Genomic DNA, 72,089 nt, shown 5'->3' on the forward strand with positions numbered 1-72,089 from the left:
ATAAATTGAATTTCGTGATCAAAGTCATTTCATACAAATGATTTACATTATTGGCAATGAATATTTTGAGTTTTGGAATTTGATGAGTATTCAGATTTCTAAATTATTTGCTGTAAATTTTGTCAAGGTATATTGTACTATGTTTTAAATTATAATTGTGCACTACTGAGTTCACCACTCAGCGATAGCTTTGTATGCTGTCGCAGGTAAGAAGAGCATAGAGCAGTGAGTAAGTTTCTTTGAAGACACATTCAGATCAGCACCAGGTATATCATAAGTATACCTATGTACATAAGTTTTGATGTATGGATGTAATAAAATGTATGTAAATTATTTGAGCAGTTGTATAAAAACTCTTGTAAAATATTTTGGTATGTAATTAAATGTAAATTATTGTAAATGTAAATTTGGGATTTCATTTATCTGAATAGTTTTATAATATTAATTTTGAGTCTTGTAATCAATGAAATGTTTCTTTTATTAGGAGATTGATTTGATTTTTGAGATTTGAATTATGGGTTCAAATGAAGTTATTGAAGTTGTATTTGAGAAAACTTATTGGGAGTGTGTTCTTTGCAGGTTTTGAAGAACTGTTTTCTCAAAATACAACCGGCACTTTGCCGAAATTTTGAAAATAAAATAATTATAACACCAGATTTTAATCGATGATTTAAATTTCATGAAAATTATTTTAAAATCCCTTTTAGTATATTTAATGGATTATCGGTAGGCGAAGTACGATAATTCATTAGGTGTACTATGGGATCATGTTACATCTTATAGGGGAGTAGGGTGTGACATGGTCTCTAACAATAAGGCTTAATAATTAATTTATTGAATTCTATTATTTTCCTTAGTCAACCTAAAATGTTGACCCTCGATGCACTCTAGGTGAATTAGGTTTAATGTTACCAATATGTCACATTTTATAGCCCTTTAGTGTTGGTATATGTTACCAATTTTATTTTCAAGTGTATTGCATTTTATTGCAATTTATCGGATTTTGGTATACTACTTTAACCTAGCCGGATGACCTAGTTCCCTCAGTTTTTGAGTTTTGGTCAAAACTACAAACTTGTAGGTATATGTCTTATTGCACACGGGGCCAAATTTTCAGGTCATTCTGAGTTGTATAGACCAAGATATGGTCAATTTACCAATGCTGGACAGAATGCACTAAAATGGTAGGCTTAGGTCTTTTTAGGTCACTTTTGGTTTGGCCAGTTTTGGTACCTGAACTTGTTCAAGCTATTTGGCTTGGTTCTGGTCATTTCGGGGATTTGGTCTCACAAGAATTGTAGATATATATCTAAACTATTCATGGTAAAAATTTCAGGTTAATTGGACTTGTTTTGAGTAAGTTATGGTAAAAAAACTAACTGCTGCCCAAATGGTCAATTTTCAGGCTTTCAAGTCACTAATTTCGATTTTGTCATTTTTGAAGTCACCTTCTAGGCAGAATTTAGGTAAGCTTCCTTCATAAAAGTTGGCACATTTTGTGCCTAGTTTTACCTCCAATTGGTCTCATATCAATTGGAGTCACACACTTAAGGTTCTAAGCTAAAACATACACTGCCCTACTACACATTCTTCATCACTTACCAATTACACATTCTATACTTACCAAGCTAACTCTTTCATGCCAATTCTGGTGTGTACCATACCAATAACACACTTAATAACACATTTTGGTCATTTTGGACAGCTTGTAACCATTCTCAACATACACATTATAACTCAGAATTTTCCAAAGTCCATTTACACAATTTAACCACATGAACATACCCCATTTACATATCTAATTCAAATCTATTATACACATATACATGCTGCCACTATAACCAACATAATTAATAAACCAAACCATGAAACAACACATTTCAACTACACTTTAAAAGTTGCCGAATTACACATCTCCTTCAAATAGCTTCCAAAACCAAGTGCACTATCACACATACACTTAGTATACACTATCTAAATTATTTCTATACACATAAACACCTTTACCAATATCTTAAACAACCATTTACAAGTGAAAACAAATAACAAATACTAAGTTTCCATGGCTGTCGAAATGGTGTACCACCATTACTCCATCAAACTTCAAAATTTCTTCCACAAAAAAACTCCCTACAACATCCACTCAAAGTTTAATGAAGCAAGATTGAAAAATACACATTTACCTCTTTTGGACTTCTTCAAAACTCCACCAAAACTTATCTTTCTTGCTCCTAGTATGCTGCCCAAGGTATGGTGGTTAAGTTTAATGAAGGGAGCTAGTGTAAAGGATGGCTAAATCAATGGTGGACTTAAGCTTTATGGTGGACGGCCATGGGAGAACTTGGGAGAGCTTGGGTTCGGCTGGTTCTCCACATGAGGTTACAGATGAATTTTTAACATTCCAAGTGTCCCTTTAGGTGTCCAAAGGCTGAAGTTAGTGGAGCACTATTAAAACTTATAATGGTTATTTATTTAAAGTTTCCAATTTTTACAATTTGGCCACCACACTTTCACTATTTACATAATGTATCTCATTTGAATTTTTCATGACATTTTCCAAGTGTAATAAAATTTATTTTTAATGGAAATTTAGGTCAAAAGGCAACTCAGGATGTCAAATGACCACAATGCCCCTATTCGGGTTGCATTTCCGATTTTTCAGTAACACCGAGTTTTATCATTTTCTCGATTTCTCGTTTTTCTTTGTACTAATTAATTAATTTTTCTTTGATATTTCTAATGACATTTATACTTCAATAAGTCTTTAATTATGTCTTGAAACTAAATTCTGAGGGTTCTCTGCAGTCCTGGGGTTAGCTATTGCCTGCGCCGTCACTTCCCTGTGCGATCACCCATTGCTGCGGTGCTGGCTCATTTAACTTAATTTCATTTCATTGCTATTATTTTTCCTTTATTTTTCTTGTATTTTCCTTTCTTGTATTTCATTATTTTATGTCTCCTCACTACTTTTAAATGTAGTTCTAGGCATCCTAGCTGTCCGGACAACACTGGTCATTAGAATAGTAGAACGCACTACCGAACATAGGGGTGTTACAATTCTCCCCCCCTTAAAATAAATTTCGTCTTGAAATTTTACCTAGCATCAGTTTCTAAACAGCTATGGATGCTGTCTCCTCATATCCTTTTCACGTTCCCAAGTAGCTTCCTGGCCTGAATGATGGTTCCACAGCACTTTAACCAAGTATATCTGTTTATTCCTCAGCTGCTTCACCTCATATGCCAGAATTTCTATGGGTTCTTCCTCATATGAGAGGTCTGGATTTACCTCAATCTCTTCAACTGATAGAATATGAGATGAGTTAGATCTGTACCTCTTTAACATGGACACATGGAAGACACTGTGTATCCTTTCTAGCTCTGGAGGTAATGCTAACCGATATGCTAAAGGACCCACTCTAGAACCTCATATGTTCGATGAAATGAGGACTCAGTTTCCCCTTTCTGCCAAATCTCTTAATCCTCTTCCAAAGAGAAACTTTAAGGAATACCTTATCACCCATTGCATATTCAATATCTCTTCTCTTCAAATCAACATAGGACTTCTGATGGTCTGATGCAGCCTTGAGTCGATCTCTGATCAATCTGATCTTTCCTATGTATGCTGAATAATTTTTGGCCCAATCATCTTTCTTTCACCTACTTCATCCCAACATAGGGGAGTTCTGCACTTCCTGCCATACAAAGCTTCATATGGAGGCATCCCAATGCTTGTTTGGTAGCTGTTGTTATAAGCAAACTCAATCAAAGGCAAGTGTGTATCCCAACTACCTTCAAACTCAATCACACAAGCCCGTAGCATATCCTCCAATATCTGAATTACCCTCTCAAATTAGCCATCTGTCTGTGGGTGGAATGCCGTGCTGAAGTTCAATATGTTCCTAGGGCTCTCTAAAGACTACCTCAGAATTTTGAAGTGAACCTAGTGTCTCTGTCTGATACAATCAATACTGGCACTCCATGCAGTCTTACAATCTCATTTATGTATAATTTGGCCAATCTTTCCAGGCTATAGTCCACCAGGACTGGTAAAAAGTTAGCAGACTTGGTTAGTCTGTCAACTATAACCCGTACTACATCATGACTATTCTGTTTCCTCGGAAGTCCCATCACAAAATCCTTAGTTATCCATTCCCATTTCCACTATGGTACTGGCAATGGATGTAACAAACCTGCTGGTACTTGATGTTCTGCCTTCACTTGCTGACAAGTTAGGCATTTGGAAACAAAATCAGCTACATCCCTTTTCATACCCATCCACCAGTAATGCTCTTTCAGTCCTCTATACATTTTAGTTCCACCAGGGTGCATAGCAAAAGGAGACTCATGTGCTTCCTTCAAAATGATCTGTCTCAACTCCACATCACTAGGAACGCACATTCTGCCTTGATGTAGTAGTAAACCATCATCTCTCACAGAGAATTCAGGTTTCTTGCCCTGCTGGACTTCTTTCTGTAGCTTCTGATATTTTTATCATTATGAGCAGCCATTCTGATCTGATCAATCAACATTGGTTGTACATGCCATGCAACTACTGTCTGTCCCTCATCATCAATCTCCAAACTGGCCTGTTGTGCTTTCAATTCATGTACCATGGACAAAGGAGAAACTCTAAGACTTGTCATAGTCTTGCGACTTAAGGCGTTAGCCACCACATTTGTTTTTCGTTGCTGATAGTCTATTAATCAATCATAGTCTTTAATTAGTTCTAACCATCTCCTCTTCCTTAAGTTTAATTCCTTCTGGGTGCCCAAGCAGTTCAAGCTTTTGTGATATGTGTAAATGTAGCATTTCTCCCCATACAAATAGTGTCTCCAGATCTTCAGAGCAAAAACAATAGCTGCAAGCTCTAAGTTATGTGTTGGGTAGTTCCTCTCATGTGGTTTCAGCTGGCGTGATGCATAAGCAATGACATTCCGATCTTGCATCAGTACACAGCCTAACCCATTGTGAGAAGCATCACTATAAACTCTGTATTTTTTACCCGAGGTAGGTAAAGTAAGGACTGGAGCTTCAGTCAAACACCTCTTCAACTCATTAAAACTCTGCTGACATTTATCTATCCACTAAAATTTTACATCTTTACGAAGCAACTTGGTCAATGGAGAAGCTAACATAGAAAACCCTTTCACAAATCGGCGATAATATGCAGTTAAACCCAGAAAACTGTGAATTTCTGTGATATTCCTAGGTGGCTTCCAATTAAGGATAGCTTCTACCTTGATCCCTTCAGTCGACACAACATGTCCCAAGAACGAGATTTCTTTCAACCAAAATTCACATTTTGACAATTTGGCATATAGCTGTTTCTCCCTTAAAGTCTACAGTACAATCCACAGATGTCTGTCATGCTCCTCTACATTCCTCGAATATATCAAAATATCATCAATAAACACCACCACAAACTGGTTGAGATATGGTCTGAAGATAGTGTTCATCAGATCCATAAAAGTAGCAGGAGCATTAGTTAACCCGAATGGCATTACTAAAAACAATTAGTGGCCATATAGAGTTTTGAAAGCAGTTTTTGGAATACTCTGCTCTCGCACTTTCAACTGATAATAACCGGATCGCAAATCAATTTTGGAGAATACAACTGCACCCTTCAACTTATCAAACAGATCATCAATGCGAGGCAATGGATATCTGTTCTTTATTGTCACCTTATTCAACTGTCGGTAGTCAATAGATAAGCGGAGAGTGCCATCTTTCTTCTTAACAAAGAATACTGGCACTCCCCAAAGTGACACACTAGGGCAAATGAAGCCCTTTTCAAGTAGTTCTTGCAACTGTACTTTCAACTCCTTCAACTCTACTGGTGCCATTCTATATGGTGTTATGGAGATTGGATCCACACCAGGCATAACATTAATTTCAAACTACACCTCTCTTTCTGGAGGTAATCCTGGCAATTCATTAGGAAACACATCTGGAAAGTCATATACTATAGGGATGTCCCTCAATGCTGGACTCCCCACTTGGGTGTCTACCATAAGTGCCAAGTATGCTTCACACCCCTTTCTGATCATTTTACTGGCTAGTGCAGCCGAAATGATATTTGATGGCAATAGCTGCCTCTCCCCATGTATTACCACATCACTGTACTGAGGGAGACCAAAAGTGACTGTCTCTAGTCTACAGTCAATCATGGCGTGATGCCTGGCTAACCAATCCATGCCCAAGATGATATCATAATCTCTGGAGGGCATTTCAATGAGATCAGATAGAAAAGAGTGTCCTTGAATCACCAAAGGCGTGATGCATAAGCAATGACATTCCGATCTTGCATCAGTACACAGCCTAACCCATTGTGAGAAGCATCACTATAAACTCTGTATTTTTTACCCGAGGTAGGTAAAGTAAGGACTGGAGCTTCAGTCAAACACCTCTTCAACTCATTAAAACTCTGCTGACATTTATCTATCCACTAAAATTTTACATCTTTACGAAGCAACTTGGTCAATGGAGAAGCTAACATAGAAAACCCTTTCACAAATCGGCGATAATATGCAGTTAAACCCAGAAAACTGTGAATTTCTGTGATATTCCTAGGTGGCTTCCAATTAAGGATAGCTTCTACCTTGATCCCTTCAGTCGACACAACATGTCCCAAGAACGAGATTTCTTTCAACCAAAATTCACATTTTGACAATTTGGCATATAGCTGTTTCTCCCTTAAAGTCTACAGTACAATCCACAGATGTCTGTCATGCTCCTCTACATTCCTCGAATATATCAAAATATCATCAATAAACACCACCACAAACTGGTTGAGATATGGTCTGAAGATAGTGTTCATCAGATCCATAAAAGTAGCAGGAGCATTAGTTAACCCGAATGGCATTACTAAAAACAATTAGTGGCCATATAGAGTTTTGAAAGCAGTTTTTGGAATACTCTGCTCTCGCACTTTCAACTGATAATAACCGGATCGCAAATCAATTTTGGAGAATACAACTGCACCCTTCAACTTATCAAACAGATCATCAATGCGAGGCAATGGATATCTGTTCTTTATTGTCACCTTATTCAACTGTCGGTAGTCAATAGATAAGCGGAGAGTGCCATCTTTCTTCTTAACAAAGAATACTGGCACTCCCCAAAGTGACACACTAGGGCAAATGAAGCCCTTTTCAAGTAGTTCTTGCAACTGTACTTTCAACTCCTTCAACTCTACTGGTGCCATTCTATATGGTGTTATGGAGATTGGATCCACACCAGGCATAACATTAATTTCAAACTACACCTCTCTTTCTGGAGGTAATCCTGGCAATTCATTAGGAAACACATCTGGAAAGTCATATACTATAGGGATGTCCCTCAATGCTGGACTCCCCACTTGGGTGTCTACCATAAGTGCCAAGTATGCTTCACACCCCTTTCTGATCATTTTACTGGCTAGTGCAGCCGAAATGATATTTGATGGCAATAGCTGCCTCTCCCCATGTATTACCACATCATCAGATCTTGAGGAGACCAAAAGTGACATCTCTAGTCTGATCAATCATGGCGTGATGCCTGGCTAACCAATCCATGCCCAAGATGATATCATAATCTCTGGAGGGCATTTCAATGAGATCAGATAGAAAAGAGTGTCCTTGAATCACCAAAGGACAATCCCTATACATTCTATTTACCCTGACCTCTTGTCCTAATGGACTTGTTACTAGCACCTCAAAGTCTATTATCACACATGGAACAACAATGCAATAAATGATGCTAGTACTCACATAAGAATGGGTAGAGCCCAGATCAAATAACACAAACACATCTTGATTAAAAGTTGGGAAGGTACTAGCCACAATGTCAGATGTCTCAGTCTCTTCTCTCTGTCTCATTGCGTAGACTATGACTAGAGCACTGCCTTGCTTTGATTGATTCACTGTGCCTTGGTTGCTTGCTGGACTACCTCTACCTCTGCCTCTACCTCTGCTAGGTGGTTGTGAACCTCTGGTGACAGGATTCTGAACTGACCCTTTAGCAGTAGTAGGAGGTGGCCCAACTCTACGGGCACTGATGCAGTCCTTGGCAAAGTGTCCTGTGCCTCCATAGTTATAACAGGCTCCTATGGCCTTATAGCATACCCCACCATAACTTCTTCCATAAGTTTCACATTGGCGGGGAGGGTAGGAACTTCTGGTACTCCGCTGACCAGATGGAGGAGGTTTCTGTCCCGAATATCTTCCCTTACCGGACTTTTTACCACCTCTGTTGTGTCCCCCAAAGTTCTTCCTCTTCCCAGTAGGACCACTGGAACTTTGATCTACTGACTTCCCATCTTTCTCTTTTTCTGTCTTCTCTGATTTCTTTTTCTCTGGGGCCGTTTCTAACTCAATTTTTTCTGATTCCAATGCTTGAGAAATAAGCTTAGAGAAGTTAATATGTTTGAATCCGACCACTTGTTGTATGAGACTGGGCTTCAAGCTGATTTCAAACCTTTTACACTTTTCCGTGCTGGTAGCAAGGAGACTTCCTGCATAGTGGCTTAGGCGGGAAAATTCCCTTTCATATTCTGCCATTGACCTACTTCCCTGTTTCAGACTTAAGAACTCCTGTAGCTTCTGGTCCACATAGGCATCTGGGACATATTTTTGTTTGAACTCTCACAAAAAGTCACCCCAGGTTAGAACTGGGTGTTCCACCAAACTATGAGGAATGGTTTTCTACCAGTCATATGCATCTCCCTGTAGTAGTGACACTGAATACTCAAATCTGAGCTCCTCTGTACAATATAGTTTCTTGAACACCCTATCCATTCTCTCTAACCATTATTTTGCCTCTAGAGGATCTACTCTCCCCTTGAACTCAGTAGCCCATATTTAATCAGCTTATCATACTGCCTAGCTGAAGACTGTGGTTGTACCACTAGTGTCTGTAGTTGGACTTGAGTAGGCATGTTACCAGCCATCTGTTGGAACATTGCAGCCATCTACTGTGTAAACTGAGCAGGAAACTGCAGTATTAAGGGGGCTGGTGTGGCTAATCCACTGACATTGTGTAAGGCTGGGGCATCCCCTTGTACCTTAGCCTCTATTGATTTATCGACTGAATGATCCCCTTCTTCCATAGTCAATTTGAGGATCTTAGACCTCCTGAACAAATAACACAAGGAGATCTCCTCCCGTTAGTGTATATTTATAATGTAATGTACTGTATGTATCAAACAATGACATTGAGCAGTTGTACTATGAAAAAAGAATATTCAAATTACAGGTGAAAACAGAATTTAAAAACTAGCTCTAATTCCACTAAAACATGTCACACCCTACCCCTCCGTAAGGCATAACGTAATCCCGTAGTATATCTAACAAATTACCAAACTTCATCTACTGATAACCCATTAAATACACTATAAAGGATTTTAAAACTTTTCTTACTTCTTTTTATAGTGATGAGCATTATTGACAGGTGTTAAAATTTTTTTAACTGAAGTGAAACCAAACAATACATTTGAAGTATTAATAATTTCTATAAAAATTTTGGCAGAGTGCCATCTGTATTTTGAATAAAACAGTTCTTCAAAAACCTGTAAAAAGCATTTCCAATAATTTGTTCAATCCCAAACTCCAATAACAGTTCAACATAATAAATTTCTCAATATTTATCAACTCAGTTCAACAATCAATTTTCCAGTATTTCCAAAAGATGAGATAAAAGAAATATGTCACAATATTTTTACAAGCCAAATTAATTTACAATTTTAGTTTACAACTGCTCATGACCAAGTACAATATATACATACAGTGCACATACATTACAACAAAAACTATAAAATATGGTATACTCAATATACCCGACGAAATCTCAAATATAGTACAAGCAGCCTACTCTGCTGCTCTGTCCGTCTGTCTACCTACGACAGTAATGAAAAAGCTATCGCTGAGCCAATGTCTTAGTGGTGCACAATATTAAGAAAATACAATTTAAAGCCATAAACCATAATTCATATGAAATGTGGATACTTAAAATCATAGTTAAATTCAAAAGACAAATAATTTCATAAAGAATTTAAACTCCATTTCATAATATCACAATAAATGTCAATAAATCATACACACAGCTTAATCATGATTCCATAGTCCAATTCATCCCAAAAGCCGATGGCTAGTGAGGAATAACATAGCTAGCAATAATATGAGTCCTCATTCTATTCGTCCTCAATAGGCACACACCTCAACACTTCAGCCAGAGAGGCAATTCAAAGTCAATTCGTTCCACTAGACAAGCTAGCGAGGAATTCAATCAATATACATGATAGCTGTGGTTTCAAACCATTTACAATATTTTTCAAGCAATAATTATCCATCAAATATCATTCAAACTGTCACACCCTACCCCTCTGTAAGGCATAATATGATCCCGTAGTATACCTAATGAATTACCAACTCCGTCTGCTGATAACCCATTAAATACACTACAAGGGATTTTAAAAACTTTTCTTACTTCTTTTACAGTGGTGAGCACTATTTACAGGTGTTAAAAACTTTTGTGAACTGAACTGAAACAGCTAACTCATTTGGACTATTAGTAATTTCTGTAAAAATTTTGGCAGAGTGCCATCTGTATTTTGAATAAAACCGTTCTTCAGAAAACCTGTAAAAAGCACTTCAATATATTTCCAAATCCCAACTCCAACATATTTCTCAACACAACATATTTCTCAACTCAAATCCACAGTGATTTTTCAAAGACTGAGATACAAGAAATATAATACAATTTTTACAAGTCAAAATAACTCATAATTTACTTTACAACTTCAATGTACAATTTTAATTTACAACTGCTCAAAACCAAAAATAATATATACATATAGTGGTTATACATTACAGTACAAAATGCAAAATGTGGTATACTCGTTATACCCGATAATCTCTCGCTGGATGTACTAGCAGCCTAATCTGCTGCCCTGTCTGTCTGTCTACCTGCGACAGCAATAAAAAAAAAGTTATCGTTGAGACAATGTCTTGGTGGTGCACAACATTAACCAATTACAACTTTAAATCACAATTCATAAATCATTTAAATGATGGATACGTAAAATCATAGTTAAATTCAAGACAATGAGTGTCAGAAGGAATTTAACACAATATCACAACAAATCTCAGAGATCAAAACATAGTTAACTTCAAATGATAGTAAATATCAATAAGGATTTAACTCCATTTCACAATCTCATAATACAAATCAATAAATCACACACAGCTTAATCATGTTCCAAAGTTCAATTCGTCCCAAAAGCTGATGGCTAATGAGGTATTCAATTCGTCCCAAAAGTCAATGACTAATGAGGAATAACATAGCTAGCTAGCAAAAATATGAGTACTCATCCAATTCGTCCTCAACAGGCACACACCTCAACACTTCAGCCAGAGAGGGAATTCAATTCGTCCCACTAGACAAGTTAGCGAGGAATACAATCAATATACATGATAGATGTGGTTTCAAACCATTTCTAATGCTTTTCAATCAATAAGTATCTATCAATATCATTCAAACAATTTCTCACAAATTCAAACCATTTACAGTGCTTTTCAAGCGATAAATATCCATTCAAACACATTTCCACAATTTAAAACAATAATGTACAAATAGTCATAATTCATTTCAATTGAAAAATTCAAAAGAAATAGTTATTGTGCACAAACCTCTGATAACTGTCTCGTGGTCCTGACTCAGTATTTCCTTCCCTTTTCCTGAGTCTTTGCTAGCTGAGAAACACAATTTGAAGTGTTTCAGTACTAAATTAATTGTCTTTAACGATAATGCTTGATAAGTAATTCACTGAATGCTATTATTTGCTTAATCAACCTAATATATCGACCCTCGATGCGTTTTAGATAAATTAGGTTTTAATGTTACTAATATGTTACATTCAATAGTCTTTTGGGGTTGGTACATGTTACCAAACTCATTTCCGTGTATACTGTATTTTCTTGCAATTTATTGGATTCCGGGATACTAGTTTGACCTAGCCGGACGACCTAGTTCCCTTGGTTTTCGGGTTTCGGTCAAAACTACATACTTGTAGATCTATGTCTTATGGAATGCGGGGCAAAATTTCATGTCATTCTGAGTTATGTAGACCAAGTTATGGTCACTTTACTATTGCTGGTCAAATTGCACCAAAATTGGTCATTTTAGGTCACTTTAGGTTATTTTAGGTTCGGCCAGTTTTTGGACCCGAACTTGTGCAAGCTGTTTGACTTACTTATGGTCATTTCTGGGCCTTCGTGTCTTCATAAGACTTGTAGATATGGTTCTTAACTATTCATGGTTAAAATTTCAGGTCAATTGGACCTGTTTGAGTGAGTTATGGCCTAAACACTAACTGCTGCCCAAATGGTCAGTTTTCAGGCCTTACTTGCACTTAATCCAGATTTGGTCATTTTTCAAGCTACCTTGCAAGCAGAATTTTGGCAAGCTTCCTTCATGAAAGTTGGCACATTTTGTGCCTAGTTTCATCTCCAATTGGTCTCATACCAATTGGAGCCACACACTTAAAGTTATAGGCCTAAAACTCAAACTGCCTTATTGCAATTCTTGCATACACATCAAGCATCACTTTTAATACTCACCAAACTTAACATTCAACCCAGTTCTGGTTGTACTACAACCTAGCTGTCCGGACAACAATGGTCACTGGAATAGTAGAATGCACTACCGAATATAGGGGTGTTATACAAACAAACTTTTACAATTTAAACAATAACAAACAATTTGTCATAATTCATTTCAATTGAAAATTCAAAAGAAATAATTGTTGTGCACAAACCTCTGATAAATGTCTCTTGGCTCTGACTCAGTGTTTTCTTCCCCTTCCCTGACTCTTTGCTAACTGAAACACATAATTTGAAGTGTTTCAGTACTCATTTAAATGGTCTCTAACAATAAGGCTTAATAATTAATTTATTAAATTCTATTATTTTCCTTAGTCAACCTAAAATGTTGACTCTCGATGCATTCTAGGTGAATTAGGTTTAATGCTACCAATATGTCACATTTTATAGCCCTTTAGTGTTGGTATATGTTAAAAATTTTATTTCCAAGTGTATTGCATTTTATTGCAATTTACCGGATTTCGATGTACTATTTTGACCTAGCCGGAAGACCTAGTTCCCTCGGTTTTTTGGTTTCGGTCCAGAAACTTGTAGGTCTATGGCTTATTACACGCGGGGCAAAATTTCAGGTCATTCTGAGTTGTATAGACCAAGATATGGTCAATTTACCAATGCTGGACAAAATGCACTAAAGTGATAGGCTTAAGTCACTTTTAGGTCACTTTTGGTTAGGCCAGTTTTGGTGCCTGAACTTGTGCAAGCTATTTGGCTTGGTTCTAGTAATTTCTGGGCTTTGGTGTCTTCATAAGAATTGTAGATATATGTCTAAAATATTCATGGTAAAAATTTCAGGTTAATTGGACCTGTTTTGAGTAATTTATGGTAAAAAACACTAACTGCTGCCCAAATGGTCAATTTTCAGCCTTTCAAGTCACTAATCCGGATTTGGTCATTTTTGAAGTCACCTTCTAGGCAGAATTTAGGTAAGCTTCCTTCATGAAAGTTGGCACATTTTGTGAATAGTTTCACCTCCGATTGGTCTCATACCAATTGGAGTCACACACTTAAGGTTCTAAGTTAAAACATACACTGCCCTACTACATATTTTTCATCACTTACCAATTACACATTCTATACTTACCAATCTAACTCTTTCATGCCAATTCTGGTTTTTACCATACCAATAACACACTTAACAACACATTTTGTTCATTTTGGACAGCTTGTAACCATTCTCAACATACACATTATAACTCAGAATTTTCCAAAGTCCATTTACACAATTTAACCACATGAACATACCCCATTTACATATCCAATTCCAATCTATTATACACATATACATGCTGCCACTATAACCAACATAATTCAATAAACCAAACCATGAAATAACACATTTCAACTACACTTTAAAAGTTGCCAAATTACACATCTCCTTCAAATAGCTTCCAAGCTTCCAAAACCAAGTGCACTATCACACATACACGTAGTATACATTATCTAAATTATTTCTATACACATAAACACCTATACCAATATCTTAAAGAACCATTTACAAGTGAAAACAAACAACAAATAGTAAGTTTCCATGGCTGCCGAAATGGTGTACCACTATTACTCCATCAAACTTCAAAATTTCTTCCACAAAACAACTCCCTACAACATCCACTTAAAGTTTAATGAAGCAAGATTGAAAAATACATATTTACCTCTTTTGGACTTCTTCAAAACTCCACCAAAACTTATCTTTGTTGCTCCTAGTATGCTGCCCAAGGTATGGTGGTCAAGTTTAATGAAGGGAGCTAGTGTAAAGGATGGCTAAATCAATGGTGGACTTAAGCTTTATGGTGGACGGCCATGGGAGAACTTGGGAGAGCTTGGGTTCGGCTGTGTAACACCCTCATTTGTATAGCCTGGTATATTTCACTGTTCCAGTGACCGGTGTCGGTCCGGACAATTAAGGGAATTAGAATCACATCTAAGACAACTAAAGAAGCCATAAACACAAATAATTAGTAATGTTTAATTAGTTAAGTATAAATAAGAAAAACAGAACATAAGAAGTTAAACGAGCCGAGAGTCACAGCGATGGGTGACCTTCTCGGGAAGGACTGCAAAGTTATTTTAAACTCAAATTTCGAACCATAAAATGTGACGCTGTGGTCCTTAGGCCTATTATGGACATAGTGGAAAAGAGAAAATCATGAAAAAGAACTATTAAGTCAGTCAAATAATTAGGTCAGGGGGCCAAAAGAAATATTGAATTAATTACAAACCGGGTTGAACCGGTGAGGGGTAATTTGGTCAATTGACCCCAAAAGCTGACTCCTGACCTAACTGTCAAATAAATCGGAGAAACAAAAATTTTGGAATCGAGAATTAAATTAAAGAACTAATAGAAAAATAAATAAAAAAAAGAAAATGGAAAAGTCAAAAGGTGATGACATCATGCATGACTTCATGCATGATGCCATAAAAACAATACTTAATATATTTATTTAATTGGGATTTTTGGGTCTTCCATAAGGATAAAAAAAAACAAAAGAAAAGAAAAAAATAAAAATCAAAGTCTTCTTCCACCAAGGTTGCCGCCCTCACACACTATCTCTCTCCCTCACCATTGCAAACTCCATTAAAGCTTGTCTTCAAGCTTTGAAACCCTCACTAAACCTCAACGTCTCCCATACTTGCTTCACAAAAACTTATTCTAGTCACTTGGGAAGGAGCTTGACAACAAAAAGAAAAAGAAAGGAAGAAGTTTTAAAGAAAAAGAAATTCTACATAAAAGGTTAGTAATCAAATTTGATAATTTGAGTTTGATTCTTACATTTCTAACTTACTGAGCTTGTAAATAAACTTAAAATGGAAAGAAAATTTGTTGAGGGATTATATAGAATTTTGGACAGCTAGGGTATGGTTGGACAAAGTATAAATTTGTTTGAGCTAAACATGTAGGAAGCTCAATTGAGTTAAGGGAGCATGTTTATAAGTGTTTAATTAGCTAAATGCAGCAAATGATATGAATTAAGGTTTTGAACATTAGGGTTTAGAGACAAAAAATGTGAAAAAGTGCTAAATGATGTCTTTGACATAGTTTAAGGAGAGAAATGGTCTTTTGTGACCTAATTAAGTGTGTTAGAAGTGTTTGAATCAAAGCCAAATTCGGATTGGATATGCACCATGACTAAAAGTCAACTTTGAGGGACCAAAAATGGAATTTTACAAGTCCAATTGGTATGAGACTAACTGGGAATGAAAATTGGCACTAAATGACACAATTTTCATTTAGAAAGCATGCCAAAAAAGTGACCAAAACCTAATGAACAAATTGACCAAAGTTGGAAAATTACAGGCTGCCTCTGTACAAAACTGATCAAATGAACAGTATTTGTTCATTTAATCATAAATCGAGCTAGGCAGGTCAAAATGATCTGAAATTTTACCAGTGGTTAGATGAGATGTAGAACTAAAACTTTCATGAGGAACACAAACCCAAATTCTGCCATTAACCCAATTAAATTACTAAACAAAGTTGAACCACTGAATCTGCAGAACTGCAGATTTGCCATAAGAACAGTAAAGTTTCAATAGCTATAACTCTCTCAAGAAAACTCTGATTTAGGTGATTCTTAAACCAATGGAAACCTAAGACATATTAGAACATTTCATATGAAGAAAATTAGACCAAATTATGGACTTAACTTGATCAAATTGCTGAACGAAGTTGGATCAATAAATCTGTAGAACCAAATTCTGCAACATGAACAGTAACTGTATTTTGGCTATAGCTTGAGCTAAAAAACTCCAATTGGGTTGATTCAAAAAGGAGAATAAACTTAATAAAATAGGGAACATTTTCTATGAAGAAAGTTTTGCCAAATTCCAACAGTAATGTGACCAATGGAACAGTGCAACTTAGAGCTCCAAAACTGAAAATTGGTAATTTTGCCTAAAAGACCTTAGTTTTGAGAAAACAACCAAAACCAACAAATTTAGTGACCAAAATGTGGTATGTGGGTGAAGTTGGAATTCCCATACCTATTAAGCCTTAGAAAGTCAACAATTTGACTTGAATAGTGTAGTGATTAGTAACTCGAAACACAAAATTTCAAGAACGTCGAATTTAACACGTTAGAGCTAGGTAGAAGTGAAGTTAAATTTATTTTTGCATTTATGCTAAGTTATGGTACTGAAACATTGTAAAATTGTGTATTCAGTTGAAAAGAATACCGAGAAAGAACCCGAGGAACCGAGTCAAGGCCAAGAGGCGACTCGCTTGAGGTTTGTGTACAACATCACTATGCTTTAAAATTCATTGATTAAGTGAATGAAATATGCATTTTACTTTTGCTTTGAATTGTTGAAAGTATTGTGACCTTATTTATGATGTTTTGATTTAAATTGTGAAAGTTACTGTGTATTTTTGAAATGGCAATGTTTAGCAAATTGTTAAGATAAGTTTTGAAACCACAGTGTCATGACCATATATTTGAACACCTCACTAGCACGACTAGTGGGGGTAATTAGTTTCGAATTTTGATTCCTTCTCTAGAGAAGTGTTGAGGTGTGCCAGTAGAAAAGGATGTGAATGGATATCCATATATTTGAGCTAGCTAGCCTTGTGATGTGACTTCTCTTTAGCCTCTAGCTATGGAGATTCTATTTGTTTCGAATGGCATGATCTAACTGTGGGTTTTATGAAATGTGATTTGATACTTCAAAATGAAATTGTTTGGGATTAAAATCTCATGATGCATGATTGTATTTAATTCTCATATTCAATCAAATTTTTGAAAAAATGTGATTTAAATTCTTTATAAAGATTATTTTAGTATGTTGTGCACCACTGAGTCCTTGTACTCAGCGATAGCTTCTATTGCTGTCTCAGATACAAAGACTAGAGGAGCAGCAGACTGAGCTGCTGAGGTGTGAGGAGCTATCAACTTGAAGTTATCGGGTATAATTTATACCCTAATTATAAATATTTCTTTTGATGTATGTATTGCATATAAATGTATGGACATGTAAATGGGTCTTGAGCAGCTTGTACAAAATTTGTATGAAGTTTGTAAAAAATTTTAGTTTGTATTTCTTTTGATGTAAATTTTGTAAGGAGTTATATAAATTGTTTTGTCTCTAATGAAATATGAGTGAAACTATTTTATTTAATTTGAATGAAATGTATTGCTAGCATTTTGAGGATTATTGAATTTTGAACTTGAGAAATTGATTGAAATGATTGTGGAGTTGTTGAAATGGATTGAGTTTGATTGTGAAATTTAAGTAGTTGTTGAGAAAACATTTTTAGAAGTGCTTTTTACAGGTATTTAAAGAACTGTTTTCTTAAAATATGAATAGAACTTTGTCAAAATTTTTATAAAATTTGCGGAAAAATAAAATGGGCTAAAAGTTTTAACTAGTTTTTAATTTTAATTAAATGTTTTAAATGCCTATTAGAAAACGCTCACCACTTATCAAAAATAAGAAAATTGTTTTAAAATCCCTTGTAGGGTACTTAATGAGTTATCGGTAGATGAAGTGCGGTAGTTCATTAGGTATTATACGGGATCATGTTATGTTTTACAGAGGGGTAAGGTGTGACAGCCCGGTTCTCCACATGAGGTTGAAGATGAATTTTTAACATTCCAAGTGTCCCTTTAGGTGTCCAAAGGCTGAAGTTAGTGGAACACTATTAAAACTTATAATGTTTATTTATTTAAAGTTTCCAATTTTTATAATTTGGCCACCACACTTTTACTATTTACATAATGTATCTCATTTTAATTTTTCATGACATTTTCCAAGTGTAATATCATTTATTTTTAATGGACATTTAGGTCAAAAGGCAACTCAGGATGTCAAATGACCACAATGCCCCTATTCGGGTTGTATTCCCAATTTTTCGGTAATACCAAGTTTTATCGTTTTCTCGATTTCTCGTTTTTCTTTGTACTAATTAATTAATTTTTCTTTGATATTTCTAATGGCATTTATACTTCAATAAGTCTTTAATTATGTCTGGAAACTAAATTCTGAGGGTTTCTGATCTGGTCGGCTATTGCTGCGCTAGTAACTTCCCCATGCAACACCCATCAACTGCTGTCTTTGCTCATTTAACTTAGTTTCATTTCATTGCTATTATTTTTCCTTTATTTTTCTCGTATTTTCCTTTCTTGTATTTCATTATTTTATGTCTCCTCACTACTTTTAAATGTAGTTCTAGGCATCCTAGCTGTCCGGACAACACTGGTCACTGGAACAGTAGAACACACTACCGAACATAGGGGTGTTACAGCAGATTTGTGACCTCACCCAATTGTGGTCTGCTGGGCTCTCTATCAGTCTCTCCAGAATCTACACATGGCAAAAGCAACGCGCTAAGTAATTCTGCTTAGTGATGCCAATAATAAAATAAAAAGAACTAAAATGAAACAAGCATGCAGAATGTATGCAAGTTTTCCATACTGACAATTTCTGGTACTTAATTGTAGTATTATTAATTTGTTACTCTTTATATCAATTATTTAATTAAATTTATCAACTTTCATTTTAAATTACCCAAGTGACCTATACTAGACTGAATAAATAGGTAAACTGGCACTGGGTACTAAGTACCTCGGGCCGTTACAGCATCAGTCACAAGGTGTCTCTTGATGTGCAACAGAACAGCTAATGAGTTGTAATAAATATTAAGCACAAGGCCAAGTATTACAATAATATCAGAATGGCTAAAAGCCATAAAATCACTGAATGGACACTTAACCCATAAATCACAGAATAGTGTGATGACATATGCAGTACTGCTATCAGAACCCTATTGGCATGCCAACCTATCCAACGCAATATTACTAGGTCTACTAGGGCATATTACAAAGTTCTTGATTAAAATTTTGAGTTTAACATGTAAGGTTACTATTCATTTTACCATTTAAGTCAAAATATTGACTTTCCCATGCATGATAGTTACATGAGTTCTAATCACCTGAAATTACCACATTTTGGTTCCCAAAAGTGTTGGCTTTAGTTTACAATCAATATTTGTGACACCCCTTACCCGTGTACAGTATACCCGAGTAAGTAAGGCCACATGGTGTGCTGGCACACTCTAATATACCTTACTTAATCTGTATCATGCTTTTGAAACTAATTTATGAAATATGATTTATTTAAGCCATTTATCGAAATTATTATTTATTTGAGGTTCCGAAAAATTTAAAGAAAATCCGGCAGAGTACCGGCTAAAAATGGAGAAAACAGTTCTTCGGAACCTGTTAAAAACACTTCCAATAAACAAATTCATTCATTCTCAACTCCAATATCAAGATCTCAACAATTTTTCAATTTCAGGTCTCAACAACCTTTTCATTTCTCAAACATCCCTTTCTCAGGGTTCTCATATATAAATAACCATTAAATACTCAAATTAATACCATACATGACCATAAATCTTTATTATTTACATAAAGCTCAAAATACATTACATAAATCCCAAATACATATGAGAAATAAAAATTTAATTACAAAATATCAAAATGACACCTAGTGTCCTACCAATGCACTGCAGAAGTGGAGGTGACAAGGACACTGTGCAGAACTGCAGGATGAACTCACCCAGTCTGTGGTCTACTGGGCTCACGATCGGGATCTCCAGTACCTACGCGTGGCAAAAGCAACGCGCTAAGCAATAATGCTTAGTGGTGCAATAATATAATAAAAGAAAATAGCAAGAAAATAAATGTGTATAGAATGTGTATGCCTTCTTTGTTTGGTGTTGGTATGTTCATTATTTCATTAACTTTGTTCACTTTTATTCATTTGGTTGCCCCAAGTAACCTACACTAGACGAGTGGACTGGATAACGGGTAAACTGGCACTGGGTATCTAATACGTTGGGCCGTCACACCATCGGTCGCATATGCATCACCCGGTATGCAACAGAACAGCTACCAAGCTGTAAATAATCTCAGGCACAAGGCCAAGTCTCAATGCAAAGTCAAAATGGCTAAAAGCCATGAAATCATAGAATGGCATTTTTGCCATGTGCAGTACTGCTAACTGAACCCTATTGGCATGCCAAACTATCCAAACCAATCATGTTAGGTATACTAGGGCATTTGAAACTTTTAAATTCTTCAATCTTTAAATTTCAAGTTTCGGTGTTACTATTCATCTCTATGGTCAACTAAAATGTTGACTTTTGGATAGAAAATATGTACATTGACTTTGGCACTCCCAATATACCACATTTGGCATTTAAAACTTGTTGGCATTAAGTGTTAATACCATTTCTAAGCATTAAACCAAAGGAGCAGATTTTTCAGTTTTTGTGAGTCAACTTCACTGTTCCATTGGACACTGTTGCTGTGGGAATTTGAAGAAATGTAAAACATGAAAGTTGTTCCTTATTTTGTCTAGTTGAATTTCCTTTTTTGAATCACTCCATTTGGAGTTTTGTATCTCTAGATATGGTCCAAAAACCCAAGCTGGCCGGATTTGCATTCTGCAGAAAATACCATATCTACAGTAGCATGAACAGTGACTGCCATAGCCATTTGGGTTAGGTTCTGGCCATAATTTGGGGTAGGTTCCTTCATGAAAGTTGTTTGTCTGTGTTTTAACTTGTTGCTGTAAAACTTTCACGTCAATTGACCAAATCTACAGTGAGTTATGGCCAAATGAACAGTTACTATTTATTTGGTCAATTCTGCAGAGGCAGTTGCAGGGTGTCCGGATTAAGGCCAAGTTTTGGTCCTCTTGCTTTGGTCTTTTGGGCATGGTTTCTTCAGCAAAAATGTGCCATTATAAGCCTAGTTTCATGTCCAATTTTCCAAACACCAATTGGACCAACACAGCCAAAGTTATGGCTGTGTAATTGGACTGAAATCTTAGTCCATTGCTGCTGTCCCTAGGGCCGATTTCACCTTCACTTTACCATACTATTTTTCAGTTCTAATTATGGTCAACTTACCTAAAATGGTCACTAATTGACCATTAAAATGTGCTCTAACAATTTCCCAAGCCAAGCCAATTTTTCACTCTTCAAAACCCTAGTTCCATTATAGGTTTTCACAACACCTTAATTACTAGCTCCTTCAATAATCACATACACACATGGTTTAAACTTGATCTATAGCCCACTTTAAGTCCATCAAAACAATCAAAATAATTCCTTCACAAGGGCTGCCAAAAATTCATAGTATGTGTACACATAATTCTTGTTTATTTTAGTTGCAATTCTCACTCAATACAAGTTACAATTCATGAAACTAAGAAGTTTTAAGTGTCTAATGCACTAACCTTGATTAGGGCAGATTTTTTCCCACTTAAAACTTCACTTTCCTTCACTTTCTAGGCTGCCAAACACTCTCCCAAGATGAGTGGACAACTTTTAATGAAAGGGGTTTAGGGTTTATGGTGAAAAGAAGAGAGAAAGTAAGCTTTGGTTGAAAATCAATGGAGGTTTGGCTAAGGAATTTGAGAGCTACGGGTGAGCTTTGTGAAGGTGAGGGCTGCTGGAAATTTTAGCTATTTTGGTCTTCATTTAGCCTCTTTTATTGTTTATTTAAATGGTTGTTAAATTATAATTGGTGGAGACTTTCACATGACATCATAATAATGTCATATTTGGCATTTTAGTGTATTTTCTTTTTCTTTTCATCACTACTCAATTTCAATTTAATTTTTAGTAATATTTATTCATATTTTATGTCATATTAATTATTTACTCAACTGGACAAGTCGGCCAAAAATCACCTCTGAAGGCGAAATGACCAAAATGCCCTCCGTTTGGCTTAACGGGTCAAAATTGTCTGTACCGATAGAAAAATTTTTCTAGGTATTTTCTTGGCATTCTAATGCCATGGAAACCTCAATAACCCTTCTCTGGAGTCCCAAAAATTATTTTATAATTTTTCCCCCGGGTCTAGGGCTCCTCGTTGCGAGAACCGCAACTTCCCTCCGGTTACCCATCGCTTGGGCACCGGCTCATTTTACTTGGTTGTATTTTATTTCTAAAATTTTTACTAAGTGTTTCTTATTAATATTTGAGTTAATTATGGTCCCTCACTTAAGTTTAATTATTTTTCCGGACGTTCTAGCTGTCCGGACCGACACCGGTCACCGGAACAGTAGAATGTACGGAGTTGTTACCGGGAGGGTGTTACAACTCTTCCCCTCTAATTTAAATTTCGTCCTCGAAATTTACCTGATGTAAACAGTTGAGGGAACTGTTGCCTCATCTTTTCTTCACTTTCCCAAGTTGCCTCCTCGGTGTTGTGGTGCCTCCAAAGCACTTTCACCAGTGGAATCTGCTTGTTCCTCAATTCTTTTACTTCCTGAGCCAGGATCCGTAGAGGTTCTTCTTCATATGTCAAATCCGGCTGTATTTCAATTTCTTCCTTGGAGATGACATGTGAAGGATCTGAGCGGTATCTTCTGAGCATGGACACGTGGAACACATTGTGGATCTTGTCCAGCTCTGGTGGTAAAGCTAGCCTATAGGCCACTGGACCCACACGTTCAATGACTTCATATGGGCCAATGAACCTAGGGCTTAACTTACCTTTTCTTCCAAACCTCAGCACTTTCTTCCACGGTGACACCTTGAGGAACACTTTGTCGCCAACCACATATTCTATTTCTTTTCTCTTCAAGTCGGCATAGGATTTCTGTCTGTCTGAGGCAACCTTGAGATTGGCTTTGATTAGTTTTACCTTTTCCTCAGTCTGTTTCACCAGGTCTGGCCCCACCAGTTTGTCTTCGCCCAATTCAGTCCAGCACACTGGAGTTCTACATTTTCTCCCATACAGTGCTTCATATGGGGCCATTTGGATGCTAGCTTGGTAGCTATTGTTGTATGCAAACTCTGCCAGTGGGAGGTATCTATCCCAACTTCCCTCAAACTCAATGACACAACTCCTCAGCATATCCTCAAGGACCTGATATATATTTCATGTTATTATTATCATTTCAATTCAATATTTGTATCAATTTCATTGGTTTCAATTATTTACCTGGATTACTCTTTCTGATTGCCCATCCGTCTGAGGATGGAAAGCTGTGCTGAAATGGAGTTGTGTACCCAAGGATTCATGCAACTTCTTCCAAAATCTCGATGTAAACCTTGGGTCTCGATCAGATATGATGGAAAGTGGGATTCCATGCAGTCTAACTATCTCATTGATATACAATTCTGCTAACTTCTCCAGTGAGTAGTCAGTCCTAACTGGCAGAAAGTGTGCTGACTTGGTCAATCTATCCACTATTACCCATGCTGCATCATGTTTCTTCTGGGTGAGAGGTAGACCACTTACAAAATCCATGGTGACCCGATCCCATTTCCATTCAGGTATGCGTATAGGCTGTAGCAAACCTGATGGAACTTGATGTTCTGCCTTGACTTGCTGACATGTCAAGCATTTAGTCACATAGTCAGCTATGTCTTTCTTCATACCAGGCCACCAATACTGAAGCTTTAGGTCATGATACATCTTTGTACCTCCTGGGTGCATAGCATATACACTAGTGTGTGCCTCTTTTAGAATACTAGCTTTCAATTCCCCATCATCTGGTACACAGTCTTCCTTTGTAGTCTGCACACCCATCCGCTTTCACCCCATAGTCGATTGCTTTTCCCTCGAGATCTTGCTCATAATAGCCATTAACTTTTCATCCGCCTTTTGCCCATCTAAAATCTGTAGAGTTTGGCCTCACTTGTTACTTAGCAATAATAGCTCCATGTCGATTCATGGATAGACGGGCATTCAATGATCTCAAAGGTGTGATGGATTTTCTGCTTAAAGCATCAGCAACTACATTTGCCTTCCCTGGGTGGTAGTCAATTACACAATCATAGTCCTTCAGGAACTCAATCCATCGCCTCTGTCTAAGGTTGAGCTCCTTCTGGGTTGGCAAATATTTTAGACTCTTGTGGTCTGTGTAAATGTAGAACTTATCACCATACAAGTAATGCCTCCATATCTTGGTGCGAAGATAATTGCCGCAAGCTCTAGATCATGGGTAGGGTAGTTCTGTTCATGTGGCCTTAACTGTCTGGAAGCATAGGCGATCACCTTCCCCTCTTGCATCAATACACACCCTAACCCATTATGAGAGGCATCACTGTAGATCACGAAGTCCTTTCCTAACACTGGCTGTGTTAATACGGGTGCCTCTGTCAACATAGCCTTCAACTTCTCAAAACTGGTCTGACATTTGTCATTCCAGTCAAATCTGACATTCTTGTGTAACAACTTGGTCATTGGAGCAGCTATTAGGGAAAATCCCTTCACAAATCTTCTGTAATACCCAGCTAGCCCCAAGAAACTTCTGACCTCAGTTGTACTCCTGGGAGGCTTCCATTCCATCACTGCTTCTATTTTCTTGGGATCCACCCTAATCCCATCAGCTGACACTATGTGTCCAAGGAATGCAATCTCATTCAGCCAAAAGTCACACTTGGACAACTTAGCATATAGCTTCTTTTCCCGCAGGGTTTGCAGAACAATCCTCAAATGCTCATCATGTTCTTCCCTGGTCTTGGAATACACCAAAATATCATCAATAAAGACCACTACGAACCGATCTAGGTATGGATGGAAGATACGGTTCATAAGGTCCATGAATGCCGCTGGTGCATTTGTTAAGCCAAAGGGCATCACCAGAAACTCATAATGCCCATACCGGGTCCTGAATGCAGTCTTGGGCACATCTACATCCTTCACCCTCAACTGATGATACCCTGATCTGAGATCAATCTTAGAAAATACTCCTGCTCCCTTAAACTGATCAAACAGATCATCAATTCTAGGCAACGGATATTTATTCTTCACAGTCATTTTATTCAACTGCCGGTAATCAATGCACAGCCTCAAAGTCTCATCCTTCTTTTTCACAAACAGCACTGGAGCTCCTCATGGTGACACACTGGGGCGTATGAACCCCTTATCAAGCAACTCTTGCAACTGAGTTTTCAACTCCCTCAATTCAGTGGGTGCCATCCTATAAGGAGCAATGGAAATGGGTCTTTGTGCCGTGTTGTCTCAATAGTAAATTCAACTTCCCTTTCTGGTGGCAAACCAGGCAACTCTTCAGGGAACACATTTGGGAAGTCTTTTACTGTGGGTATGTCACTCAGATTTGGCTTAGCATGCCTAGTATCCACCACATGTGCTAGGTAGGCTTCACAGCCTTTTCTCATCATTCTTCTTGCAACTGTGGCTGAGATGACATTGGACAAGAAATTTGTCCTTTCCCCCACAACTGTGATCTCATTACCCTCTGAAGTTTTTAGAGAAATTCTCTTCAATTTGCAATCAACTATTGCCTGATGACGTGACAACCAGTCCATTCCCAATATCACGTCAAACTCATGGAAGGGCAACTCAATTAGGTCTGCCAAGAATTCATACCCCTGAATCCTTAACGGGCAACCCTTGTATACTTTGTTCATTACCACATAGTGGCCCAATGGATTAGTGACCAGAATGTCTTGGTCACTCTCCCCTACTAGTATCCCCCTTTCTACGGGTAGATTGATGCAAATGTATGAATGAGTGGATCCTGGATCCACCAATGCATGCACAGGTGTAGTGTAGAGGGAGAACGTACCCCTGATGACGTCCGGGGCATCTTGCTCCTCCTGAGCTCTCAGGGCATAATTTTTTGCTGGTGGTCTGCTGTCAGGCCTCTCCGCTGGCTCAGATGTAGGCCTCTGTGATGGTCCAACAGCCTCAGATTTACCAGATTTTCCACCTCTCTGTGGTGCAGGAGCAGGTATGTCTGCTTGTTCTCCGTGGACAGTTCCTCAGCTGATGCTCTGCTGACCCACACCTCAAGCAAGCACCAGTCACTCTCCAACACTCCCCCTTATGCCATTTAAGGCAGTGTGGACATGCAGAAGATGTTGGGGCTGGTCCCCTGAACCCTATCCCTGGAGAGCTGCCCACTGATGGTGTGGACTAACCTCTCCTAGGGGTGAACTGTGGCCTGGGCCCCTGAGACTGACCCTGACCATGTGGCTGAGCTGAACTCTGTGTAGGAGGACCCTTGAACTTCTTCCCAAATGCAGGAGCTGAACTAGACTGACCTTGGCCCCTCTTCTGCTGTCTCTCCCTTCTGGTTTGCTCACTGATTCTTACTTTTTCAACCTTTATTGCAGCTTCCACTAACTTGGTAAATTCTGTGATTCCCAAGGCAGTGAGCTGGATCTTGATGTTGTCATTTAGTCCCTCTTCAAATCTCTTGCATCTTTCAGCTTCATTTGGGACTATCTCCCTTCTATAGCGGCTTAATCGGACGAATTCTTTCTCATACTCAGCCACTGACAATTGTCTCTGCCTCAGGTTAATAAATTCTCTTCTTCTCTCTTCCAGGTATACAGTACCCACATATTTCTTCTTGAACTCAGAGAGAAAGAAGTCCCAAGTTCTGACTTCCGTGCACTTCACTCGACACGGTGTCCCACCACTCATATGCATCATCTTGCAAGAAAGAGATGGCACTTCCAGTTTTGCTCGAGTGCAGTGGAGTTATTTTAGTACTCTGCCTGCTGTTCAACCAATTCTACGCACAGAGTCATCTTCTCTCTTGCCATAGAAGTCCACAGCTCCAAACTTCCTTAGCCTTTCCAGGTGTGATTTCTGCTGTGGAGCTGGTGGTGGTGGTGGTGGTGCTGGCATTACTCCGGCCATTTGTCTGAAGAAGTCGGCCATTTGTTGGAACATGGCCTATGGAGGCTGAGCAGGCTCTGCTTGAGCTGGCGGAGCAGATTCTCTCATGCCCCGCCTCACCGCAGTGGAGCATGACTCTCCACTTCCTCCTCAACGGCTCTCTGAGATGAAGGATCCATATCCTATTCAAAATAAGAAAGATAAACATATCTGCATTAGTGTCACCTCGACTCTTACAAATGCAATGCATGGTATAGACTCGATCTAGGACCAGAAATGCCTAAACCGTGCTCTGATACCACTAAATGTGACACCCCTTACCCGTGTACAGTATACCCGAGTAAGTAAGGCCACACGGTGTGCTGGCACACTCTAATATACCTTACTTAATCTGTATCATGCTTTTGAAACTAATTTATGAAATATGATTTATTTAAGCCATTTATCGAAATTATTATTTATTTGAGGTTCCGAAAATTTTAAAGAAAATCCGGCAGAGTACCGGCTAAAAATGGAGAAAACAGTTCTTCGGAACCTGTTAAAAACACTTCCAATAAACAAATTCATTCATTCTCAACTCCAATATCAAGATCTCAACAATTTTTCAATTTCAGGTCTCAACAACCTTTTCATTTCTCAAACATCCCTTTCTCAGGATTCTCATATATAAATAACCATTAAATACTCAAATTAATACCATACATGACCATAAATCTTTATTATTTACATAAAGCTCAAAATACATTACATAAATCCCAAATACATATGAGAAATAAAAATTTAATTACAAAATATCAAAATGACACCTAGTGTCCTACCAATGCACTGTAGAAGTGGAGGTGACAAGGACACTGTGCAGAACTGCAGGATGGACTCACCCAGTCTGTGGTCTACTGGGCTCACGATCGGGATCTCCAGTACCTACGCGTGGCAAAAGCAACGCGCTAAGCAATAATGCTTAGTGGTGCAATAATATAATAAAAGAAAATAGCAAGAAAATAAATGTGTATAGAATGTGTATGCCTTCTTTGTTTGGTGTTGGTATGTTCATTATTTCATTAACTTTGTTCACTTTTATTCATTTGGTTGCCCCAAGTAACCTACACTAGACGACTGGACCGATAACGGTAACCGCACCGGTATCTAATACGTCGCCGTCACACCATCGTCGCATATGCATCACCCGGCATATGTAATGCCTACCAAGTCAGAATAATCTCGTGCACAAGGCCAAGTCTCAATGCAAAGTCAGAATGGCTAAAAGCCATGAAATCACAAAATGGCATTTTTACCATGTGCAGTACTGCTAACTGAACCCTATTGGCATGCCAAACTATCCAAACCAATCATGTTAGGTATACTAGGGCATTTGAAACTTTTAAATTCTTCAATCTTTAAATTTCAAGTTTCGGAGTTACTATTCATCTCTATGGTCAACTAAAATGTTGACTTTTGGATAGAAAATATGTACATTGACTTTGGCACTCCCAATATACCACATTTGGCATTTAAAACTTGTTGGCATTAAGTGTTAATACCATTTCTAAGCATTAAACCAAAGGAGCAGATTTTTCAGTTTTTGTGAGTCAACTTCACTGTTCCATTGGACACTGTTGCTGTGGGAATTTGAAGAAATGTAAAACATGAAAGTTGTTCCTTATTTTGTCTAGTTGAATTTCCTCTTTTGAATCACTCCATTTGGAGTTTTGTATCTCTAGATATGGTCCAAAAACCCAAGCTGGCCGGATTTGCATTCTGCAGAAAATACCATATCTACAGTAGCATGAACAGTGACTGCCATAGCCATTTGGGTTAGGTTCTGGCCATAATTTAGGGTAGGTTCCTTCATGAAAGTTGTTTTTCTATGTCTTAACTTGTTGCTGTAAAAATTTCAGGTCAATTGACCAAATCTACAGTGAGTTATGGCCAAATGAACAGTTACTGTTCATTTGGTCAATTTTGCAGAGGCAGTTGCAGGGTGTCCGGATTGGGGCCAAGTTTTGGTCCTCTTGCTTTGGTCTTTTGGGCATGGTTTCTTCAGCAAAAATGTACCATTATAAGCCTAGTTTCATGTCCAATTTGCCAAACACCAATTGGACCAACAAAGCCAAAGTTATGGCTATGTAATTGGACTGAAATCTCAGTCCATTGCTGCTGTCCCTAGGGCAGATTTCACCTTCACTTTACCATACTATTTTTCAGTTCTAATTATGGTCAACTTACCTAAAATGGTCACTAATTGACCATTAAAATGTGCTCTAACAATTTCCCAAGCCAAGCCAATTTTTCACTCTTCAAAACCCTAGTTCCATTATAGGTTTTCACAACACCTTAATTACTAGCTCCTTCAATAATCACATACACACATGGTTTAAACTTGATCTATAGCCCACTTTAAGTCCATCAAAACAATCAAAATAATTCCTTCACAAGGGCTGCCAAAAATTCATAGTATTTGTACACATAATTCTTGTTTATTGTAGTTGCAATTCTCACTCAATACAAGTTACAATTCATGAAACTAAGAAGTTTTAAGTGTCTAATGCACTAACCTTGATTAGGGCAGATTTTTCCCCACTTAAAACTTCACTTTCCTTCACTTTCTAGGCTGCCAAACACTCTCCCAAGATGAGTGGACAACTTTTAATGAAAGGGGTTTAGGGTTTATGGTGAAAAGAAGAGAGAAAGTAAGCTTTGGTTGAAAATCAATGGAGGTTTGGCTAAGGAATTTGAGAGCTACGGGTGAGCTTTGTGAAGGTGAGGGCTGCTGGAAATTTTAGTTATTTTGGTCTTCATTTAGCCTCTTTTATTGTTTATTTAAATGGTTGTTAAATTATAATTGGTTGAGACTTTCACATGACATCATAATGATGTCATATTTGGCATTTTAGTGTATTTTCTTTTTCTTTTCATCACTACTCAATTTCAATTTAATTTTTAGTAATATTTATTCATATTTTATGTCATATTAATTATTTACTCAACTGGACAAGTCGGCCAAAAGTCACCTCTGAAGGCGAAATGACCAAAATGCCCTCCGTTTGGCTTAACGGGTCAAAATTGTCTGTACCGATAGAAAAATTTTTCTAGGTATTTTCTTGGCATTCTAATGCCATGGGAACCTCAATAACCCTTCTCTGGAGTCCCAAAAATTATTTTGTAATTTTTCCCCCGGGTCTAGGGCTCCTCGTTGCGAGAACCGCAACTTCCCTCCGGTTACCCATCGCTTGGGCACCGGCTCGTTTTACTTGGTTTTATTTTATTTCTAAAATTTTTACTAAGTGTTTCTTATTAATATTTGAGTTAATTATGGTCCCTCACTTAAGTTTAATTATTTTTCCGGACGTTCTAGCTGTCCGGACCGACACCGGTCACCGGAACAGTAGAATGTACGGAGTTGTTACCGGGAGGGTGTTACAATATTTCAAACCAATAGGAAATAAATAAAAAATTTTAGTTTTGGGTGCTAGAGTTCACTGTTCTATTAGGCAATTCTACAGTGAGAATTTTGCCAAATGTTCTAGATCAAAGTTGTTCCTCATTGTGTCTGCTTACATTTCCCTTTTTGAATCACTTCATTTGGAGTTTTCTAGCTTAAGATATACTAATTTGAATAAGGCTGGCCGGATTAGTATCCACTCAGAATTTTTAGGCAGAATCCCATTCTGCCAGATTTGGTAGCTCAAATTTGGCTACCAATTTCATTTGGTTACGTATAGAATTTGAGTTTGTGTTCTACATGAAAGTTGTTCTAAATTGTCTAAGCTTTTCATTGATATAAATTTCAGGTCAATTGGACCCTTCTACACTAGTTATGACTAAATGAATTAACACTGTTCATTTGATTATTCTGCCCAGGCAGAATATGTGTTAGTCAGATTTGGTCAATTTTTAGGTCATCCTAAGTTTGTTTTCTAAATAGGGTTCCTTCATCCAAGTTGTGCCATTATATGTCTAATTCCATGTCCAATTGGCCATATACCAATTGAACTTACACAACTCAAGTTATAGCTGCCCAAACTTGCTAGACTCACATCTAGCCTTATAGGTCCTATGAGGCAGCATACCCAACCTCAAATCCAAAGCCATAATTCACTTCAATTCCTTATCATACATAGCCAAATGGTCACTAATTGACCATTAGAACTTCCATTCACCAACATATGAACAAAACCCTAGGTTTTTCCCAAACCCTAACTCCACAATTCCAATTTGCTCAAACAACATACAATCAAGTGTTCTAATCTTCAAATTCATGTTCAATGGAATCAATTCACAATTATAATTCACTTGAATCATTGAAACCCTATGGCATCTCAAGGCTGCTGAAATTTGAAGGATTTCAAACATGCACAATTTGTTTTATTTCTCTCAAATTCATACTCAATTTACACTCCTAATGATGCCTACACAAAATTTAAAAGGTTTAATTAACACTAACCTTGTTGTGTGCCAAGCCAAGCTTGATAAACTCCTTTATTTTCACTTCTTTTTGCTACCCAAGTATTGCTCTAATGGTGAAGACCAATTTTTGTGAAGGGATGATAGGGTTTTATGGTGGGATGAAGGGGGAAATCAAGCTCTCCAGGGAGCTTTAATGGAGGTTAAGAGAGAAGAGAGAGAGGCTGCCAAATTATGGAAGAAGAAGAGCATAATTTTTTTTTTCATTTTTACCTCTTTTCTTTCCTTTTTAATTAGTTTAAGAGTGCTTGTTGAAATGCCATTGGTGGAAGCTTTTTAATGACATCATAATGATGTCATAATTCAAGTTTTCATGCATTTTCTTTCCTTTTCTTTTTTGCCCATTTTCAATTCAATTTTTAGCAATATTTATTCACATTATATGTCATATAAATTATTTATTTAACTAGACAAGTTGGCCAAAAATCATCTCTGAAGACGAAATGATCAAAATGCCCTCCATTTGGCTTATTGAGCCAAAATCGTCTGTACCTATCTAAAAATTTTTCTTGGCATTCTAATACCATCAAAACCTTAATGAGTCTTCTCTGGAGTCCCAAAAATTATTTCATGAATTTTTCCCCTGGTTTTAGGACTTCTAGCTATGAAAAGAGCAACTTCCCATTAGGTTACCCATCGCTAGGGCACTGGCTCATTTAACTTGGTTGTATTTTATTTCTAAAATTTTTATTAGATTTTTCTTACTATTATTTGAGTTATTTATGACTCCTCACTCTATTCTAAATATTTTTCTAGACGTTTTAGCTGTCAAGACCGACGTCGGTTACTAAAACAGTAGAATGTACGAAATTGCTACAGTGAGGGTGTTACAGATACTATGTCTTACTAGTAACGTCCTCTCTTATAATCAAGCATGTTAAACCTCTTTAACACCTTTTCCAAGTATAGACTTTGGGATAAACCTATCATTCTTTTTTATTTATCTCTATAGATATGAATTCCCAGAATATAGGTGGCTTGCCCTAAGTCTCTCATGGAAAAAGTATTGGATAACCAAAGTTTTACTATAGTAAGCATATCAACATCATTACCTATCAATAAGATATCGTCCACATACAAAACCAGGAAAGTGATTACGCTCCCACTAACCCTTTTGTAAACATATGGCTCATCTTCATTCTTGATAAAACTAAAAAAATTGATGGCTTCATCAAAATGGATGTTCCAGCTCCTCAAAATTTGTTTCAAATCATAAATGGATCATTTTAGCTTGCATACCTTGGAACCATCTTGGGTTTCAAAACCCCTAGGTTATTCCATGAATATGTTTTCCTCGATATATCCATTCTACTAAATTTCATAGTCATTGTATACCGCTATAGTTAATAAAATCCTAATGGATTTAAGCATGGCTACAAGCGAGAAGGCCTCCTCATAGCTGATCCCTTGCCTTTGTCGAAACCTTTTCACAACTAGCCTTGCTTTGTAGGTCTCTACCTTTCCATCAGAACTAATTTTCTTCTTGAAAACTCATTTATTCCCTATAGGTACAACACCTTGGTGGGTCAACAAGATCCCAAACATGGTTCTTATAAGTGAAATCCATTTTAGATTTCATAACTTTAATCCATTTCGAAGAGTTTATATCTGATATAGCTTCTTCATAAGTCATTGGATCATCATCAGAATCCATTTTCTCATGAACAAACAACTATTGTTCACTATCATGAAGAAATCCATATATCTCTAGTGGATGTGATATTCTAGTTGACCTTTAAGGCTGTGTTATGGATATATCTTTAATAGGTTCAGGCTGACTGAATGGATCTATATCCATTTGTTTTATTTATTAGTTAGAATTCTCTAATTCCAATTCTATCTGCCTTCCTTTGCCACTTTCTTAAATAAACTATTTTTCAAGAAAAATAACATCTCTGCTTATCACAACTCTTTGTGATGAAGGAATATAGAAATAATATCCAAAGCTATCTTTTGGATACCCGATATCTGACTTCAAACTTTTCATTTTTCATCTTTTTAATATGAGTTGAATAACCCCAAATCCTAACATGTTTAAGACTTGGTTGCCTTCCATGCCATATCTCATATGGGGTGGAAGATACTGATTTGGAAGGAACTCTATTAAGAATATATAAAGCTGTCTCAAGTGTATATCACCACAAGGAGATAAGAAGATCAGTGTAGTTCATCATACTACATACCGTATCTAATAGGGTACGATTTTTCCTTTTAGATACACCATTTAATTATAGCGCTCTTAGAGGAATCAATTGAGAAATAATGCTGTGTTCTTTTTAGAATTCATCAAATTCAGTACTCAAGTGTTCTCCTACTCGATATGATCTTAGAGTTTTAATACTCTTTCCTGTTTGTTTCTCTACTTCAGATTTGAATTCCTTGAACTTTTCAAAGGATTCATGTTTGTATTTCATCAAATATAAACCACCATACCTAGATTTATCATCAATAAAGGTAATGAAGTAGTGATAACCTCCTCTTGCCATTTTTTTAAATGGGCCGATACATCATTATGTACCAGCTCCAAAACTTCTTTAGCTCTTAACCCTTGTCCAACAAAGGGAGATCTAGTCATTTTGCCTCGAAGGCAGGATTCACAAGTTAGAGTAGGGTCAAAATCCAATGAGGACAAAGTTCCCATTTTCTCCAATTTTATAATCCTATCTTCTGTAATATGACCTAATCTTAAGTGCCATAGATGTTTTAGACTTGATTTGGTTTCAATGATGGCATTAAATTCAATTAAATTGCTTAGAGCTATTTTGTAATTATTATCCAAATAATATAGATCATCCTATAAATTATCCATGCCAACAATTTTATTTTTAAAATAAATATTGTAATCATCTATGAATCGAAATTTATATCCATTACTAGTCAAACTAGTTACAAAAATGATGTTCTTAAAAGCATTAGGCAATACAACACATGGTCAAGATAAAAAGCATGTCCATTTAGATACAAAGATTTAGACCCCTATGGCTAAGGCTGCAATTGTTGCTTCATTGCCAAGTCTAAGTCTAACATCCTGTGAGTCTAACCACTCACCGCTTGCCAGTTCCTGCATATCAAAACATATGTGAGAACTTGCACCAGTATCTAAAACCCAAGCTGTAGATGAACTGTGAGTATTATCTGAATCTAAATAACAAGAAATGGATATACCTTCAAAAGGTTTCTCCTTCTTGTTTTTTAGAGCCACCAAATACTCAGGGTAGTTTCTCTTCCAGTGCCCTTCTTTCTGATAATAGAAACACTTTCCCTTGTCTGAAAAAGCTTTAGTTTTGATCTTTTTGCACTGGTTTTTGGTAATCCTGCCAGATGGATTAGGGATAGAAGGTTTATTTTTCTTATTGTTCTTCTTCTTCTTAGACTTTTCAGTAGAAAAAGAAGTAAGTAAAGCTACCTCTTTTCCCTTATTTCTGGGCATATGCTTTTAGGCAATGACCAACAAATTAAGTACACTAGCTAGAGTGCATTCCTATTTAGTCGTATGAAAATTTGTGATAAAAGATCCAAATAACTCAGATAGGGACTGTAGGATCAAATTCAATTGAAGCTAGAAGTCCATAGTGAAATCAAGAGCTTCCAACTGCTCTGTCAATATGATCATCTTATGAACATGGGCTCCCACTTCCTATCCCTTTGTCATTGTAACACCCCTCACCCATGTACAGTATAGCCGAGCAAGGCGTGCTACACGACATGCCGGAACACCTAGTATGTGATTATTTCATTTCCTAAACTCAATTTGATTTTAAGAAGTCTTTTATGTAATATTCATATCATGCTGATACTATTTTCATACTTTGATAAAATCAGTGTTTCAAAAATGATAATAAAATTTTGGCAAGGTGCCGTCTGTATTACGGACAACTGTCCTTCCAAACCTGTTGAAAATAGTTTAATATGATGATATCAAAATCTCAAATATTTCACAGTCTCTATTTCTCAGTAAAGTCAATAGACTTTTACAATCATTAAACAATTCCATAATACAGTCCATAATAATTTAAATATATCCAGAAAATCTCCATGTTATTTAATATGTACAAAATATTACAAACTTTAGAGCTTTCATAACATTACAAAATACAGGGCCGAATTTCAAAAATACAACAAAAGTATAAAATACAAGATATCCTAAGTCTTACTATGTATGCAATGCAGTGCAGATGACTCTAGACTCCTATGCAGATCTGATGTCTCACCCAGTTATAGGTTTGCTGGGCTCCCCAACTGTGTCTCCAATACCTACGCATTACAAAAGCACCGCGCTAAGCAATTTTGCTTAGTGGTGCCAAATATAAAGAAATATACACTAAAATAAAGTAAATGAATTTATGACATCAGTATTCTTTACAATTGTTGATTCTACCTTTATTTGCTAACATTTCAATATTCGCTAATTTTGGTACTGCTGTATGTCAGAAGACTGGATTTAGCTATTTGAATTTAATAGTACTTGAATTACTGCCCGTGTAGCCTATCTACTGACCAGACTAGATAAACGGATATACTGGCACTGGGTACCTAGTACCTCGAGCCGTCACAACATCGGGCACAAAGTGTCTTCCAGTGTGCAAATAGCGTCGCTAAAAAGCTATATAGTAAATCTGGCGATAAGCCAAGAATAAATAAACAATATGTATAACCGTAGGCTATTAAAGTCACAGTGCGGCATAATAAGCCGTAAAAACACAGTATGATATAAAGTCATTTACAGAACAGTTGTCAGAATCCTATTGGCATGCCAACCTATCCAAACTAGTTAACTAGGAAAACTAGGGCACACTATAAAATAATTATTTAATTCATCAATTTTTTTTAGAGTTTACTAGTTATTATATAATTCATAAGTTAATGCATATGTTGACCTTTTTAGGTACTATGGATAAGTTGTTTCTAGCATCAACATGTCACATATTGTAATTCAATATGCTGCCAATATAGTGCAATTTAACATTTTTATAAGTTGGCATTCATTGCCAAATTGCTTCAAGCATCATTGTACGTAAATGTCAAATTCTCAATTTTTGGTGTGCTAGATTGGTCTAGCTTAAAGTCCTATTTTTCTTGGTTTTTAGCTTCTGGTCAAAGAAGCAAAATTGTAGCTATATGTCCTGTTGCACTTGGGGTAAAATTTCAGGTCATTATGAGTTGTATAGACCAAGATATGGTCAATTTACTAAAGCTGGACAGATTGCACCTTTAGTGCAAAATTTGGTCAATTTTAGGTCACTTTTAGTTCTGACAGTTTTGGTACCTGAAATTGTGCAAGCTATTTGACTTGGTTCTGGCCATTTCTGGGCTTTGGTGTCTTCATAAGAATTGTAGCTCTATGTCCAAGCTATCCATGGTAAAAATTTCAGGTCAATTGGACCTGTTTTGAGTGAGTTATAGTCATCCTAATGATTACTGTTCATATGGTCAAAAATCTGGGTTGCATGGTTGCCATTTTGGATTTGGTCATTTTTAAGGTCAGTTTCTAGGCAGAATTTTGGCAACATTTCTGCATGAAAGTTGGCCTATTTGGTGTCTAGTTTCACCCTCCATTGGCCTCACACCAATTAGGTTCACAGTTTGGTACTTATGACCTGATTTAGGTACTTTCAACAACATACAACCTGCACAAGACAATTACACTTCCAATTTGCCATTCCTCCTCCTTCCAATACTTCAATATTCAATCAATGGCACTTCTATATATATTGTACACAATTCCAGAAAACATTTTGGGCTGAACACTCAAGTGCTCAATGCACACAATATACCATTCAAGTTCAACATTCACTTCCACTTAAATTCAACATATCTCAATATCAATATTACATATACACTTCCATATACTCATACCTCAATATCAATTACACATGCTGCCCACAATTTAACACTATCATATTTCATTAATAAACTTCATATTCACACACACAAATTCATGATATTATAGGCTGCCAAACATGGCAGTTTGCCAAAGCATCAAGGTCCTATTTTAAACCCTTAATTCAAGCACTAACATGCACATACTTAGATATTAACTTACTACATCTTCCATTTGAGTTAATCAACCTAAATTTCCATCCATTAGAGGTAAGAAAAACTCAAACACAATAAACCTTCATGGCTACCAAAAATGGACAATTACATATCTCACTATTTTCTTCATTTCTCTTAACTAAAATACTCACCTCAACCTAAACACAAGGTTTACTAAAGCAAGGGAGAGGATTTGGACACTTACACTTTTGGAGCTTCCTTTAAACTTCACCAAAACTTGTTTTTCTTATTGCCAATATCTTCCCCAAGGTGAGTAGGCAAGCTTTAATGAAAGAACCAAGTGGAAAGGATGGCTAGATCAATGGTGCATGGTGATGGAGGAAGTTCGGCCATGGTGGACTTCCATGGAGGTTCAAATCGGCCAAAGCTTTAAAGGTTGAAGATGAAGATGATAATGAGTGCAATCCGCTACCCAAAGCTTATTTTGGTGTCCCAATATTTAAGTTAGTGGAGCACTAAGTTCATTTTAATGTTTAATTAGTTAAAGTTTCCTTATTTGCTCATTTATCTCAATTCTTTCACTATTTACATAATGTATCTCATTTTAATTTTTCATAGCATTTTGTAAGTGCAATGTCATTTATTTTTAATGGACATTGAGATCAAAAGGCAACTCTAGGTGTCAAATGACCAAAATGCCCCACTTCGGGTTATATTCCCAATTTTTCGGTAACACCGATTTTTATCTGTTTCTCGATTTTTTGTTTTTCTTTGTACTAATTTATTCATTTTTCTTTGATATTTCTAGTGTCAATTATATTTCAATAAACCTTTATTTATGTCCCAAAATTTAATTCCGAGGGTTCTCCGCTATCCTGGGGTCGGCAACGGCCTTCCCGGTGTGGTCACCCATCGCTGCGGTGCCAGCTCGTTTAACTTAGCTTCATTTTCTCTCTTTCATTTTTCTTTGATTTTTCTTGTATTTTCTTTTTATTTATTTCATCATTATATGTCTGTTCACTATCACCGAAGTATAGTTCCAGACATCCTGACTTGGCTAGACTGATATTTGGCCACTGGAGCAATAGAATGTGCAGAATACGTACAGTGGGGATGTTACAGTCATCCTCATCCGAAATAATTGTTTATCATATCTTGCATTTCAGTTATGTTCACCATACAACTCTTGCAGGTGATTGAGGATCTCAAATGCACTTTGCACTTTTCATGCTGCTTCCATAACTCATTTATCATAGAAGCAAGTACATAGCACCTAGCCCTCATATCATGCTCTTTCCATCTATCCAAGGTGTCCTTTTCTTCCTCTGTGGCCCGTTCAGGTAAAGGACTAAGAACCTTTGAATATAGAATGTATCCTACACGCTCTAAGTTTAGGATAATCCTTAGATTTCTTAACCAATCTGAGAAGTTTGGACTAATTAGCTTGTTATGGCCAAGAATGCCTACTAAAATGTTGGAGGATTGTGATTGAGTGCTCATTTTCTTAGATTTATACTGTAGAAAATAGCAAGATTCAAATTAGCATATTGTATCAAGTATATTTACCAAAATGATTATGGTCTTTAAATCAAATTGGTCCTCCCACTAATTTAGCGAATCTTACACTTCCAAAGTAAGAAATGAAAATTCCAATTGGGGTGAATTTCTAGTGGGTAATTGAATTCTTATAAATTGTTAATCATCATCAAGTACATCTATTATTGGAATCATAAAAATTCATAAGTGAGTAACTCTTTACTCATCACATCTTATGTGAGATTTAATCAATTTATTTGGCTCCTAATGCTCAAAACCTCAGGTACATTCATTTTTTGTTTATCTTGCATTAGTTAAGTTGAGCCCACTAAGTCAGTAAGAATGCAAATTTGAACCTTAATGACCTTTGATACATCCATTCTTAGCCACCAAAGTATTTACATACTCACAACATCTCATGCTTAATAATTATTTCAATAAGATCTCTTAAACCAAATACATCATTTTTATGTAACCACAGCCGACAATATAAGTGTTTAAAACTTCTTAAATAATTGCCTTTGTGGAGGGCCATGATACAATTTTCAAAATTACACCATTATCAACTTAATCATTTTGTTGGAAGGTTTCCTTGGCTAACCTAGTTACTATTCGGTCTCACTTTGCACATTAACCATTTTCATGCATATCTTATATACATCATGAACATATATATCACATGCATATCCATAAAATGGTAATAAAAAAGGCTTGATCATGGACTATTCTATGGGAATTCAACCCTAGCCATAAGGATTGAATTCAAGGGCATCCTAGGTTAACATTCATCTATTTACAGCTTGATCATAAATCTTCAACTCTTGAATCTTTGTGATCCCACTAATCTGCATCAATGATTGAGGCTTCATTTCTTCTTGTAAAATCCACCAAGCCAATTACATCTCATATACTTAGCATACCAAGGTGAAAATTACAAAGAAATGAGCATATAAGCTCAAATAAATAAATTATTGTTAGTAGTATGCCCTAGAGCAATGCCTTAGTGTTGTATATTATAAATGATTATTCTCATTTTATGGCAATTATTAATTTCTCTTATATTTGAATGGTTTAAATGTTATAGAGAATTTTCCTTTCATGAATTGTTAGATGTTTTATTTTTAAGTTGTTAAGAATATGAGTGACAGAACATTCTAATACAAGCATTATAAATTTGGTTCACAATCTAAGATACTTCATTAGGCATGACTTATCTGGATAGATTGTCACTAATGTTTGTTTCCATGATTAGTATAAGATATTAATGAGATGGAATGGTGAGTCTCATACGATAAAACAAATATGGTGGGCCCTTATATGATAAGTAGGCTGAACCAGTGACATAAGATGACTTGTACATGGAGTTTACTCTTACCAATGCAAAGTCATCTAGATCATAATAGTGCATATAATCCCTTGACCTGAGATAACACAATCTTCTTATTTATAGATGATTTGAGTTTGATACTACTTTCATACTTGTACTATGTATGGGTATATGGGCATGTGTTAGCTCCGCCTAGTTATATATGGAGATAGGTGTTAGTCAAGATGGGATTCGTTACCCTAAGTAACTAGGGATAAAATCCTATTTCCATTTAATTGTTCTTGATGAATTCAAGTTCTTGGCCAAGAAATATAGACTTAGTTAGAAAAGAGTTTCTGACAAGTCTTATTAATCAAGAATTAAAATTAAAAGAGGACATATGATTCTAAGTATAAGAGTTTGAAATAAACTATGACTCTAGCTAGAATCAGGATTTTGTAATGGAAAGATTTTAGTACACGGTGAATATGATCAAGGTTCATGAATTGGAGAATTAATTCAGAACTAATTGGGCAGTCATAGCACATTATGCTAGATATCAACTATGACTTATGAGAACTTAAATGAAAAGGGAATTTCACTTGAGTTTAGAATGGTTCCAATAATATTAAGGAGTTAATAATATTCTTATTACCAATTCGTAATGAACCTAGTAAGTCATACACATAAGAGCTACTTGATCAAAGCAAGTTTAGTGTAATTAATTAATTAAATAGTTTAATTAATTAATTGAATTAACAAATTTAGTTTGTAATTGGATTACAAAGTCCCTAGCATGACTTGAAACTTAATTTATTTATGAAAGTATTCAAGTTAATATTTAAAGTGTTAAGTATAAACTTGATTAAATTTGGCATAAAGGAACAAATCAAAATTTGACAAATTTGACTTTTCAAATTTTGATAAATTTGACTTGTCAAAAGTTAACTTGGTCAAATGCTTACATGGACTAAGTTCAACTTAGTCAAAAATGGGAGAAATTATTTAATTAATTAGTGGTTAATTAATTAAATTAATTAGGTTTAAGAATACTAATTAATCAAGTTTAATTTTCTTAATTAAGATTAAGAGCTTGACATGTGGACCAATAGGAATTAGAAAACTCAATTGTTAAGTGAATCAAAGTTGGACACTTGTCATATTAATTTTTATTTACAAAAATTAAAGGTTAAATATAAAAGGAGGAAGAAGACAAAAATCTTTGTCTTCCTCCTTCATTTGGCTGAAACATTCCCACCTTGTAAAAGGAGTTCTTTCTTCTTCCTTAGCTAAAATCAAGAGATTTAATTGTTAAACTCTTGAATTAAAAGCTTAAGAAAAGGTTTCTCACCAGTTCCATACCCTTGGAACTAAGAAGAACGCCATTCCTCCTTCCTTTCTTATTTGGCCGAATCATATGGGAAGGAAGATAAAGGTTTTAGCTTGGATCAAGGTGTTTTGATCAATGGACTTGTGTGGACAAGCTAAAGAGCCAACACTTGGGGGCTTCACTACCTAAATTAGGTGGCTGGAATTTCATTATGCGCTTTAGGGTGAGAATTCTTCTTAAAACCCTAACATTCCATTACTTTCCAAGCTTTAAATCTCATTTTACATTTACATATACTAAGTATACATCACCCAAACAATTTCCTACACAATATACATTTAATCAATCATTTAATTCACCATTTACAAGCACAATTAAACTGCCTTCAAGGTGCTTCCATGGCTGCCAAAAGTGCACATTCCCATTCAACATCAAAACTCAAAAATTTCTCCATAAATCAAACACCCATAACATCCTTACAAACTTTAACAAAGCAATAATCAAAAACTCAAACTTACCTATTGTTGAGACTTGCTAAATCTTCACTAAAACTTCTTAATATTGGTATCTACTTCTTCCTTGTGAAGTGGGGATCAAGATTAATGAAGGAGCTTTGGTGTTTGGAGGTGAAAATGGAGGAGGTTTGAAGCTTCACTCAAGTTTCGGCTATGGAGGTTTCCTAAGGTTTCATTTCAGTTTGGATGAAAGAAATGGAGAAGATGATGTTTAGTGGAAGTACACCTGCCCATAAGATGTTAAATTAATTCCCATAGTGGTCCACTCACCTTAATTAAATCATATTATATGTTTTAATTGATAATTACTCCATTTACCCTCCATTTTTGCTATTTACATTAGGTACCCCTAAATTAATTTTTCATTATATTTTTCGAGTGTAATATTATTTATTTTTAATGAACATTTAGGTCAAAAGATAACTCGGGGTGTCAAATGACCACAATGCCCCTGTTCGGGTTGCATTCCCGATTTTTCGGTAACACCGGGTTTTGTCCGTTTTTCGATTTCTCACTTTTCTTTGTACTAATTATTTAATTTTTTTTTTATATTTCTAATGATATTTATACTTCAATAAATATTTGTTTGAGTTCTAAAAATATTTTCCAGGGTTCCCCGCGGTCCAGGGCTAGTCAACGGTCCACGCCGTGACTTCCCGGTGCGGTCACCTATTGCTAGGGTTCTCAGCTCATTTAACTTGATTATTTTTCTTTGCTATTATTTTTTTCTTTGTTTTTCTTGTATTTTCTTTTCTTTTATTTCATTATTTTATGTCTCCTCACTCATATCGAAGTGTAGTTCTAGGCATTCTAGCTGTCCGGACAACACTGGTCACTGCAATGAGTACGCACTACCGAACATAGGGGTGTTACAATTCTCCCCCCCTTAAATAAATTTTGTCTCGAAATTTTACCTGGCATTAGTCTCTGAATAGTTATGGGTGTTGTCTCCTCATATCCTCTTCACGTTCCCAAGTAGCTTCCTAGCCTGAATGATGGTTCCACAGCACCTTAACCAGGTGTATCTGTTTATTCCTCAGCTGCTTCACCTCATAAGCTAGAATTTTTATGGGTTCTTCCTCATATGAGAGGTCTGGATTTACCTCAATCTCTTCAACTGATAGTACATGAGATGGGTCAGATCTGTACCTCCTTCACATGGACACATGGAAGACATTGTGTATCCTTGCTAACTTCGGAGGTAATGCCAACCGATATGCCAAAGGACCCACTCTTTCCAGAACCTCATAAGGTCCGATGAAACGAGGACTCAGTTTCCCTTTTCTGCCAAATCTCATAATCCTCTTCCAAGGAGAAACTTTGAGGAATACCTTATCACCCACTGCATATTAAATATCTCTTCTTTTCATATCAACATAGGACTTTTGACGGTCTGATGCAGCCTCGAGTCTATCTCTGATCAATCTGATTTTTTCCTCTGTCTGCTGAACAATTTCTAGCCCAATCATCTTCCTTTCACGTACTTCATCCCAACATAAGGGAGTTCTGCACTTTCTGCCATACAAAGCTTCATATGGAGGCATCCCAATGCTTGATTGATAGCTATTGTTATAAGCAAACTCAATCAAAGGCAAGTGTGTATCCCAACTACCTTCAAATTCAATCACACAAGCCCGTAGCATATCCTCTAATATCTAAATAACCCTTTCAGACTGGCCATCTGTCTGTGGGTGGAATGTTGTGCTGAAGTTCAATCTAGTTCCTAGGGCTCTTTGAAGACTACCCCAGAATCTAGAAGTGAACCTAGGATCTCTGTCAGACACAATTGATACTAGCACTCCATGCAATTTTACAATCTCATATATGTACAATATGGCCAATCTTTCCAGGCTATAGTCCATCCAAACTGGCAAAAAGTGAGTAGACTTGGTCAATCTGTCAACTATAACCCATATTACATCATGACTACTCTGTGTCCTTGGAAGTCCTGTAACAAAATCCATAGTTATTCGTTCCCATTTCCACTCTGGTACTGACAAAGGATGTAACAAACCAGCTGGAACTTGATGTTCTGCCTTTACTTGCTGACAAGTTAGGCACTTGGAAACAAATTCATCTATATCTCTCTTCATACCCATCCACCAGTAATGCTCTTTCAGCCCTCTGTACATTTTAGTTCCACCAGGGTGCATAGCAAATAGAGACTCATGTGCTTCCTTCATAATAATTATTCTCAATTCCACATCACTAGGAACGCACATTCTGCCCTGGTGTAGTAATAAACCATCATCTTTCACAGAAATTTCAGGTTTCTTGCCTTGCTGGACTTCTTTCAGTAGCTTCTGATATTTTTCATCACTCGCGACCATTACGATCGATCAATCAACACTGGTTGTACATGCCATACAACTACTGTCTGTGCCTCATCATCAATCTCTAAACTGGCATGCTGTGCTTTCAATTCATATACCATGGGCAAAGGAGAAACTCTGAGATTTGCCATAGTTTTGCGACTTAAGGCGTCAGCCACTATATTTGCTTTCCCTGGCTGATAGTCTATTAAGCAATCATAATCTTTAATGAGTTCTAACCATCTCCTCTGCCTCAAATTCAATTCCTTCTGGGTGCCCAAATACTTCAAGCTCTTGTGATCTGTGTAAATGTAGCATTTATCTCCATACAAATAGTGTCTCTAGATCTTCAGAGCAAAAACAATAGCTGCTAGCTCCAGATCATGTGTTGGGTAATTCCTCTCATGCGGTTTCAGCTGGCGTGATGCATAAGCAATGACATTCCGATCTTGCATCAGTACACAGCCTAACCCATTGTGAGAAGCATCACTATAAACTGTGTATTCTTTACCCGGAGTAGGTAAAGTGAGGACTGGAGCTTCAGTCAAACACCTCTTCAACTCATTAAAACTCTGCTGGCATTTATCTGTCCACTGAAATTTTACATATTTCCGAAGTAATTTGGTCAATGGAGAAGATAACATAGAAAACCCTTTCACAAACCGACGGTAATATCCAGCTAAACCCAGAAAACTGCGAATTTCTATGATGTTCCTGGGCGGCTTCCAATTAAGGATAGCTTCTACTTTGCTGGAATCTACCTTGATCCCTTCAGCTGACACAACATGTCCCAAAAAGGAGATTTATTTCAGCCAAAATTCACACTTCGACAATTTGGCGTATAGCTATTTCTCCCTTAAAGTCTGCAGTACAATCCACAGATGTCTGTCATGCTCCTCTACATTCCTCGAATATATCAAAATGTCATCAATAAACACCACCACAAATTGATCAAGATATGGTCTGAAGATAGTGTTCATCAGATCCATAAAAGCAGCTGGAGCATTTGTTAACCCGAATGGCATTACTAGAAACTCATAGTGGCCATACCGAAGTTCAAAGCGCTTTTGGAATACTCTGCTCTTGCACCTTCAACTGATAATAACCAGATCGCAAATCAATTTTGGAGGATACAGCTGCACCCTTCAACTGATCAAACAAATCATCAATGCGAGGCAATGGATATCTGTTCTTTATTATCACCTTATTCAACTGCCGGTAGTCAATGCATAAGCAGAGAGTACCATCCTTCTTCTTAACAAACAACACTTGTGCTCCCCAAGGTGACACACTAGGGCGGATGAAGCCCTTTTCAAGTAATTCTTGCAATTGTATCTTCAACTCCTTCAACTCTGCTGGTGCCATTCTGTATGGCGTTATGGAGATTGGATCCACACCAGGCATAACATTAATTTCAAACTGCACTTCTCTTTCCGGAGGTAATCCTGGCAATTCATAAGGAAACACATCTGGAAAGTCATATACTTTAGGGATGTCCTTCAATGCTGGACTCCACACTTGGGTTTCTACCACATGTGCCAAGTATGCTTCACACCCCTTTCTGATCATTTTTCTGGCTAGTGTAGCTGAAATGATGTTTGATGGCAATAACTGCCTCTCCCCATGTATTACCACATCACTGTACTGAGGGAGACCAAAAGTGACTGTCTTTAGCCTACATTCAATCATGGCATGATGCCTAGCTAACCAATCCATGCCCAAGATGATATCATAATCTCTAAAGGGCATTTCAATGAAATCAGACAGAAAAGTGTGTCCTTGGATCACCAAAGGACAATCTCTATATATTCTATTAACCCTGACCTTCTGTCCTAGCGGACTTGTTACTAGCACCTCAAAGTCCATTTTTGTACATGGAACAGCAATGCAATCAATGATGCTAGCACTCACAAAAGAATGGGTAGAACCCGGATCAAATAACACAAACACATTCTAATTAAAAGTTGAGAAGGTACCAGCCACAACATCAGATGTCTCGGCCTCTTCCCTCTGTCTCATTGCATAGATTCTGACTGGAGCACTGTCTTGCTCTGAATGTTTCACTGTGCCTTGGCTGCCTGCTGGGCTACCTCTACCCCTGCCTCTACCTCTGCTGGGTGGCTGTGAACTTCTGGTGACAAGGCTCTGAACTGACCCTTCTGCAGTAGTAGGAGGTGGTCCAACTCTGCGACTACTGGTGCAGTCCTTGGTAAAGTGTCCTGTGCCTCCACAGTTATAACAGGCTCCAATAGCCTTATAGCATATCCCACCATGATTTTTTCCACAAGTTTCACATTGGCGGGGTGGGTAGGAACCTCTGGTACTCTGCTGACCAGATAGAGGAGGCTTCTGTCTTGAATATCTTCCCCTATCAGACTTCTTGCCACCTCTGCCATGTCCCCCATGATTCTTCCTCTTTCCAGTAGGACCACTGGAACTCTGTTCTACTGATTTTCCCTCTTTCTCTGTCTTCTCTGATTTCTTTTTCTCAGGAGCTGCTTCAGACTCAATTCTTTCCAACTCTAGGGCTTGAGAAACAAGTTCAGAGAAGTTAGTGTGTTTGAAGCCGACCACTTGTAATCTGATACTGGGCTTCAAGCCAGTTTCAAACCTCTTGCATCTCTCCCTGCTAGTAGAAAGTAAACTCACTGCATAATGGCTTAGGCGGGAAAATTCTCTTTCATACTCAGCCACTGATCTGCTCCCCTGTTTTAGACTTAGGAACTCTTGTAGCTTCTGGTCTACATAAGCATCAGGGACATATTTTTGTCTGAATTCCCTGAGAAAGTCATTCCATGTTAACACTGCAGGTTCTACCAGACTGTGGGGAATGGTTTTCCACCAGTCATAAGCATCCCCCTGTAACAAAGATACTGAGTATTCAAATCTGAGCTCATCCATACAATGCAATTTCTTGAATACCCTATCCATCCTCTATAACCATTGTTCAGCTTCTAGAGGATCTACTGTCCCCTTAAACTCTGTAGCCCCATACTTCATCAATTTGTCATACTGCCTAGTAAGAGACTGTGGTTGTACCACTGGTGGCTGTATTGGGACTTGAGTAAGCACATTACCAGCTATTTGTTGGAACATTGCAGCCATCTGAATGAGCGAGCGAGGCTGATCGCTGGGGCGTTGCTGCTGAACCACTGACATTATGTAGGCCTGGGGCATCCCCTTGCACCTTAGCCTCAATAGATTGATCGACTGAACGATCACCCTCTTCCATGGTCAATTTGAGGATCTTAGACCTCCTGAACAATTAACACAAGGAGATTTCCTCCCGTTAGTGCATATTTATAATGTAATGTACTGTACTGTATATATCAAACAATGATATTGAGCAGTTGTACTATGAAGAAAGAATATTCAAATAACATGTGAAAACAGAATTTAAAAACTTTGCTCTGATACCACTAAAACATGTCACACCCTACCCCTCTGTAAGGCATGACATGATCCCGTAGTATACCTAATGAATTACCAACTTCGTCTACTGATAACCCATTAAATATAATACAAGGGATTTTAAAAACTTTTCTTACTTCTTTTACAGTGGTGAGCACTATTTACAGGTGTTAAAAACCTTTGTGAACTGAAGTGAAACAGCTAACTCATTTAGACTATTAGTAATTTCTATAAAAATTTTGGCAGAGTGCTCACTATTTTTTTTTTGATAAAACAGTTCTTCAGAAAACCTGTAAAAAGTACTTCAATATATTTTCCAATCTCAACTCCAACATATTTCTCAACTCAAATCCACAGTAATTTTTCAAAGACTGAGATAAAAGAAATATAATACAATTTTTACAAGTCAAAATAACTCAATTATTTTACAACTTCGATGTACAATTTGAATTTACAACTGCTCAAACCAAGAACAAAATATACATACAGTGAATATACATTACAGTACAAAATGCAAAAATGTGGTATACTCATTATACCCGAAAATCTCTCGCTGGATGTACTAGCAGCCTTGTTTCTTTTGCCTGCATCTGTCTACTGCGGCGACAATAAAAAGCTATCGCTAAGACAATGTCTCAGTGGTGCACAACATTTACCAAATACAACTTTAAATCACAATTCATAAATCATATAAATAGTGGATACTTAAAACCATAGTTAATTTCAAGATAGTAATTGTCAACAAAAATTTAAAATCCATTTCTCAATATCACCATAAATTTCAATAAGTCAGATCATGGTTAAATTCAAAAGACAGTGTATGTCAATAAGAGTTTAAATTCATTTCACAATCTCACAATACATATCAATAAATCACACACAGCTTAATCATGTTCCAAAGTTCAATTCGTCCCAAAGTCGATGGCTAATGAGGTATTCAATTCGTCCCAGAAGTCGATGACTAATGAGGAATAACATAGCTAGCTAGCAAAAATATGAGTACTCATCCAATTCGTCCTCAACAGGCACACACCTCAACACTTCAGCCAGAGAGGGAATTCAATTTGTCCCACTGGACAAGCTAGCGAGGAATACAATCAATATACATGATAGCTGTGGTTTCAAAACATTTCCAATGCTTTTCAGTCAATAAGTATCCATCAATATCATTCAAACAATTTCTCACAATTTCAAACCATTTATAGTGCTTTTCAAGCGATAAATATCCATTCAAACACATTTCCACAATTTAAAACAATAATGTACAAATAGTCATAATTCATTTCAATTGAAAAATTCAAAAGAAATAGTTGTTGTGCACAAACCTCTGATAACTGTCTCTTGGTCTTGACTCAGTGTTTCCTTCCCTTTCCCTGAGTCTTTGCTAACTGAGAAACACAATTTTAAGTGTTTCAGTACTTATTTAAACTGTCTCTAACAATAATGCTTGATAAGTAATTCACTGAATTCTAATATTTGCTTAATCAACCTAATATGTCGACCCTCGGTGCATTCTAGGTAATTTAGGTTTTAATGTTACTAATATGTCACATTCGATAGTCTTGTAGGGTTGGTACATGTTACCAAGTTCATTTCCGTGTATACTGCATTTTCTTGCAATTTGCTGGATTCCAGGATACTAGTTTGACCTAGCCAGACGACCTAGTTCCCTCTGTTTTTGATTTTTGGTCAAAACTACAAACTTGTAGATCTATGTCTTCTGGAATGCGGGGCAAAATTTCAGGTCATTCTGAGTTATGTAGACCAAGTTATGGTCATTCTACTATTGCTGGTCAAATTGCACCAAAATTGGTCACTTTAGGTCATTTTATGTCATTTTAGGTTCGGCCAGTTTTTGGACCCGAACTTGTGCAAGCTGTTTGACTTGTTTATGGTCATTTATAGGCTTTGGCGTCTTCATAAGACTTGTAGATATGGGTCTTAACTATTCATGTTCAAAATTTCAGGTCAATTGGACCTATTTTGAGTGAGTTATGGCCTAAACATTAACTGCTGCCCAAATGGTCAGTTTTCAGGCCTCAATTGCACTTAATCCGGATTTGGTCATTTTTCAAGCTACCTTGCAAGCAGAATTTTGGCAAGCTTCCTTCATGAAAGTTGGCACATTTTGTGCCTAGTTTTACCTCCAATTGGTCTCATACCAATTGGAGCCACACAATTAAAGTTCTAGGCCTAAAACTCAAACTGCCTTATTGCATTTCTTGCATACACATCAAGCATCACTTTTAACACTCACCAAACTTAACATTCAAACCAATTCTGGTTGTACCACAACCTAAACATAATTTACAACACATTATAGGTCATTTTGGCAGCTTACAATTACATTCAACATACACCAACAAGTGCAGAATTTTTCAATCCAATTTACAACAATTCAATCACCATTTTATGCTCATTTACATGTCCCACTTCACACCACCTTACACACACTCAAATTGCCATAACAACCAACACATTTTAACATCATTATTCCATAAACCAAGCATGAATTCCAGCATTCTTCAAGAGTTAGCAAACTACCACAATGGTACACTTACATTCTATTACTTTCCAAGCTTTAAATCTCATTTTACATTTACATATACTAAGTATACATCACCCAAACAATTTCCTACACAATATACATTTAATCAATCATTTAATTCACCATTTACAAGCACAATTAAACTACCTTCAAGGTGCTTCCATGGCTGCCAAAAGTGCACATTCCCATTCAACATCAAAACTCAAAAATTTCTCCATAAATCAAACACCCATAACATCCTTACAAACTTTAACAAAGCAATAATCAAAAACTCAAACTTACCTATTGTTGGGACTTGCTAAATCTTCACTAAAACTTCTTAATATTGGTATCTACTTCTTCCTTGTGAAGTGGGGATCAAGATTAATGAAGGAGCTTTGGTGTTTGGAGGTGAAAATGGAGGAGGTTTGAAGCTTCACTCAAGTTTCAGCTATGGAGGTTTCCTAAGGTTTCATTTCGGTTTGGATGAAAGAAATGGAGAAGATGATGTTTAGTGGAAGTACACCTGCCCATAAGATGTTAAATTAATTCCCATAGTGGTCCACTCACCTTAATTAAATCATATTATATGTTTTAATTGATAATTACTCCATTTACCCTCCATTTTTGCTATTTACATTAGGTACCCCTAAATTAATTTTTCATTATATTTTCTGAGTGTAATATTATTTATTTTTAATGGACATTTAGGTCAAAAGACAATTCGGGGTGTCAAATGACCACAATGCCCCTGTTCAGGTTGCATTCCCGATTTTTCAGTAACACCGGGTTTTGTCCATTTTTCGATTTCTCACTTTTCTTTGTACTAATTTTTTAATTTTTCTTTGATATTTCTAATGATATTTATACTTCAATAAATATTTATTTGAGTCCTAAAAATATTTTCCAGGGTTCCCCGCGGTCCAAGGCTAGTCAACGGTCCACGCCGTGACTTCCCGGTGCGGTCACCCATCGCTAGGGTTCTCGGCTTGCTTAACTTGATTATTTTTCTTTGCTATTATTTTTTCTTTATTTTTCTTGTATTTTCTTTTCTTGTATTTCATTATTTTATGTCTCCTCACTCATATCGAAGTGTAGTTCTAGGCATTCTAGCTGTCTGGACAACACTGGCCACCGGAACAGTAGTACGCACTACCAAACCTAGGTGTTACATGCAAGCTAAGTGTTACATGCTTGCCACTATGTGTAATGAGTTATAAAGAAAGCATGAGAACATATCTACAGCTTCAGAAATCTTATTTAACCTACAAAAGGTGTATGGTGGACAAAATAAGACTGTAACTCATAAATGTCAGAGTAGTTGTTCATGTTAAAGATGTTAGAAAGATTAAGTATGGGAATGGTTTACGCAATCTGATTGAGTTAAGTCATGATTTCCTGAAAGATTTCATGATTACATCAAATTATATAGACATTTAAGGTTAATATTCATTGCATTTTGTTAGCATTTAGTCTAATTTTATGTTTATTTTTATGTGCTTCCATTATTATTTTAGAAAATATGTTAATCCAACACAATTCATTAATTTTTTATATTTTATTAGGTGTTTTTATATGGTTCTAGAATCAAAGACGAGTTTGGAAGAGATTTAGAGGTCAAAACGTGAAGAATACAGGTCCAAAAGCAGTACACGGGCTGTGTAACTTGCCCCGTGTAACTTCCTGGACCATGTGCAACCTTTTGGACAAAGAAAACTTAAAAAATAAAAGTGGCAGAAAGTTACATGGGATGTGTATCACTGCACGACCAATGTAAATTCCCTCGATAGCAATTCTGATATGACTTTTATTGTTTCTAACTCGACCCGGATGGACTCCTAATGCTTCTAGGACTTTGAAATTAGTGTTTTTGCACCAGATATAAATATAACAAGTTAAGAATTGAGGGGGGGGGGGGGTGGAATTTTACAACCAAGGAGAATTTACATTAAAGAGCCGATTTACATTCAAGGATGCACATCAACCTAAAGGGAGGCAAAGGGAGAAACAAGATCTGCAAGATTGATAAAAGGGATTTTCAGCTGAAGTTTTAAAAGTCCAAGGTTGTGTTAGTAGTATGTCCTAGAGCATATCATTTTGTATATATCTAGTACATATTTTATTAATAAAAGGTAATTTCACTTTTCCATTTATATAATATATTTATATGTAATAGAAAAGGTCCATTGATATTTTGTTACAAATTCTATTTTTAAGTTGTTAAGAATATGAGTGACAGTATTTCTAGCATAAAGTATCATAAATTGGTTCACAATGGAGGATACTTCACAAAGGACATGACTTATCCAGAAAGATTGTAATCATGTTTGTTCCTAAGGTATTTATATGAGATAAAAATAAGATGGAGTGGTGAGTTTCATGCCACATAACAAACATGATAGGCACTTATACATGATAAGGAGGCCAAACTAGTGACGTTTATGACAAGCACATGGAGTTTACTCTTATCAATGCATTGTCATATATCATACCAGTGCATATAATCTTTAGACCTGACATAACACAGTTATCTTGTATATAGGTGGCTTGAGTCTAATATTGCTTTCATATTTGTACTATGTATGGGTATATGGGCATGTGTTGGCTCCTACTAGTTATATATGGAGATAGGTGTTGATTAAGGTGGAATCCATTACCCTAAGTAAATAGGGATAAAATCCTATGTTCATTTAATTGTTTTTGATGTTTCAAGTTCCTGGCCAAGATAGACAGATTTAGTCAGAAAAGAGTTTCTGACAAGAAAATTTAATTAATCAAGAATTGGAATTAAAAGAGAACATAATGTTCATAGCAAATGGGGTTTGATATTATCCATGACTTCAGCTCGAATAAAGATTTTGTAACAGAAAGATTCTAGTGCATGGTAACATATGATTAAAGGTTTATTTAAGGTATTTCTTATTACTGATTGGGTGGCCATGGCATACTATGCTAGGTGTCAACCATGATCTATGAGATGCCTGAAATGATTTAGAGAAATCATTTACAGTAAGAAAGAGTTCTAATGATATTAAGCGTTAATATCATTTCTCAATGCCAATAAGTGATGAACCTAGTAAGTCACACATCTACACAAGCTAATCACCATTTAAAATGTGATTTAATTGATTAATTAAAGAGTTTAATTAAATAATTGAAGAGGTTTAGTTTGCAATAAGATTGCAAAGTCCCTAGCATGACTTGAAACTAAATCTGGGTTATTGGATGTATAGTATAAATTAAGTTTATATTTAATTTGATTAAATATGAATTTAATTATGAGAAATTAATTAATAGAGATTAATTAATTAATTAATTTATACTTGATATAAATTGATTTAAAGAGGAGAAATTATAAATTAAAAAAGTAAGGGCAAATTGGTCTTTTAGCATGGTGACATGTGGCACCATGAGATGGTGACACATGGCACCATATAATCTTGCCACTTGTCTTCCTTTGATAGAAGACCACATGTCATGATTTGAATGGAGTTTGACACTTAGCTTCATAGGATTAAATCAAATAATAATAAGATAAGATCATGTGATGACATGTGGTAAGGGAGTTAGGGTTTGACCTAAGTATATAAAGAAAAGTTATAAAGAAAAATCAGCCACTCCACTCTTTTCTCTTATGTTGGACGGCAACATGGAGCTCTCTTCTCCTCTTCAATTTCTCAAATGATTCAAAGGGAAAAACTTTGATTTTCTCTTGAATTAAAATTCTTAGAAAGTGTTTCTAAATCCCAATACATTCATACAACCTTCACAAAGCAAAACCCCATCTCAAAATTAGTTGACAAGGCTTAAGAAGCCAACTTTGGGGTTGCCATTGCATCTTTGGTGTGTGCTTGTGGTGAAAAAACTAGAGGGACAACATTTGGGGTCCTAAGAACATCTTAAGAGGCTTCAATTATGCATCAAGAGGTTAGTACCTAAAAATCCCTCTTGTAGTTAGGATTTAATTGAATTAAATGTTAATTCATAATCTTTAATGGCAAATGAAATTTTAATGCATGCTAAAATATGTTTTGGTATGCAATTAGGCATTGGAAGTTGATTAGGATCATAAGACACTTGGTATGGTGCATGTAACCTTAGAAATAATTTTTTAAATTTAAGGTTCTAATGCCCTTTAATCACGCTTCCACTCCTTCAGGCTGCAACTCTCTTTTTGGGTTCTTTCACTCTATTTTCTTCTCATGTCTTCTCTTTATCTTTTGATAAATTTAATTGTAAAACTCACCATGGGTGAGTAGGCTCTTCATTCTAGGGTTAAGGTGTAGCACTCTCAATTTCATTATGGATCTAGTTTGATTTTATTTAATACATTGGGTATTTTATTCTTTGATTCAATCTCTTGTGGTCTTAATGCATGCTATGTGTTGGTACCCACTTAGTATTGATTACAAGTATTAATTGAAGGACTAAAAGGTGAAGGTTAATATTAGAAAATTGGAATTTTGAATCTAGGAAATCTAACCTAGAAATAAGCTGATGACCTTTGTGGAGTTCCAAAATTAATCAAGGATCTTAAAGGGTTTTAATTAATTTAATCACCACGAAAGTAAGGTTTATGTTAATTAAAATGCACCTTGAGTGCCTTAAGAGAAACCATGAGGATGTCATTCACTTTTTGAATGACATGGTAGATTTTGATTACCATTGGCATTGGGATCCTTCACTGCAAGGTTGGAGTCACCAATACCCCCCAGACACCTATCTACCTAATATTGCATACCAACCATTTGAGCTGAAATTAGAGAATAGAGTGGGACTTGAAGAACCAATAGCTTCATTGTAAAATTTTGACAAACTAATGGTGAACAATGAGCTATCACTTTATGAAGAGGAATTAAATGAACAAAGTTGGGAGAATGAAGAAGCTTTATGGGAATTTAAACCTATAGAAGAAGTTGAGCTTCAAGAACAAAATTCTTTTGAAGATGACTTACCAGTGGAATTCCCACAAGAATAGGAGTTACTTAAAGAACAAGTGGAACCTAGAGCTGAAGGAAACAACTCCTTTATAGTTGGGGGATCATTGGAAGAGTGTTTCCATGAAGACAAATCAGAGATGAAGGTGGTGGATAAAAAAATAGATAAGACAATCAATCTGAGTTCATTAATGATGCTTGCACATACACCACCAAAAGACCCTTTTCTATCATGGACACCTCCTGCATCATCATATGTCCTCTATAAGGTAAAATAGTCCTCTTCCCAAGTATATCATTCCAAGCCATGTGTTGTTTGTGCTATGTGTAATATTGTTTTAGATCTTGCCAATTTGAGGGTACCACAAATCAAGACCCATATGTGGTGTTATATGATAACTACTATGGGTGAAAATTGATACACTTGTATTATATAGATGTTTTTAAGCACATTTGTATACTATTTCATATCATATAGGCAAGCAATCTCATGCATAGTTATTACATTGACAAACCCTCAATTCCATATTTTCTGCATCATTTTAGGTGTTTGGATGAAGTTCCAAGGTAAAGGAGTATAAAAGAAAGCTTAGAAAAGCACAAAGGGAAGAGAAGTATTGCTGAAAAACTTTAAACGGGTCCTGTAAGCAAAGGCACAAACCCGTGTAACCTGCTACCAAGTGAAAGCTAAAAGTGACTAGGAAGAAACGCAGTACATGGGCCGTGTACTCAGACCTGTATAAATCATAGAAACCCATGTAAGTCTCTGCCTGGCTAGGTTTAAAAAATTCTTTGAAGAACCAAAGTACACAGGTCGTGTACTTGGACCCGTGTAACCAGCTGCACCCCTTTTAATCTTCTGTGACATCGCGAGATGCAAACCTTCAGAACTCCAATTAGTTACATGGCCCTGGGCCGTGTAGTAATACACGGCCTGTGTATTGTGCGGCAGCCAGTTTCCTAATTTGATTCCAGCTCTAGTCTTTTGCACTCAAAACATACTTTTAATAACTTAGGGACTCTGAAAACCTAACCTTAAGCCATTTAATATAAATAGAGGCTGCAGATAATAGAAAAGGGAGGAGAGATGGGAAATCCCAGAGCCGTATAATCACTTTCTCACAGCCGTCAAGAAGAGTAGGACATTAGTATCAAGGAGGATCCTTCAGCCAAAGTTCCACAAGATCAAAGCTGCAGATATTCTTTAGTTCTTTCATTCTATTTCTTTTAGAGGATTTTTGTTGTCTTTTACTTTATTTTTATCATGTTTGCTGAACTCACCATGAGTGAGTAATTTTCATATTCTGGAATTAGGAGAGTAATGCCTCTAATCATTATTACGAACAAACATTAAGTTTTGTTTATTGGATTTGAGATTTGTTCCTTCATTTAATTTCTCGTGATCTTAATGCATGCTGTGTATTGGTACCCACTTAGTATTGATTACAAATATTAATTGAAGGACTAAAAGGTGAAGATTAATATTAGAAAATCAAGATTTCGTACCTAGGACATCTAACCTAGAGATAGGCTGATGGCCCTTGTGGAGTTCCAAAATTAGTTAAAGATCTTAAAAGGTTTTAATTAATTTAATCGCCACGAAAGTAGGGTTTAGGTTAATTAAAATACACCTTAAGTGCCTTGAGAGAGGACTTAGGCTATCTTAGGATTAATTTCCATTAAGGCAAATGACTCTCAATCCAGTAAATAGACAAGATTATATCCATATAAGATTAAAGTGTGAAATCTTAATTGCAGAATTATTTCAAAATATACTATTCCATTTTAAGTTTATTCCCTCATTTTATTCAACAGCCTAGATAGTCAAAATCACTGTGTAGTTTGATATTTACTAATTAAATTCCTCATGGGACGATACTCTACTCACTACTTTATTATTTGTTCATGATCCGTGCACTTGCGGGGTTGTAAAACTAGCAAACAAGTTTTTGGCGCCATTGTCGGAGAACTTAAATTTTAGTAATATTAGGCGATAAGTAATTTAGCTAATTTAGGTATTTTCATTTACTATTTAATTTTGTTTAAATTGTTTTATTCTCTTATTCTTTCTTAGTGAAGGAACGGAAGCGTGAAAAACACAAGTTTATACCATTGAATTCAAAAATTTTCAGCTAGGGTCACATGCATCACGCAAGATTTATTTTTATCTATTTGATTTCAATGATAAACAACATATTAAAACTCTTTTAATATGTTTTTGGATCTGTATTTGCCATTTAAGATTTTAAAATTAATCAGATTAATTTTAGAACCCTAGATTAAATCAAGAACGATTACACTAACCTCTTGATGCATTGCAGCGTGTCTGCGCCTTTGAGATTTGTCTTCAGGACACCAAATGTTGTCCCTCTAGCTTGTCCACACCAAGAACACCTATGGGAGCCCTTGAACAGCTTCTAAATCTTTTTCTATTAATTAGAAATTCAAGTTCTGCCTTTTAAGAGATTAGAAATGTAAACAGAACACTAGAAACAATTTCTAGTGTTCTTAATTCAAGAGATTGATGGCTAATCTCTTTGAATTGATGAGAGATGAAGAAGAATAGATGGAGAGCCTCAAAATGGCATGACAAAGGAGCGGAGTGGCTGCTGGTTATTTTTCTTTTCATAACAATCACTTATATAGCTAGGTTAACACATTAAACCCTTGCCACATGTCACCCTTTGATTAGCTCTAGGTTTAAGTGACCCAATCACATTGTGCCAAGTGTCAAACCTATATTTAATCTTGATTTTAATCATCTTACATGATTAAAAAACATTTGACAAGTTTATGTGTAATCCCATGTGTCACCATCTCATGGTGCCACATGTCACACTGTGAAATGGCCAAAATGCCCTTGTGTCTTAATTTTGAGTTCTTAACCCAAAATAATTATTTTTTCTTCTTCTAATTTATATCAAATATAAATTAATTAATTAATCTCTATAAATTAATTTCTCATTAATTAAATTCATATTTAAACACTTTAAATATAAATTTAACTTATACTGTACATCCAATAATCTAGATTTGGTTTCAAGTCATGCTAGGGACTTTGCAATTTAATTGCAAACCAAACCTATTTAATTAATCAATTAAACTCTTTAATTAATTAATTAAATCATATTTAAATAGGTGATAACTTGTGTATGAGTGTGACTTACTAGGCTCATCACTAATTGGCAATGAGACGTGATATCAACTCTTAATATCATCAGAACTCTTTCTAACCATAAATGATTTCTCTAAATCATTTTATGAACCTCATAGACCATGGTTAACACCTAGCATAGCATGCCATGGCCACCTAATTAGTAATAAGGTTTACCTTAAATGAACCTATAATCATATGTTACCATGCACTAGAATCTCTCTGTTACAAAATCCCAACTCAAGCTGGAGTCATGGTTTATGTCAAACTCCATTTGCTATGAATATTATGTTCTCTTTTAATTCCAGTTCTTAATTAAAAAGATTTTCTCATTAGAAACTCTTTTCTGAATAAATCTATCTGTCCTGGCCAGGAACTTGAAACATCAAGAACAATTAAATGAACATAGGATCTTATCTCTATTTACTTAGAGGAACAGATTGCATCTTGATCAACACTTACCTCCATATATAGCTAGTAGGAGCCAACACATGCCCATATACCCATACATAGTACAAGTATGAAAGCAGTATCAAACTCAAACTACCTATATACAAGATAATTGTGCTATCTCAGGTCTAAAGATTATATGCACTGATATGATTTATGACAAAACATTGACAAGAGTAAACTCCATGTGCTTGTCATAAGTGTCACTGGTTCGGCCTACTTATCATTTATAAGTGCCAATCATGTTTGTTATATGGCATGAGACTCACCATTCCATCTTATTTATATCTCATATAAATAACTTGGGAACAAATATGAATACAATCTTTCTGGATAAGTCATGTCCTTATTATGAAGTATCCTCGATTGTGAACCTATTTATGATACTTTGTGCTAGAAATGTTGTCACTCATATTCTTAACAACTTAATAATAATATTTCTATCAAAATATCAATGGACCTTTTCTATTACACATAAATATATTATGTACACGGAAAAGTGTAAATGCCTTTTATTAATAAAATATGTACAAGATACATACTAAATGATATGTTCTAGGGCATACTACTAACACTCAGGTGATTGGTTTGGTACATGACTAAAACAAGACCAGAGAAAGAAGTCTTTGTTTTGGATCCAAAGATAGAGAAAACCCTAAGAACTATTAGGAGAGAGAGGAAACGTGAAGGACAAGATCAAAGAAATCTAGAAATTCCAAATATGGCCAACAATAACAACAATAGGCCGAGACTCTTGAAGGATTATGGAGCTCCCTCTATATAAGGATTCCAACCTAGTTTTATAAGACCCACAGCAGATACCAATAATTTTGAATTAAAATAGGCATGGCTCCAGATGATCCAACAGACCCAATTTTGGGGTTCACCAACAGAAGATCCGCACTACCACCTCCAATGCTTTCTTGCCCTTTTTAACACATTCAAGATGAATGGAGTCTCTGATCAAGCCATAAGACTCAGAGCATTTCCATTTTCCCTTCGAGATAGAGTAAGGAAGTGGTTACTTTCTCAACCAGCTGGAACATTCACCACTCAGGAAGACCTCTCACAAGTTTTTCTAGCGAGGTACTTCCCAACTGCAAAGACTGCAAGGTTGAGAGTTGAACTCAACAACTTTAGGCAAAGGGAAGGTGAATCACTCTATGATGCATGGGAGAGACATAAAGACCTGCAGAGAGAATGCCTGCACCATGGCATAAAAGATTGGCTCCTGATTTAGAACTTCTATAATGGGCTACTGCCCTCTACAAGGAGCATAGTAGATTAAGCAGCAGAAGGTGACTTAATGGAGAAAATAGTGGATCAAGCACTTGAACTTCTAGAGAAGGTCACATATCACAATTACAAGTGGTCAAATGAAAGGGGGAATAAAAAGAGAACAGCATGGATCCTAGAAGTGGATGCCCTAAGCATGATAAATGCTCAATTTGACTAGCTCACAAAGAAGTTTGATAAAATACAAGCCAATGCTATAGGGATGAGCAGTCAACACGATGATAGCTGTGGAGGAGGATACATGGGTTCAGAGTACAATAGCTTTAGTGAACTCCCCACAAAACAGATGAATTATGTGAATAACGGAGGGAACTTCAACCAGAGATAGCCCCACAATCTATATTCAAATACATTTAACCCTGGATGGAGGAACCACCCAAATTTCTCATAGTCAAATTCACAGAATCAGCCAATGAACAAACAGCAAGGGTACAGACCACCAGCACCACCTGGATTTCAGAATAGGTGACAAAACCTTACACAGCCACCACCACCCCCTCAGAGCCAACAGCCTGAACCTAGGTCGACTATGGAATCCATGATGGAAGGCTTCCTCGTAGCCTAGTAATAGCAAAATGAAATGATCAAATAGCTAGCTTCCAGAATGGACTAACTTGCCACCCGCAATAAGATGCTTGAAAATCAAATTGCTTAGCAAGCAACATCTTCAAGCAAAACTGTTGGTAAGCTGCCTTGTCAACCGGAGATGAACCCAAGAAAGCACTGTAAGGCAGTTACATTGAGGAGTGGAAGGATTTTAAAACAGTCAAAGGAAGAACCAACTGAGAGAACCTCTAATAAATATGAAAACCAAACAAAAGAGAAAAAGGAAGAAGCTAAACAGAAGCAAGAAGAGGAAGCAAGGAAGGAAAAGAAGCTACCAGATGTCACACCTTACCCCTCTATAAGGCATAACATGATCCTATAGAATACCTAATGAACTGCCGAACTTCACCTACCGATAATTCATTAAGTACACTATAAGGGATTTTAAAACTATTTTCTTATATTTTACAAGTGGTAAGCGTTTTGGTAGGAATTAAAATCATTTAATTGAAGTTTCAAAACTAGTTAAAACTTTTGCCCATTTTATTTTTCCGCAAATTTTATAAAAATTTCGGCAGAGTGCCGTCTATATTTTGAGAAAACAATTCTTCAAATACCTAAGAAAAATACTTCCAATAAATTTTTCCACAACTCCCAACCTCCAAATAATCTCAATTCAACATAACTCAAATCAATTCCACAATTCAATCAAAGTTTGTCATCTCAAAATATTTCGTCACTTCACTCAAATTGCATTTAAAATTTAATTTACATATACAAGTCTTAATTTACAAAAAGAAAATCTAAAATACCATTATTATAAGTTACTGTACAACTGCTCAACTTTACATTGATACATAAAACATTATACTGTTTACATAAAATAATTACATGGGTATAAATAAATACCCGTACAAAAGTGATCACATAAGTTCTTGCCGATCTAGCAGCTCACTTTGCTGCTTTTTCCTTGCCCTTATTTGTGACAGCAAAATAAGCTATCGCTAAGTATAAAAATACTTAGTGGTGCACAATAAAAATTGAAATGCAGTACATAAATTCCTTGACAAATTCACAATTTGAATATTTCATAATCACATTTCACAATTTATCAAAACTCATTATAGCACAATTTTGGTCAAATAATTTAATAAACACAGTGTTGCCAATTCATACACATCTTAAGCCATAACACAAAATTTCCGATCAATGTCGTGTTGTACACCACGACAAAGCAATCTACAACCCCACTAATCGAAATCAATGAGGGAGGTGGCTAGCTAGCTAATGAGTACTCATCCGATCTACAACCTTAACTGGTAAACCAGAGAGGAAGGAAAATAATCAATCTCAACCCCATAAATGGGGGAATAATATGGCACTATCATGCTAAGTGTGAATCAGAAATTCATTTCAAACATTTTATTCAAATATTGCATACAAAAATTGAAGGAACGGAAACGTGAAAAGCACAAGTTTATACCATTGAATTCAAAAATTTTCACCTAGGGTCACATGCATCATGCAAGATTTATTTTTTATCTATTTGATTTCAATGATAAACAACATATTAAAACTCTTTTAATATGTTTTTGGATCTGTATTTGCCATTTAAGATTTTAAAATTAATCAGATTAATTTTAGAACCCTAGATTAAATCAAGAACGATTACACTAACCTTTTGATGCACTGCAGCGTGTCTGCGCACCAGATGTTGTCCCCCTAGTTTGTCCACAACAAGAATACCTATGGCTGTCACACCCTACCCCTCTGTAAGGCATAACATGATCCCGTAGTATACCTAATGAATTACCAACTCCGTCTCCTGATAACCCATTAAATATACTACAAGGGATTTTCAAAACTTTTCTTACTTCTTTTACAGTGGTGAGCACTATTTACAGGTGTTAAAAACCTTTTTGGAAGTGATAAAGCGACACATTTGACTTAATTGGAGTTTCAGAAAATTTTGGCAGAGTGCCATCTGTATTTTGGATAAAGCAGTTCTTGAAAACACTGTAAAAAGCACTTCAATATGTATTTGCAAATCTCAACTCCAATATATTTCTCAACACAACATATTTCTCAATTCAAATCCATAGTGATTTTTCAAAGACTGAGATACAAGAAATATAATACAAAACTATTTAAGTAAATGAAATCTCAGATTTGCATTCACGATAATTTACATTTAATTACATACCAAAATATTTTACAAGAGTTTCTATACAACTGCTCAAATAATTTACATACATATTATTACATGCTTACATCAAAACCTATGTACATGGGTATATCTATGATATACCCAGGTGATCTGAATGTATCCTCAAAGCAACTTAATCATCGCTCTATGCTCTTCTTACTGCGAAAGATACAAAGCTATCATTGAGTGGTGAACTCGATGGTGCACAACTATAATTTAAAACATAGTATAATATACATTGACAAATTTCTGATAAATAATTTGAGAATCGAATCGATCAAATTTCACAACTCAAAATATTCATTGCCAATAATGTAAATCATTTGTATAAATAACTTGGAGCACAAAATTCAATTTATCAAATCTTGACTATCCATTTAAGTAATTCCAACAAAATCAATTACACACAAACCATAATTGAAATCACCATTCCTTACCATTCAAAAGCCATTACGTATCTCAAAATCATTTTGTATCTCAAAAATCATCAGTATCTCAAAAGTCATTATGCATCTCAAAACCATGTTGTATCTCAAAATCAATCTTTATCTCACTAACTATGCAAGACTAATCCGAAAGGGCCATATTCGATGTGATTCTAACTCCCTATGGTCGGGAGGTCAAATCGATTCTAACTCCCTATGGTGGGAGGTCGAATCATCGTGCATGATACCATCACAATAATGAATCTTCCGTAAGGGCCATAACGATAAAATAAACTTAGATCTAACCTCAAATCGGAGGAGAATCTAAGCCTGTGCACGTACCATGGTAATCAAACACAACTCACTCCATTGTCTTCTCAACAAATGAGAGAGGGTAATAACCTAGTCAAGCATCTATAGTGAGATATAAAATAATATCACAATCCTTTTAGCGAGCATAAATCACAATATAATTCGATTCAAAGTCAATTCCAATATCCAATAATTTTTATGCTCATCACAATTCAAATAATAAAGTTTTCATTTTTTCCATGAATATTACCATCACAATTCAAAACATATTCTATCACAATTTTCCAAAACATAATTTACTTAATCCATAACAATGCTTAATACTTATGGAAATACCATTTCACAAAGCCAAATTCATACATACAATAACAATTTTCAATAATCATGGAATTAAATCCAATGCTTGTTAAACATAATTCATAAGAAAAATATATCATTTAATCATATGAAATATTCAAAACAAAATCAGTTAAAAACTAGTTGTGCACAAACCTCTGATGACTGTCTCACGATCCGACTCGGTGTTTCCTTCCCTTTTCCTGAGTCTTTGGTAACTGAGAAACACAATTTGAAGTGTTTCAGTACTAATTTAAACTGTCTCTATCGATGGTGTTTGGTAAATAATGCACTGAACTCAATTATTCACTTAATCACCTAATATACCGACCCTCATTGCGTTTTAGGTAAATTAGGTTTTAGTGTCGTTAATATGTCACATTCGATAGGGTTTTAGGTTTGGTATGTTTTACCAAAGTCATTTCCTTGCTTAGTGCACTTTAATGCAAATTCTTTGGATTAGGGACCTTTGGATTGACCTAACCGACGATCTAGTTCCCTCGGTTTTCAGGTCTCGGTCGAAACTACAAACTTGTAGATCTAGGTCTTATTGCACGCGGGGCAAAATTTCAGGTCAATCCGAGTTAAGTAGACCAAGTTATGGTCATTACACTCTTGCTGGTCAAATGGTACCATTTTAGGTCAATTTTAGGTCAAATTGGTCAATTCTGGTTCGGCCAGTTTTTGGACCCGAACTTGTGCAAGTTGTTTGACTTGCTTATGGTCATTTCTGGGCTTTGGTGTCTTCATAAGACTTGTAGGTATGGGTCTTAACTATTCTTGGTCAAAATTTCAGGTCAATTGGACCTGGTTTGAGTGAGTTATGGCCTAAACACTCACTGCTGCCCAATTGGTCATTTTTCAGGTCCTAATTGCACCTAATCCGAATTGGTCATTTTTTTAGGTCACCTTGTAAGCAGAATTTTAGCATGGTTTCTCAATGAAAGTTGGCACATTTTGTGCCTAGTTTCACCTCAAATTGGTCTCATACCAATTGAGGTTACACATTCAAGGTTATAGGCTAAAATACACACTGCCCTCAATATGCATTTCACACCCCAACTTCAAACACACACTTACCTTTGCCATTTGTTTGCTTACCTACCAAAATGTTTTGGCACATTACCAAAAGCATTTTCTACATTACATTAGCATTATTTTGGGCAGATTCCAATCACCCTCAACACACCAAATATCATTCACAATTTCAATATCTAAGTACCATTACAAACACACCTAAACATTACAAACTTTACATACACTTTACAATGTTAATTTACATACATATCATCAATCCTTCTAGGTCAATATTCTGCCCACACTTCCTTCAATATATACCATTCCTCAAGTGTCCACAAGCTGCCACAAACCATTCTTCAACATCACATTGCCGTCCCATATACCAATTCCCATCAAAGTGCATAATTCACCATATAAACATGAAATAATTCACTAAGTTACTAAATCACCATGATTAACATTATTTCTCATCAATTATATGCACAAATACCTCATCAAAAACGTGACTCATGGCTGTCCAAAATGAAGACAACAATAACCCTTCAAACTCAAAATTTTCCTTCACCAAACTAACACCCATAACATGAACATAAACTTTAACAAAGAAATTCTCAAAAATGTAAACTTACCTTTAATTGTAACTTGCTAAACCTTCACCAAACTTCTCAAATTTGGTATCAATATCTTCCTTGTGATGTGGGGACAAAAATTAATTAAGATAAGTAAGGAAAATTTAGCTTGAAAATGGATGGAGTGTGGCATGGAAGTGGGCGGCCATGGGAGGATTTTTGGAGGTTCATTCGGCCATGGGTGAACCAAATGAGGAAGGTGAAAATTTCAGATGGTATAATGGGCTTACACCTGCCATTTGATGTTTAATTTATTCTATAGTGGAGCACTTACTCAATTTATATCATATAATAAGTTTAACTCCCATTTATCCCACATTAACCCATAATTTTTGCTATTTACTTTAGGTACCCTCAATTTAATTTTTCATTTTATTTTCTAAGTGTAATACTATTTATTTTTAATGGACATTTATGTCAAAAGACAATTCGGGATGTCAAATGACCATAATGCCCCTGTTCGGGTGGCATTCCCGATTTTTCGGTATTACCGGGTTTTGTCTGTTTTTCGATTTCTCACTTTTCTTTGTACTAATTATTTAATTTTTCTTTGATCTTTCTAATGATATTTATTCTTCAATAAGGTTCTATTTAAGTCCAAAAAATGTTTTCCAGGGTTCCCCGCAGTCCAGGGCTAGTCAACGGTTCACGCCGTGACTTCCCGGTGCGGTCACCCATCGCTAGGTTTCCCGGCTCGCTTAACTTGATCACATTTCTTTGCTATTATTTTTCCTTTGTTTTTCTTGTATTTTCTTTTCTTGTATTTCATTATTTTATGTCTCCTCACTCATATTGAGGTACGGTTCTAGGCATCCTAGCTGTCCGGACAACACTGGTCACCGGAGCAGCAGAACGCACTACCGAACTTTGGGGTGTTACAATGGCAGCCATTGAACAGCTTCTAATGCTTTTTCTATTAATTAGAAATTCAAGTTCTGCCTTTTAAGAGATTAGAGATGTAAATAAGACACTAGAAACAATTTCTAGTGTTCTTAATTCAAGAGATTGATGGCTAATCTCTTTGAATTGATGAGAGATGAAGAAGAATAGATGGAGAGCCTCAAAATGGTGTGACAAAGGAGAGGAGTGACTGCTGGTTATTTTTCTTTTCATAACAACACTTATATAGCTAGGTTAATACATTAAACCCTTGCCACATGTTACCCTTTGATTAGCTCTAGGTTTAAGTGACCCAATCACATTGTGCCAAGTGTCAAACCTATATTTAATCTTGATTTTAATCATCTTACATGATTAAAAAACATTTGGCAGGCTTATGTGTAATTCCATGTGTCAACATCTCATGGTGCCATGTGCCACAGTGTGAAATGACCAAAATACCCCTGTGTCTTAATTTTGAGTTCTTAACCCAAAAAAATTATTTTTCTTCTTCTAATTTATATCAAATATAAATTAATTAATTAATCTCTATTAATTAATTTCTCATTAATTAAATTCATATTTAAACACTTTAAATATAAATTTAACTTATACTATACATCCAATAATCTAGATTTGGTTTCAAGTCATGCTAGGGACTTTGCAATTTAATTGCAAACCAAACCTATTTAATTATTCAATTAAACTCTTTAATTAATTAATTAAATCATATTTAATTAGGTGATAACTTGTGTATATGTGTGACTTACTAGGCTCATCACTAATTGGCAATGAGACATGATATCAACTCTTAATATCATCAGAACTCTTTCTTACCATAAATGATTTCTCTAAATCATTTTATGCACCTCATAGACCATGGTTAACACCTAGCATAGCATGCCATGGCCACCCAATTAGTAATAAGGTTTACCTTAAATGAACCTATAATCATATGTTACCATGCACTAGAATCTCTCTGTTACAAAATCCCAACTCAAGCTGGAGTCATGGTTTATGTCAAACTCCATTTGCTATGAATATTATGTTCTCTTTTAATTCCAGTTCTTAATTAAAAAGATTTTCTCATCAGAAACTCTTTTTTGAATAAATCTATTTGTCCTGGCGAGGAACTTAAAACATAAAGAACAATTAAATGAACATAGGATTTTATCTCTATTTACTTAGAGGAATAGATTCCATCTTGATCAACACCTACCCCCATATATAACTAGTAGGAGCCAACACATGCCCATATACCCATACACAGTACAAGTATGAAAGCAGTATCAAACTCAAACCACCTATATGAAGGAACGGAAGCGTGAAAAACACAAGTTTATACCATTGAATTCAAAAATTTTCACCTAGGGTCACATGCATCATGCAAGATTTATTTTTATCTATTTGATTTCAATGATAAACAATATATTAAAACTCTTTTAATATGTTTTTGGATCTGTATTTGCCATTTAAGATTTTAAAATTAATCAGATTAATTTTAGAACCCTATATTAAATCAAAAACGATTACACTAACCTCTTGATGCACTGCAGCGTGTCTGCGCCTTTGAGATTCGTCTTCAGGACACCAGATGTTGTCCCTCTAGCTTGTCCACACCAAGAACACCTATGGCAGCCCTTGAACAGCTTCTAAAGCCTTTTCTATTCAGTAGAAATTCAAGTTCTGCCTTTTAAGAGATTAGAGATGTAAACAGGACACTAGAAACAATTTCTAGTGTTCTTAATTCAAGAGATTGATGGCTAATCTCTTTGAATTGATGAGAGATGAAGAAGAATAGAGGGAGGGCTGCAAAATGGCGTGACCAAGGAGTGTGGCTGCTGTTTATATTTTATTCTCTCATAACAACACTTAAATAGCTAGGTTAACACATTAAACCCTTGCCACATGTCACCCTTTGATTAGCTCTAAGTTTAAGTGACCCAATCACATTGTGCCAACTGTCAAACCTATATTTAATCTTGATTTTAATCATCTTACATGATTAAAAAACATTTGGCAAGCTTATGTGTAATCCCATGTGTCACCATCTCATGGTGCCACGTGTCACACTGCAAAATGACCAAAATGCCCCTGTGTCTTAATTTTGAGTTCTCAACCTAAAATAATTATTTTTCTTCTTCTAATTAATTTATATCAAATATAAATTAATTAATTAATCTCTATTAATTAATTTCTCATTAATTAAATTCATATTTAAACACTATTAATATATATTTAATTTATACTACACATCCAATACTCTAGATTTGGTTTCAAGTCATGCTAGGGACTTTGCAATTTAATTGCAAACCAAACCTATTTAATTAATCAATTAAACTCTTTAATTAATTAATTAAATCATATTTAAATAGGTGATAACTTGTGTATGTGTGTGACTTACTAGGCTCATCACTAATTGGCAATGAGACCTGATATCAACTCTTAATATCATCAGAACTCTTTCTTACCATAAATGATTTCTCTAAATCATTTTATGAACGTCATAGACCATGGTTAACACCTAGCATAGCATGCCATGGCCACCCAATTAGTAATAAGGTTTACCTTAAATGAACCTATAATCATATGTTACCATGCACTAGAATCTCTCTGTTACAAAATCCCAACTCAAGCTGGAGTCATGGTTTATGTCAAACTCCATTTGCTATGAATATTATGTTCTCTTTTAATTCTAGTTCTTGATTAAAAAGATTTTCTCATCAGAAACTCTTTTCTGAATAAATCTATCTGTCCTGGCCAAGAACTTGAAACATCAAGAACAATTAAATGAACATAGGATTTTATCTCTATTTACTTAGAGGAACAGATTCCATCTTGATCAACACCTACCTCTATATATAACTAGTAGGAGCCAACACATGCCCATATACCCATACACAGTACAAGTATGAAAGCAGTATCAAACTCAAACTACCTATATACAAGATAATCTGCTATCTCGTGTTTAAAGATTATATGCACTGATATGATTTATGACAAAACATTGACAAGAGTAAACTCTATGTGCTTGTCATAAGTGTCACTAGTTCGGCCTACTTATCATTTATAAGTGCCTATCATGTTTGTCATATGGCATGAGACTCACCATTCCATCTTATTTATATCTCATATAAATAACTTGGGAACAAACATGAATACAATCTTTCTGGATAAGTCATGTCCTTATTATGAAGTATCCTCGATTGTGAACCTATTTATGATACTTTGTGCTAGAAATATTGTCACTCATATTCTTAACAACTTAAGAATAATATTTCTAACAAAATATCAATGGACCTTTTCTATTACACATAAATATATTATGTAAACGGAAAAGTGGAAATGCCTTTTATTAATAAAAATATATACAAGATACATACTAAATGATATGCTCTAGGGCATACTACTAACAATCTCCCACTAGCACTAGAGCCATTCATTACAATACCTTAGACCCATCTTCTCAAGATGTCAGTCTAACTGAGCTTGTGACAAAGGCTTAGTGCATGGATCAGCTGAATTTTTTCAGCTGATGTTATTTTTTCTGCATGGCTATATCGTCTTGCCCAACTATATCTCTGATAATGTGGTAGTGCTTTTCTATGTGTTTGGATTTTGGGTGAGACCTTAGTTCCTTAGCTTTGTATGATCGCTCCATTGTTGTCACGGTGTAGTGGAACCGCCGACTTAATGGAAGGAAATGCTGTAAGTTCATCACGAACTTCTTTATCCAAACGACTTCCTTTGCGACATCGATGCAAGAATATACTCGACCTCTGTAGTGGAATCTGCAATCGTGCTCTGTTTGGAACTCTTCCAACCGATCGCACCTCCATTACAAATGAACACATATCTAGAGGTAGACTTTCTATCATCAATATCGATTGGAAATCGAATCAGATAGCCATCCAATTGCAAGTCTCACCTCCATAAATCAAGAATAAATCCTTAGTTCTTCTCAAGTACTTAAGGATATTCTTGTGACTATCCAGATGTTCCAAACTGGATTGGATTGATACGCTAGTCAAACTAACGAGATATGCGATATCCGCCTAGTACACAACATTGCATACATTATACTTCTAATAGCCAAGCATATGGAATTCTGCCATCTTATCTCTTTCTTCGGTGTCTTTGGAGACATCTCTTTAGAAAGATGGATACCATGTCTCACTTGGTAACAATCCTCTCTTAGAATCAAGCATGCTAAACCTCTTTAACACCTTTTCCAAGTATAGACTTTGGGATAAACTAATTATTCTTTTCGCTCTATCTCTATAGATGCGAATTCCAAGAATATAGGTTGCCTCCCCTAAGTCTTTCATTGAGAATGTATTTTACAACCATACCTTTATAGTCGTCATCATAACTGTGTCATTACCCATCAACAAGATGTCATCCACATATAAGACAAGGAAAGTGATAGCACGTCACTAACCTTCTTATATACACATGGCTCATCCTCATTTTTATAAAACCAAAGGATTTAATAGCTTCATCAAAAGCGGATGTTCCAACTCCTCGAAGCTTGTTTCAACCCATAAATGGATCGCTTTAGATTGCATACCTTGGAACCATCTTGGGATTCAAATCCCTAGGTTGTTCCATGAAAATGTTTTCTTCAATGTATCCATTGAGAAATGACATCCATCTGCCAAATCTCATAATCATAGTATGCAGTTATTGCTAATAAAATCCTAATTGATTTAAGCATGGCAACAAAGTAGAAAGTTTCCTCATAGTCGATTCCTTGCCTTTGGCGAAACCCTTTCGCGACTAGCCTTGCCTTATAGGTCTCTACCTTTCCATCGTAACCAATTTTCTTCTTGAAAACCCATTTGTTCCCTATAGGTACAATACCTTCTGTGGGTCAACAAGATCCCAAACTTGATTCTTATACATGGAATCAATCTCATTTCATAGCATCAATCCATTTTGAAGAGTCTATATCGATATAGCTTCTTCATAGGTAAGTGGATCATCTCCATGATCTACTTCTTCATGAGTAGACAACTCTTGTTCTTCTTCATGAAGAAAACCATATCTCACTAGTGGGTGAGATACCCTGGTTGTTCTACGAGGAACAACTGTAGATGTTTCATCAACGGGTATAGGTTGACTAGATGGATCTATATCCATCTGATATGTTGGTTGGTCAGAATTCTCCAATTCTAACTATATTTGCCTTCCTTTGCCTCCTTCTTGAACAAACTGTTGTTCAAGAAATGTGGCATCTCTACTTACCACATCCTTTTGT

The sequence above is a fragment of the Hevea brasiliensis genome, unplaced genomic scaffold (assembly GCF_030052815.1).
Source record: "Hevea brasiliensis isolate MT/VB/25A 57/8 unplaced genomic scaffold, ASM3005281v1 Scaf2, whole genome shotgun sequence".
NCBI classification, from domain to species: domain Eukaryota; kingdom Viridiplantae; phylum Streptophyta; class Magnoliopsida; order Malpighiales; family Euphorbiaceae; genus Hevea; species Hevea brasiliensis.